The following is a 72089-nucleotide window of genomic DNA, read 5'->3' on the forward strand; positions in this document are numbered from 1 at the left end:
AGGGGGCGGGGCGAGTGTCTGAGGATTTCATCGAAGGATGGTCTGGTGGTTCCTCGATTATAGCTCCTCCATTATCGCTCCTCGCTCCTCGCTCCTCGCTCCTCCGGCAAAAATAAGGCCATTGGGACGCTACTCAAGATGGCGCAGACAAATCAACTTCCGGTGAGACCGAGACCGAGGAGCGAGGAAATGAAAAATAAGAGAAGTGAAACGCAGCCATGGAAAGTGCATCTGAAGGAGAAGGAGGATGGAATGAAGTAAGAACAAAGAGTTCAAGAAAGAAGATAGACATGTCAAGTGACAGTCTCAGTGAGTCTGATTCGCAGAATGAAATGAAAAGAGTAAAGCAAAGGATTGAGAATGAAGAGTGGAAAGTGATTGTGGAGTTTGGTGAGCAATCCGCAGCTAAACTACATCCAGTGACTAAAGCGAGTCGATATTGGATCGATAAAGCAAGCAAGATTTCTGAGCAAAGGACGGATGTTGGTAGAAATGATAAATGCAAAACAACAGGAAAAGTTACTGAAAATGAAGACCCTGAATGAAGTTCGAATTAAATGCCATGTTCCTGGAGCAAATTGGAAAATACTTGGAGTTATCAGTGGAGTTCCGATAGAAATCAGCATGGAAGAACTCAAGAAAGAAATGAAAGGGGGCAAAGTGTCTGTAGTTAAGCGTCTTCCTACTAGGTATCAGGGTAAGATAGTGGATAGTTTGTCTGTTCTTCTTCAGTTGAAGAAACAATTCAACAGAAGATAATGATTGGTTGCATGAGCTTTCCAGTAAGAGAATTCATCCCTAAACCTCTGCGCTGCTTTACATGCCAAAGGTTTGGGCATGTGGCAGACAAGTGCAAAGCAACTAAGCCCAGGGTTGCGGTCGAATAGTCCAAAAATCAGCTCCTAAGTTCTAACCCTATCGTCTATCCCTTGACCTCTGAGTGAAACGTCACGGGGTTAAGGGATAGTGGATAGGAGAATTCAAAAGGATTTAGGAGAAGAGACTGCGGTACTTTAGAGAATCCGACTGCACTTTCACTATCCGACGTGTTTATGATGCGCCAGCGGACGTCATAAATGTGCTTCTGCTGCTGTGGACTACAACATGGATGTTTAATAAGAACGAGGGACTACTGTAAACTCATCTAGAGACTCTGCACCGTGCTCTGATGCTGTTGTTTTATGCTTTATGAACGGGGACAACAGAGAAACATATTCTTCATGACCAAAGTTGGAATTGAAATAAAAAGGAAAGTGAAACTTATGCTCGTCACCCTCTCCCTCCGGTCCACATTAATACAAATGATCCCAATACGTATGATTGTATGAAAAGATCTTAAAATCAATACAAATGTATTTATTATAAACGTTAGTCCTTAACATCTATCACTGTGTATATCACCATTCAAACATCTTTTTAAAAGTTGAACAAACCCCACACAGCTCAGTAAAGACTGAAATGTTGACTTTATTTGATCATTTCAGTAAAAACTAACGTTCATATTTCTCTTTTTGATTATAATACTGATGAACGTTCAAAACAAAGCACTTTGGCAAGTTACCACATACGTTTTAAAATGCTTCATAAGCACCGTAACTTACATGATATAATTTCTCGGTCATAATCGGTTGTTTCCGTGAACGGCCGACTGTTGTGTGACGGCAAATGCCGCGGCTGCAAGGCATTGTGGGGCAGCATTTTCTCCTCTCCTTTCGGTTAGGGAGGTCCAGTGGTTCCTAAGCTAAAGGAGGTTATAAAGGAAGTTTGAAACCTCCTTTCCTTTCATTTAGAGAATTCGAACGGCACTTATCATGGCTGCCACTGAGGGACTTCCGGGTCATTTCACTCTGTTAGGAAGGTTCCTAAGCTAAATGGACTATTCGACCGCAACTCAGGTGTCCAACATGTGCGGGGGAACATGAATATGGTAGTTGTGCTGCAGGTGCTAAGGTGACATGTTGTAACGGTGGTGGGGAACATAGTGCTGCGTATCAGGGCTGCCAAGTCCAGAAAAAGGCCAAGGAGGTGCAGAGATACAAAGTGCAAAACAAAGTCTCATATGCTGAAGCAACAGAAAAGGTATCACTAAACATAGCTAGGAAATCCCAAGTAGCAGCAAGTATATTCTCTTCAGAGGATTTTCCCAAACTCCCACAGGCAAAGGAAAGCTCCACAAAGTGTTCACATAAGTGTGTGATAGGAGAGGATGCATTGATTGTTAATAAGTACACATTTGTGGCCTTTATTGGAAAAGTGGTGAATGTTGCTTTGCAACAAGCAAAAAAGAGGTCAAGACTGAAAACAATAGTGGAAGCAGCAGGTGCATTTATGGGGATAAAGGAAATAACCGTTGAAATGCTACATGATATGCTAGCCCCCAATAATGATGATTCACAGATGAGTGAGTAGATGAATGGTGTTTCTCATTCTGCAGTGGAATGCTAGAAGCCTTATTGCAAATGGACAAGAATTCAAGACCTATATATATCAGTTAAAAGAAAAACCAGACGTTATTTGTATTGAAGAAACATGGCTGAAGACTCATTTGGACTTCATAATTGGGGGACATAGTGCTATAAGACAAGATAGAAATGAAGGTCAGGGAGGGGGATGTGCAATCTTTATCAGAGAAGTCATGTCTTATAGTAGGTTAACATTAACAGTCTTGATTTAGAAATATTGGGTGTAGAACTTTGGGTTAATAAAAGGAAAATTAGTGTCCTGAATTTTTATAATCCATGTAATAAACTCAAAATAGAGGAATTAGACAGTCTTTGTCATGGAAATGAAATAATATGGTGTGGTGATTTGAATGCACATAATACAATGTGGGGAGGCAGATCAACAGATTACAACGGACAGGTAGTGGAGGACTTAATGGAGGCAAAGGAATTAGTTTGTTTAAACAATGGGCAAGGTACAAGACTCAATGTTAGAGATGGAACAGAGTCTGCGATCGATCTAACTCTGGTAACAAGTGAATTAGCTTCTGGTAGCAGTTGGGAAGTATTGGCAAATAACCGTATTGGGAGTGATCATCTTCCGATTATAATCAAGTTTGATATAAGTAATGTGGTTGAGCTAGATGGTATCATGAGATGGACTTTTTCTAAAGCAAATTGGGAGATGTTTGCTAAATTGTGTGGCAGGAAGTATTGATGAAATAAATGAGCAATTTACTTCAAATATAATTAAAAGCGCTAATCAAACTATTGGGAATAAAACTGGTAAACTTAGTAAATGTGTTAAGATGGTACCGTGGTGGAACAAAGAATGTAATGATGCAATCCGAAACAAGAACAGGCTGTTTGGAAAGTTAAAGGGGACCTATCATGCAAAATGCACTTTTGTACGTCTTTTATACATGAATATGTGTCCCCGGTAGGGATGTTAAGATTCACCGATTCGCATCGGATGCGAGTGCACCGGTTGAAAGAGTGCACATCGGCTACAGTTTAGGTTGAACTCGCGATGCATCGATTGTAGCGTCTTTGCATCGGTAAAAAAACGATTCATTCATATAATATCCCCTCACCCTGTCAGCACTCCGCAGAGACGATCTTTGATCTTTGCTTCGCACTACGGAGGCCGAGAGTCTCAGTTATCAACACACATGGAAGTCGAGGAGAAAGAGAAACACAGCGCACCGAAAAATACCTACAAATCAAACGTTTGGCAACACTTCGGATTTTTCAAGAAAGACGGTCAACTTGAAAAATCGCTCACAAATTGTAAACGATGCCGTGCCGCTTTAAAGTACACAAGTAGTACGAGGAACTTAGCGACGCACATAAAGAGGCGCCATGGGGTCTGCTGCTGAAAAGAGAAACCTGAAAGTTAGACATATGAGTTCAATCACTCAGCGAGGTGTTCTGTCAGTGAGAGTGGTGTTTAGTTTACAACAGCCTGTGACTGCCAATAATAGTTTAAATGTCTTCCTTACAATTGTAAGCAGTTATGAAATACCTGTTTGTGAAAGGTTATTTGTATTTGTTATTGTTCATATAGAAACCACTGCTTTCTGCTCACTGGTGAGTTAGCCTATGAATGAGTGTTAAAGGGCCCATGTCATGGCCATTTCCACTGATCATAATTACATTGTTGAGGTATACTAAAATAGATTTATACTGTGCAATTTTCCAAACTCACATTGGTTTCGCATACAGCATCTCTGTCAAGCATGTGTATTCAGCAGTATTCACTTTCTCCACTAAACGACTCGTTGGAGCTCTTGCCCCCCCCTCCCTGTGAGCCTAGTGTGCTCCGATTGGTCAGCTCGGCCACTCGTTCTGATTAGTCAACCACCAGAGAGGCTGCGCCCATGTCAGTGCTTTTCCCGGCTGCTCTCAGCGTAACATCAGTCTTATCATGGCGTCGGTACAGCGGTATATTTTATATACATATATATTTGTATCTGTTGTTATAGAAGAGTGTGACGGCCCCAGGGCCTTTGTCTTACGATGGGGTGGAGCTGAAGAGGCTAATCAGCACGATCACGGACACCTCCGGACACAGTCTCTCTCCAAAGCGGCTGCAGGAAGACTAACTCTGCGATCCTCTCAACCACCTGTCTCTGCATTTACCACAATAAATGTGCCGTGGTTTTGTAAACTCGTGTATGTCTCCTTGTCTTTCCGTTGTGGCCTACGAGCTACTCTCATAACAAAGAGTAAGTTATTTTTACCCGTTATAAACTACTACTGTTTGATGAGAAATCAAATCATGGTTTGCTATATGAATTCAGGGAAGAAAGGATAGGCCTACTAAGTATTTCCATTAAACTTTATTTTTAGAAATGTACAAAATAAACATAAATATACATATATACACACGGTATATCATTCATTCCTCCTCCTCGCATCTTGCCTGCGCACAGTCGGTGCGGTGCCTTTTAGCACCCTCAGTAGTAGTAGAATCCCTTCCCCGTCATGGATTGTCCGCCAGGATCTGGCTGGACGAAATCAAATGCAAATCACAAAATATTAGAGAAACTTAGTTGTTTTAGATTCGTTAGTAGTAGTTGTGTAATGAACAGCTTGCCTGCTAATATGCTAACCTAGCTTTGTTTACCTTGGTAGCTAACACGATATGAACGTTAGCTTGGAGGAAAGGCAACTATAATGCAGTGTAATAAAACTACTATGAACAAAAGCTAGTGGTTCATATTAGGCTAGCAATAACGTGTTTATAATTGCAATCGTATACGGGTATTCTGCTACCATACAATGTAACTTGCATGAATACATTGTTTTGCGCTAGCATACAGCTAGCCTCGTTAGCTACATGCAGTATATGTACGGTCACAATGTACGGTAAATCACAGTACAGTATACTGTATGAGTATTCCGTGTGTGTGACTGCAGACATTCTCCTGCCATGACAAACATGTAAGGCCATCTGCTGACATTGTAGTTGATATATTTAAACGCTAGCAACGTAGCATCACAAAAATGTTTTTCTGACCAAAACTAGCTCTAGCTCCGTGTGTTAGATCACTACGCCAGCTATAATGTAATTACGTTTCGCGACTGACCGGCAAATCACCCGGAGTATACTGTCAATAGGTATTTTGTGTGTGAATGCAGACATTCTCCTGCTATGAGATACATGTATGCAAGGCCATCTGCTGATATTAGAGTTGATATATGGAAACTCTAGCAACTTAGTTAGCACAGTTAGCACTGTGTCAATGGCTTAGCAGTCCAACACAGTTTACACATTTAAACAGTCTTGTTTGATAAATACACAAATAACAATGCAAACTTACAGGTTGTATACCCAGATCTTCCCCTGCTCCAAACGGTCCAAACAAGCTGTGCATATCCGGCCTCAAACTGGGCAATGTTTTGGAAGCTTTCGTCTGTGAAATGCCGGTTCTTCGAACCTCTGGAGGAGGAACACGCCGCTGCTGGTGTGGCCATAGCTCTTCGGGATTGGTCCATTTCGTTCCGGGTACCGCATGACATCAGGCGGTACCCGGAAGAATCAAATGGGCAGTGACGTATCTCCAACGAGGCGTTTTGGGGAGGTATTTTCTGTGTTAGAGTTTTACTCGCTACAGGGTGTACTTTGAGGGTTTTGACTCTGCACACCGTTTACATGCATAAAAACCTTCATAACACACAAGGGGACGGGTAATAACCGGAAAAGCATGACATGGGAGCTTTAAGCACATCAGGCTGGCAGTTGTATGGGCATTGCACTATGGTAGTTGTTATTTGCACATTGTTAATCATGTGCAATGCATCCTTAAATTGTTTAACTGTGAGGTGTTATACAATTGTACTGTACTCTGGAGAGTGTTTTAAGGTAAAAAAGGTAAAAAAGAAACAGCATGATGGGATGTGCAGTACTAGTAGAGAGAACCAAATATGTAAAGCACTTTTTTGTTAATTTATGATTTGCTGCATATAAGGAATAAAACAAAAATCCTCTGTCGTACCATATTGAAGTATCATTATTTTGCATCGTGTTGAATCGCATCGTATCGCCCCGAATCGCATAATGTTGAATCAAATCGTATCGAACTGTATCGCAACAGGGGTGAATCGTATCGTATCGCATCGCCTGGTGTTTCAAATGTATCGTTAATGTATCGTATCGTTGGCAACGTATCGAGATGCGCATCGCATCGGCCTCAGTGATGGAGATGCACATCCCTAGTCCCCGGTGTTCCAGGGAACTCACCAAGTGTCAGAAAACACAACCCTCTCTATTTTCCTCCATACCCAAATCTCTAACGGAGCGTCCACACAGCAGCGTTAAAAAAATCTTGGAGGTGGGCGTATCTGAAGCTTGGGAATTTTTTGCGAGCAACGCGACCAACAACCAATCACATGAATCTCCCGCCCCCGACATACAAAGCAAAAAAGCCCGAAGTAAACTGGATATAAACTCCCCAAACAGGCGAAAACCTACCACTGTCTCTGCCACCTCCCTCCATGCCTGGCTCCTCCGGTTTGTATCCCGGTAGGTAAATAGGGACTGGTCATAAAGCACCGGGTGATTCCCTACCGCTATAATTAATTTCTCCTCAATTTTTTGGAACATGAGGAAATGACCTGCGGTATGTCTCTCCCAGCATACACGCGGTTTGATTGGCTAGCGCTTGAACTGTCAGATTTGCATAAACGGGATTTGATTGGCTGACGCTTCCACCTCAGCTTCAAAAGTTGAACATTGCTCAACTTTTGAAGCCTGAGATGCCTGGAAATCTCCGCTTTGCTTCCCACAATGCAGTTCGGCGAAAAGTGAGGCAAAGTGACGTCACCCCATTCAAAGTGAATGGGCAGAAGCGTTGGAAGATTTTTTTAACGCTGCTGTGTGGACGGGCCGTAAAAAAGGGGCTGCAACGGATCTGATAAAAACTGATCCAGATTTGAACACTTTACTGACGTCAGTAAAGTGGCGCTACGGCTATTGGGCCAACTCTCCATCTATCAGGGGAATGTGGGTTTCCTAAAGCGCTGGAGACACTGTAGTACATATGCCAGGCCTGTAAGTGGCGCTGTAGTCTGCCACAAAAGCAGCGAAGAAGACTTCCCGCCCATAGTTACCATGGTTACCCTTCTGTTTAATCTCCGCTGTGGCTTTTTTCCTCCCTCCCCGAGGCAAGCGTTTGCTCCTGCTGCTTTAATTCAATGCAATCCCTCCCCGTCGAGGCAAGCACTGTAATTCTCCCCGGTTAGTCCACCAGCAGATGACAAACACCCACCTCTCCGCCTCTTCCAAGGAACGAGGGGACCGTGCGGCAGAGTTTCAGTTTCAGTTTCTTTCGCCGGTCAAGATGTCCGTTAAAGTTTAAATCTTCCGGACAAAATTAGAAAAGTGCCGGTCAAAGGTCTTCTTTGTTATTTATTGAGCTTTAAAACAAATGAATAACGACTCTATAGGCCTATAATAATATAATAAAACACGGAGAACGGAGATCTTTTTTTCTCCCCCTCTTGACTTGATCAGAGCACGGCTCCCCTCTCCTGCAGGGGGGCGTGGTCAGCTGCAGCTCACAGAATCAGCCCCGTAGACAGCAAACAGCACATAGAGCAAAATGAGGCATGGCTAAAATGCATGATCTGTTTGGTATTTTGAAAACAGAAACGTATAAATATACCTTATATAGGTATGGCCCTACAATATATCATTTAAATATAGCATGATAGGTCCACTTTAAGAAAGACACATTTATTACACAAATTATTAGAATATAAAAAGGCACAGGCTCAGGTAAGGAAAATTGTTAAAAGAGCAGAAAGGGAGTGTTGGAGAGGATTCTGTTTGAGTATTGGCAGAACTACGCCATTAGATAAAGTATGGGGAATGATTAAGAAGATGAGGGGAATAAGACAGCAGAGTAACCTGCCAGTGTTAGAGAATGGAGGGGAAGTTGCCACTGGTGCTATGGAGAAGGCAGAAATTCTGGCTAAGAATTTTGTCAAAGTTTATTCTTCTGAACATTTGACAGAAGAAGGTAAGATCAGAAGGCAGGAAGTGTTAGATGAACATCCTAATGTATATGAAGAAAGACATTTGTCGCAGAGTGTTGTAAATGTACCTTTTTCTATTCAAGAGTTGAGAAGAGCACTAAGTAAGTGTAAAATGACTGCTCCTGGGAAAGATAATGTATGTTACATAATGTTGGTCAAATGAAGTGATTTTGCATTAGGAAAGCTGCTGGAGATGTACAATAAGATCTGGGAGAAAGGGAAGCTGCCAATAATATGGAAAGAGTCTGTCATTATTCCTATTAGAAAACCTGGGAAAGATCCAACTAGTCCAGGCAGTTATAGACAGGCATATATATATAGGCAGAGGGGAGGACGAGGAGGAAGCTCGACAGTATCCTAGAGAACCCCTCCCACCCACTCCATGCAGAGCTAGTGAAGATGAGGAGTACGTTCAGCCACAGACTCATCCCTCCACGACAACGCACCAAGCGCCTCGGACAGTCCTTTGTGCCTGTAGCCATCAGGCTGCACAACAAGGGGTCAATAATGAAAAAGAAATCAAATAAAATCACTGGACATAAATATACACTGTTTCCACAACCCATGTTAATATATTAGTAGTAGACCAAATAGGTAGATAGATATGTCACTATATGTACAGATGTCCATTTTCACTTGTCACTTTAACTCATTCCGTACTTTATAACTTAGATGACCAAATATGTATATATGCTGACAGTTATTTTACTCTTATTTTTACTCATCTCCTATTTCATAGTCTTTTATTATTATTATCATTATTATTTTTATTTGTTTCTTGATTTAATTTTTGATTTGATTAATCTGTGTGAATCTGTGCTGTCCTGTTTTTCACTCTCACCCTGTTGCTGCTTGTACAACTGAATTTCCCCACGGGGATTAATAAAGGTCCATCTTATCTTATCTTATCTTTAGAGCCACTGCTGTGCCTGGAATCTGAAGTCAGAAAAGCTCAAGCGAACAAGGAGTGTGTTGTAGCTGTATTCTTTGATGTGGAAAAAGCTTACGATATGATGTGGAAGGAAGGATTATTAATAAAACTGGACATTATGGGTCTGGGAGGTAACGTATATAATTGGATTATGGATTTTTTGTTTGGCCATGCCATCAGAGTCCGAGTTGGCAATTCATATTCTCGAAGGCATGAAGTTGAGAATGGAACCCCGCAGGGGAGTGTAATTAGTCCTCTTTTGTTTTCTATCATGATAAATGATATATATACACAAGTAGGATCTGATATCGGTAAGTCACTTTTTGCAGATGATGGAGCTATTTGGAAAAGGGGTAGAAATGTAAATGATATTGTAGCTAAGATTCAGGAAGCCATTACGGAAATTGAAAGCTGGTCTCTGACATGGGGGTTTAGATTGTCGGTGGAAAAAACTGAAACTTTATTTGTTACGAGGAAAAGGATAGGTGAGGAGGTTAGGGTAAAACTTTATGGACAAGAACTAAAGAAAGTGAAGACATTTAAGTTTCTGGGAATATGGTTGGACGAGAGAGTCACATGGAGTACTCACATTGATAAAGTAGTAGATAAATGTAAAAAGGTTTTAAATGTTATGAGGTGCTTGGCAGGCACTAAGTGGGGGGCTGATAAAGCTGCTTTGAGGAACGTATACACAGCTTTAATTAGATCAGCCATAGAATACGGACTAATAGTGTATGGTTCAACTGCATACTCTTCTCTACACAAAGAGATAGAGTCCAGGCACAAGCACTAAGGATATGTTGTGGGGCAGTCAGATCTACACCAGGGTCGGCACTTCAGGTAGAGGTCGGAGAAATACTGGGCAAATCTACAGGGCCATAAAGATACTCAAACAAACTGTAAAAACAAGTTGGGAAAGTAACACAATTAAAAAAGAAAGTTTTTGTGTCCGACTGTGTTGATATCAGCTGTTCCACCATGGTTGCTACCTCAACCTGTAATAGATGTATCCTTATTGAAACGGTTACATTCAATGAAAAACAAAATTAATGTACAGGTTTATGTGAATACTGTTCTACATGAACAATATGGGCACTTTATACAAATATTTACTGATGGATCCAAAAATCCAGAAAATGGTAAAACTAGTTGTGCATTTGATGTTCCTGAATTAAAGGTCAAAGTGGAAAAGCGAGCGAGTGATCACATGGCAGTGTACACAGTGGAGATGATGGCTATCTCACTAGCACTTCAGTGGGTAGAGGAAGTACAGCCAATGCGAGTGGTCATTTGCTCTGACTCCAGCGCAGCTTTGGAGAGTATAAACAACTTCTCATCAGTATGTCATCAGGATATTCTACATGACATTTTGCACATCATGTATAGGTTAGTTCATCTGGGAATTGTTGTTCAATTTGTGTGGGTTCCAGCGCATGTGGGTATTAGAGGGAATGAAGTAGTGGATCAACTGGCAAAAAATGGATTGAAAGCAAACCAGATTGATTTAATAGTACCCATCAGTAGAGCAGAAGTAAAATCAGTTACAAAAGTTATTATCAAGCAACAATGGCAAAAGTGATGGGACAGTAGCACTAAAGGAAGACATTTATACCAGATACAAAGGGAAGTAGGAACGGAAAGCACTTGGGGGAGTAGTAGAAGAGAACAGAGCATTATCAGCAGGATAAAATTGGGTCACTCTGGATTAAACTCTTCACTGCATCTGATTGGAAAACATCCAACTGGCAATTGTGATGATTGCCAACAATCAGAGACAATATATCATGTATTTTTTAGCTGCAAGGAATACAAAGACTCATTCTGAAAACTGCACTGGAACAACTTAACACCAGGGACATGGATTTCAAGTCAATATTCGCAAGTAACTCAAGAAATGAAGTAAACAAGCTCATCTTCAAGTTTCTCAAAAACACTGGTCTGAGGACAAGCATTTAACATGAACATTACATAAGTCAACAGTAGGTGGCGATATATGCTCCAAGTGGAAGTGATTCGCCATTAAAGCAAAGAAGAAGAAGAAGAAGAAGAAGAAACGAGAAAGAAGCAGTGCGCGGCGGCCGGAAAAAGGAAGTGAAGTTGGAGACGCGTGGCAGAAAGTTCACAGAGAATCGGAAATTCGGATACATACAGAAACGGTAGCATTGGACTGTTATTTTGGCGGATTTGCATAAACTGTACATTGAGTGTTTCATCATGTCAACCAGCTCAGATGGTAGCCAAAGAAACAATATGGAATGGATGATAGCCAAAGCTGCGAAGAAGAAAAGATCTTTGAGAGAAAGAGATAGTTCAGTAAGAGCTCGAAGTTGGTCGGATTGGTCGGGTGAAGCAGACGAGGCTAAGCAAAACAAAAAATCAAGAGTCAGTCAAAATGACAGTCAAGCAATGTTGAATAAAGAAATAGAACACGAGTGGAAAGTGGTAATATAATTCAATCAGGATGGTGGGCATTACCACCCGATTAAACTTACCAAAGCAATTGAAAAAGAGATTGGAAAAATTAAATTTGCTAAATTCATGAACAATAAGCGGGTATTGATACATGCCAATAACAAACAGCAGCAGGAAAAGATTCTGGGAATGAACTCACTGAATGGGGAGAAAATGAAGGCGCATGTTCCAGGAGCAATGGCAAAACTGAGAGGAGTAATCTCAGGAGTACCATTGGACATGTCAATGGAAGATGTGAAAAGTGAAGGCAAAATAGTGGAAGTCACAAGGCTTAAAAGCAAACGGGATGGTACACTCAAAGAAACATTATCAGTTCTCATTCAGTTTGAGAGAATCTTACCTAAGGCAGTACAAATGGGATATTTGAACTTCATGGTTAGGGAGTACATCCCCAAACCTCTCAGGTGCTACGCATGTCAACGAATGGGGCACACAGCGCAGCAGTGTAAAGGACAGCTAAGGTGTGCGAGATGCGGAGGACAACATGAGTATGGGAAATGTGAAAAGGATGCAAAGGTTAAATGTTGTAACTGCGGAGGAGATCACAGTGCTGCGTTTGGAGGTTGTGAAGTGCAGAGAGTTAAGATTACAAACAAAGTTTCATACGCAGAAGCAATAAAGAAAGTAAGGGGAACAGTAACAATCAATAAGACCCCTAGTGGAATGGAGCAGAGCATTACAATACAAAATGTCAGGAACACACCAAAAAGTAATCTTCAAATCCAACCCCACAGCGCCACCAAGAGTAAAGAGGATGATGATGTTTTAGGAGTGAAAAAGGTGAATTTTGTGGTATTTATATGCCATACTGTAAATGTTGCATTACAGTTAAAAAAGAAAAGTGATAGAATCAAAGCCATTGTGGAGGCAGCTGGAAAATTCCTTGACATGAAAGATATTAAAGCAGATCAGATACATGCAATGCTAACTATAAATGGAGCTGGGGAAAATGAAAATCAGGATGAGGGTTAGATCCTTAATCATGGTGCTGCACATACTACAGTGGAACGCAAGAAGCCTCATAGCTAATGGTCAAGAATTCAAGAAATATATATATGATCTAGAGGTAGTCCCTGAGGTAATATGTGTGCAAGAAACCTGGTTACGACCTCAATTAGACTTTGTCATTCCAGGATTTAGCTGTATAAGGCATGATAGAGATAATAATCAAAATGGTGGAGGGTGTGCCACGTTTCTCAAAGATGGTGTGGCATATAGGGAGGTGCAATCTCCTGATGATATAGAGTGTATTATAGTGGAAATCTGCAACCCTAGGAAACAAGATAACATTAGGATAATCAATTTATACAACCCATGTAAAAATCTAACCACTGATATATTTAAAGAAATAGCAGGCAATAAACATAGGAAGGAAGTTTGGTGTGGTGATTTCAATGCACACAACAGTCTATGGGGCAGCAACCATACAGACAGTAACGGAAATATAGTGGAAGAAATGCTGGAGGAAAGAACACTAGTATGCCTTAATGATGGACATGGCACAAGAGTAGATGTACACAGGGGGAAAGTATCATGCCTGGATCTGACATTAGTGTCAAACTGTTTGGTTCATACATGCGAATGGTTTGTTTTGAATAAATCCACAGTAGGAAGTGACCATTATCCAGTGCTTACTAAAATGAATACTAATGTATATATACAGGAAGGAGGTGCAATAACCAGGTGGTGCTTTGCTAAAGCTGATTGGGGGAAATTTAGGATATGGTGTGAGGAGTCGGTACACCTGCTAACATCAGAGGGAAGCATAGAGGTCATTACAAGCCAAATAACGCAACATATTCTAAATGCAGCAGAGAACAGTTAACCCAAAACAACAACCAAGGGTAGGAAGAAAGTGGTGCCATGGTGGAATGAGGAATGCAGCAGGGCTATTAAAGAGCGAAATAATGCATTTAGAGAATTAAAGAAAAACATGACACAAAATAATGTTATAGAGTTTCAAAGGAAAAGGGCAGCTGCTCGAAGGACAATCAAATACACAAAAAAAAGAATAATAAGGATAGGATAATAGGTCAGCTCTTGATGTGGAATTTACAATGTCAGAACTCAAAATAGCCTTACAAGGTACAGGATATACAGCCCCAGGACAAGACCAGCTATGTTATGCTATGTTTAGACAGTTGCCTATGGAAACTATGACAATGGTGCTGAGTCTTTTCAATAAAATCTGGAGAGAAGGAGATATGCCAAGTTTGTGGAAAACAGCAGTCGTGCTACCATTCAATAAGCCAGGGAAAGATACAGCTAACCCTAGTAACTACAGACCAATAGCTCTTACATCACACCTATGTAAATGGTTGGAAAAGATCATTGTCCGTAGGCTCTCACATGTACTGGAGCAGAAAGGGCTGCTGAGTAGTTTTCAGAGCGGATTTCGTAAAGGGCGGTCCACAATAGATGCTTTAGTAAGAGTGAGTAATGATGTGGAAAAAACATTGAAAATGAAAGAGATAATGGCAATAGTGTACTTTGACATTGAAAAGGCGTATGACTGTATGTGGAGGGATGGGTTACTGATCAAATTGAGTAGAATGGGTATTGGAGGGAGAATGTACAATTGGGTAAGGGCCTTTTTAACAGACAGGACATTTAGAGTAAAGGTTGGAGCAGATATTTCCAACTTTTTTGAAATAGAAAATGGTATTCCCCAAGGGAGTGCAGTCAGTCCACTATTGTTTAACATCATGATTAATGATATATTTACATGCTTAGACACATGCATTCAATCGGCTCTATACGCAGATGATGGGGCTATTTGGATGAGGGGAAGAAATGCCCCATACGTAATGGAGAATATAGGTAGAGCGATTAAAAAAGTGGAGAGGTGGTCATATAACTGGGGATTCAAAATGTCAGAAAGCAAGTCATGCTACATGATATTCACAAACAAACGCAAGATTGATGGCCAACAGCTAACACTATATGATCGTCCAATGACAAAGGTGAATGAGTTCAAATACCTAGGACTGTGGTTTGATAGCAAATATACATGGAAAATGCATATTAATCAAGTGGAAACAAAATGCAAAAAAGTATTACATTTATTGCGAGCTGTAGCTGGATGCAACTGGGGCGCAGACAAACAAGCATTAATAGATATTTACAGATCAATTATGAGGTCCACAATAGATTATGGTTGTATAGTGTATGGAGCAGCAGCAAAAACATCGCTTTTAAAAATTGATAGAATACAATATAAAGCATTGCGGTTGTGTATTGGAGCGATAAAGTCATCCCCTATCAATGCAGTTCTGATAGAAGCAGGAGAGACACCTCTGGAGATCAGAAGAGAGAAACTTGCTCTGTCATACTGGGTCAGACTACAAGGAAGTGGAGAAGAAAATATTTCAAACAGAATATTACAGGATTGCTGGGAATATGCAAAATTCCAGGGACGTGGGTTTGGCTGGACGAGTAAGGAGAGAACGAGGGCATATGGAGTGGACAATATCACGTTTGCCAAAGCAACCCCATTTAGCAGTGTTCCTCCATGGCTTTTCCCAGAAGCTAAAATAGATATGAGTATTGTAGAAAGGAAAAAAGAGTGGCAAGTAAATGAAGTGGGAATTAAAACAAGTATGTATCTGAATGAAAAGTATTACAATTGCCTACAAATTTACACAGATGGTTCTAAGAACAAGGAAGAGTGTGTTGGAATTGGTATATATATCCCAGAATTTAAAATATCTATTTCAAAAAGAGCGTCTGATCAATTATCAGTGTACACAGCAGAAATGCTGGCAGTAATAATAGGATTACAGTGGGTTGAAGAGGTCAGACCAGATAGGGTGGTGATGTGCACAGATTCATTGTCCATATTACAAAGCATACAGTCAACAACAACTGCCAGAGAAGACATTCTCATAGAACTGAATCAGAGCCTGTTAAGACTGCACAGAGGCGGCATAGATCTGCAGTTCTGCTGGGTGCCTGCACACGAGGGGGTGAAAGGGAACGAGTGTGCTGATAGATTAGCAAAAAGTGCACTACAAAAGGAAATCACATTACCAGTTCAACTTGGAGAAGGAGAAGGAAAAGCAGTCATTAAGAAGAAAGGGATGGAGATCTGGCAGAAAAGGTGGGAGAAAGACCAGAAAGGCAAAGAGTATCATCAAGTGCAAAAGACAATTACAATTCATATTTATAAAGAAAGAAATAGAAGGGAGGAAATCATGATAGCTAGGCTCAGACTAAATCACACTGCATTGAATGGTACGCTGTATGTCATGGGGAAAAGTGACAGTGACAAGTGTGGGAGCTGTGGAGTAAAAGAAGATGTAGAACATATCTTGATACATTGTGACATATATAAAGCGGAAAGAGAAAAACTAAAGGCTAAAGTTTTAGAGGCAGAGGGAATGGAGTGTGGTTGGTATTTTGGGAACAAAAGGAGAGGGAGTAAGAGCTACCAGAAAGGCACTGTTTACATTCTTGAGTGAAACTGGGGTAGGAAAAAGAATTTAACATTAGGTCAAGAAAGAACATAGATTTTTATTTTTGTTTTATTTATTTCATGTTTTTTTTTTTTTTTTTTTTATTTATTTATTTATTTATTTATTTTGATTAGATCATAGGTTAAAGAGTTGGTATGATATGATGATTCATACTCATGTACAGTAGGTGGCGGTATGCACCTTTTAAGTTGTTTGCAATCCGCCAAAAAACGAAGAGAAGAAGAAGAAGAAGAAACCTATTAAGAGCAGTGGCTGGATGTGACTGGGGAGCAGACAAACAGGCATTAATCGACATCTATAGTGCAATTATGAGGACAACTCTGGATTACGGGTGTATAATATATGCAGCAGCAGCAAAAACGTCATTACTAAAAATGGATAGGTTACAATATAAAGCATTACGGTTGTGTATAGGTGCAATTAAGTCAACCCCTACTAATGCAATATTAGTTGAAGCAGGAGAGACTCCATTGGAGCTAAGAAGAGAGAAAATTGCTCTTGCTTATTGGGTCAGGTTAAAAGGAAGTGGGGAAGGAAATGTCACAAACAAAACATTACAGGAGTGCTGGGAATATTCCAAGTTTCAGGGGCGTGGGTTTGGATGGACAAGTAAAGGAAAAATAAGGACATACGGCATGCATGAGTTAGAGTTTTCACCATCAAATCCATTCAGTAGTGTACCCCCATGGCTTTTTCCAATAGTTAATATAGATGTGAGTATTGTAGAAAAGAAAAGAGAGTGGCAAATAAGTGAAGTAGGATTCAAAACAAGTTTGTACCTCAGGAGTAATTATCACAATTACCTCAAAATATACACAGATGGTTCTAAGAACAAGGAAGAGTGTGTCGGAATTGGTATATATATCCCAGAATTTAAAATATCGATATCAAAAAGAGCGTCAGACCAACTTTCAGTGTATACAGCAGAAATGCTGGCAGTAGTAATAGGATTACAGTGGGTGGAAGAGGTCAGACCAGATAGGGTGGTGATGTGCACAGATTCATTATCCAGTTTACAAAGCATACAGTCAACAACAACTGCCAGAGAAGACATACTCATAGAAATCAATCACAGCCTGTTAAGACTTCACAGAAGCGGTATAGATCTGCAGTTCTGCTGGGTGCCTGCACATGAGGGGGTGAAAGGGAACGAGTGTGCTGATAGATTAGCAAAAAGTGCACTCCAAAAGGAAATCACATTACCAGTTCAACTTGGAAAAGGAGAAGGAAAAGCAGTAATTAAGAAGAAAGGGATGGAGATCTGGCAGAAAAGGTGGGAGAAAGACCAGAAAGGCAAAGAGTATCATCAAGTGCAAAAGACAATTACAATTCATATTTATAAAGAAAGAAATAGAAGGGGAGGAAATCACGATAGCTAGGCTCAGACTAAATCACACTGCATTGAATGGTACGCTGTATGTCATGGGGAAAAGTGACAGTGACAAGTGTGAGAACTGTGGAGTTAGGGAAAATGTGGAACATATTTTATTACATTGTGTCACCTATAGAGTTGAAAGAGGAAAATGAAGGGCTAACGTTTTAGAGGCAGAGAGGGAGTGGAATGTAGCTGGTATTCTGGGAACAGAAGGAGTAAGAGCTACCAGAAAGGCACTGTTCACCTTTTTGAGGGAAACTGGGATAGAGAAAATAATCTAACAGTAGGTTAGAATAGATCATGGATGATTTGTTTTTTGTTTTTGTTTTATTTATTTAATGGTTTCTTAGTTTTATGTTTTCGATATGCTGGTTTATTAGAGGGATGACATGATGATACACACTCGTGTACAGTAGGTGGCGGTATGCAACCAAAAGCTGTTTGCGATCCGCCATTAAAAAGAGAAGGAGAAGGAGAAGAAGAAGAAGACTCCTTGCCGCTGCGTTAGCCGTTCGATTAGCTCTCCGGTTCGCTAAATGTAGTTAAGAGGAGAAACACATACCATGTTTAGTTTGATAATAAGCGAAGAGGTGGACCGACACCGGAAGCTGCCTGTGCATGAAAGGACCCCGGGAATAAGAACAGGTTTGTATTATTTCTGTATACTGCGTTCCTGATGTTGCTAAGCTAACGTTAGCTGCAGCTAGCTAGCTTCAGTCTGAGCCTTTACTTTGTGTTTGTTTATTATAACCAGCGGGTAGAGTAACGAAGTACATTTAGTCATGTACTGCACTAGTAACTTGAGGTACTACTGCTGTACTTACGTTTTAGTATGTTCTGCTGTTTTATACCTTTAACCAGGGTTGCCAACTTTGGGTACCTGGCTTGAGTGAGATTTTGATATCATGGGTTTAATTCGGTTTAATTACACATATGCGCACGAAATGACTGCTATCGTGTCAGCAGCGGGACCTTAGCATATATATAGGATATATATATATATATATATATATACAATATATACAAATACACAATAATGGACACAGACTATAAAGGGGCACACAGTTTCATTCACTAATGAAAGTCAAACATGTTTGTTTCCACTGTTTTATTGTGTGCCTGTCGCGATATGCAATTAATTGACTTATCGTACGATAAATAAAAATGAACTCGATAAATTTCCATTTACATGAGGATGTGACTAGCAGTTTGAAAGGATGTACTTGAATTATTATTATATATTATCATTATGTCAGTGGTCTAAAATGGTCATACAACGGTGCCGACAATATTATCGTTTATCGCAATAATTTCCGCGAAAATGTATCCAACTAAATTAATTATCGTGAGAGGCCTATACATGAAACACACACACAAACAAATCTACAGACTTACTCCAAACTGCCAAATATATTAATTAACACACTCTCACTCTCATATACTCTTTGACTCTATTTTGGCCTAGTAGAACAATAAGCAGCAGACTTTTACTTTTTTATCATTTCTACTGGATCTTAGATCTGCGCATGCGCAATACGGGTCGGCAGTTGCGGCTCCAGAGTATTTTTGTTGGGTAATCTCAGTGGTGGGGCTCAAGTCAGTATTTGCAATGTAATTACATACACGCTCCCCCCGACAGTGAAACGCCACGCGTGAGGTTTAGATTATTTCCCTGTCTCAATCCAAATTGAATTGTATGAAATAAAAAGGCACATTTGTCTTGTAGTAAATAAAAAGGGCGACCTGGAGCCAATCCTGCAATTTCCCCACAGGTGAAAGAGTTGACATGCTGAAAACCCAACCCCTGCAGGGGGGTCTGGGGGGATTCTCCCCCAGGAGATTTTTTGAAATACTAACATCAAATACACATTCTGGTACTCTCTTGAGAAGAAAAAAAAAAAATCTATTACTACACATTTAAAAAAATGAATGCCATTTTTGTGTTTTGTTACTTTGTTCTGAAAGCTGAACCTGCTGCTCCTCACAGAGAGAAGAGGGAAGAGGCTGTATGAATTACTTTACATTGTGGATAAGGGTGGATAGCCCCCATTGTTCTGTGTGTCAAAATGAAAGACAGTCCACACACCTATCAATCATCAAACCGTGGGGTCTTATTTCATTACGTGTTGATTTCTATCAACACGTAATGTTGTATCGATGTAGCCAGATGTACTACAGCAAAAGTATTCTCTGTCGGGACTTCCTGCAACAACACCACGCCGTTATTGTGATTCGGATTGGCCAGAAGACATTATCAAAGATGTTCTATTGAGAAGACGATCACTACGTGACAAAAGTTTTCAAAACCGTTTCTAGTCTTCGGTATTCTTGTTTTTGGCGTGAGAATAGTTTGGGCAGCGTGAGAGCGTGAGATTGAGAGTGAAAGCGTGTGTCACACGCCAGATGCGTGAGAGTTGGCAACCCTGCTTTTAACTGCACTGCATTTAGCCGAAAGCTTTAGTTTCTTTGCAGATTCAGATTTTTAAGACTAAATATAATTTAAATAACAATTAATGATGACATATTATTATAGAGTACTTTAACTTTTAGTTAAATAGTCAAGGAAAATGGTTTACCGATAATGATAATCTGACTGAGGATATTTAAGGAGTATTCATGTAATTATGGAGGATCAATTATAACTATCCAGTGGTCATCTTAAACAGGCACTTGATATCATGTTGCCATTTTATAGCCATGTAGAATCAGGATTAGAACAAAATAAATATTTAATAAACGAAATATCAAATATTTACCTTTTTATAAACGTCAATTTTATGTTTTCGCTTTGCGTCCTGTATGAATACAGCATTGGACAATCCAAAATATATATTAACACCCATCCAACCGGATCATGAGCACATCTTTACATATTTGATTATATCAGCAGGAAGTGTTACTAACTTTCCCTAGCATAATTTACCGCTCTTACAGATGAAATCACAGATATCAGGAGCCTCAGATCTCAATGTGAAGCCTTGGTTATTAATATGGGTTTTCTGTTTCTCTCCTCATGTGACAGGCAACTGTTCCAGAGCTGGTCTGGTCTGAGATTATAGGTCACCGTGATTATAAATGTCTGTCTGTGTTTCAGTTTTACCTTCAGATGTACGAAAGGTGATTGTTGGTGAAGGCGAGCAGCAGATGGTTTCACTCTCACCTGCAGACGTCCAGCAGCTGGTGGTGGTTAAAGAAGAGGATCCCCCTGAGCAGCAGGAGTGGAGCTCCAGTCTGGACCAGGAGGACCCAGAGCCCCCCCCTCACATTAAAGAGGAACAGGAGGAACTCTGGAGCAGTCAGGAGGGAGAGCAGCTTCAAGGGCTGGAGGAGGCTGATATCATTGAGTCCACCTTCACTCCTGTCCCTGTGAAGAGTGAGCATGATGAAGAGAAACCTCAGTCCTCTCAGCTTCATCAAAGACAAACTGAACACATGGAAGGAGAAGCCGATGGAGAGGAATGTGGAGGACCAGAACCAGCCAGGGACTCAGATCCAGAGAGACATTTACCATCGGAGACTGACAACAACACGGAAGACTCTTCTGAACCTGAGACTGATGACAGTGATTTCTGGAAGGAGTCCAGGGAACGTCCGTCAGATTTAAACTCTATGGAAAATGATCAAGTCCCTGTAAGGGATTCCAAACATAGTGCTCGAGGGAAACCATTTAGCTGCTTTCAGTGTGGAAAAAGATTTAGCTCTAAGGGAGACCTGAAGGGACACATTATAACTCATACAGGAGAGAAACCATTCAGTTGCTCTGGGTGCAATCAAATATTTTTGTGTGAAGAACAGCTTAAGTTACACATAATAACTCATACAAGAGAGAATTCCTTTAGTTGTTCGAATTGTGATATACGTTTTGAACAAAACGTAAATCTGACAAACCACATTGCAGTCCACACACGGGACAAACTCTTCCACTGCTCTGTTTGTAACTCAGGTTTCAGTGATAGTGAGGCTTTAGTTCAACACATGAGGATCCACACGACACAAACACAGTTTAGTTGCCCAATTTGTAGTAAAGAATTTGCCTGGAGAAGATATCTGACAAAACATATGGATATCCACAAAATCTACAGCTGCAGTGTTTGTTCCAAAAAATTCACTCGGCGTTATCAGCTGAAATACCATCAGTGTGTTGGTCGTCAGTCCTCAAAGCCTCATCAGAGCAAAACTGAGAACGAAGTCCTTGTCAGTAATGATAGGTGTAATACTGCTGAAAAACCATATAGCTGCTCTGAGTGTGGGAAAATATTTGGCCATAAGCACCATCTGAAGAGACACCGGAGATCTCATACAGGAGAGAAACCATTTAGTTGCTCAATTTGTAAGAAGTATTTTGCACGTAGGGAAACTTTACAGACACACATGAGGATCCACTCAGGAGAGAAACCATTCAACTGCTCAGTTTGTGATAAAACATTTCTGCGCAAGGCACATCTGAAAAGACACATGGGAACTCATACAGGGGAGAAACCTGTCAGCTGCTGAATGTCTGGGAACAAATATATAGAGGCAGTAAGTCTGACACATTATAGGAATTATGCAGAAACACACTGAAATCCAAACATAAGAACATATTTATTCAGATTGTAATTAAAGTTTAATTTAAGCAACACAAGTAGGCTGGTTATTCTACATTACTCATTGTATACCATGTATACATTTATTAAAAGTCTTATATATATATATATATGTTTTTTATTTCCCCTACACAGCACTTTTGTTTGGACTTAATTATTGTCTCTGTTGTGAAGCTAATTGTTTTACCACCTTGCTATGAAGTATGTTTAAAGTATTGTAGTTGTGTAATTGTGTACATCCTCGTTTCTTGTTTAACGTGGCCCACAGATTATCCATCCTCTTTCATATATCAGAGTGATTCTTCATATTCAGCAAAAAAATCTGTTTCCTTGTTTAGATAAGCACAAACTTTGTATATGGAGGGGAATATTTTGTGTTCACAGATTTTTCTCAGTTTTATTTATAAACATATGAATACATATTGTAACAACTGCTCAAGTTCTCTGATTTCATTGTTTCATGATGGCTTACAAACTGTTAGGTTTTACTTTATATATTTAACAAAGTTGTGTAACTAAGCAGGGTGTTGCTCAGGAAACGTCTTGTATATTATATTTTTTTATTTACTGAGATAAAAACATCCTAACAAATTTGTGACACTTCTTTTTACATTACATTTCATTTAGTGTGCATTCCACCATCATCTTAAAATTAGCTTAAGCATTTTCAGTACTACATACAGAAATGAGAAGTTATTTAAAAAAAATGTATTGTCCAAAGTGCAGTGGAAACAGGTGGGTTGTCAGTCAGAGACTGAAGAAAGGTTGACTTGATATTAAGTAGCTTGTTCAACTGTGAGAGCCAGGACTGTGGCTGCGAGGAAGTGCGGTCGTCTTTCAACCAGCAGGTTGTTGGTTCGATCCCGGCCCGTGCTGTCAACATGTCGATTGGGCAACGTGTCCTTGGGCAAGATACTTAACCCTGAGTTGCTCCCGATGGCCAACGGTGTGTGAGTGTTAGCTTCCCTAGAGCAAGTGGTACTGCTCTGCACGAATGAAGGCTCTGGTGAATGACTCGTAGTATGTTTTCATACAAGCTTTGAGGGGTCGAAAAGACCTGATAAAGCGCTTTATCATTGAGAGATCAGCGAGCCGATAGGCAGGAGAGCAAAGTGTAGGTGAAAAAATGTGTCTACAAAGCTCTTAAAAACAATAGTCTGCTGGTTAAATGAGCTGCTTCACTCAATCAGACAGATACAAAAATAAGGATAAAATGGTCGCCAAGTATTCTTAGGTGGTGTGTCAATACGTTTTTGTGTAGAGCAGTGTTTCTAGAACATTTTTATATTATCTAAAAAGGAAGGAAATTAGGGAGTTATTTGAAAGCTTCCTATAGCTTACCAGGGTGTTTCCATAATGTTGTATGATTGTGCTTAGATTTTTATTTAAACTTGAGAAAAATGAAATGAAATGACTGAGGCTCCATGGTCTCCTTACAATCACTACTGTTATCAGAAGAGACCGAAGAGTCTGCAGTCCTTTTTTTGAGCTTCTGTTTCCATCTGTTCAGGTAAGTCCTTGGTTTGGGTTTGTTGAAGCTGTGAGGGCTGATGACCATCACATTTATGGAAAGTAAAGCTTTTGCCACAAACCCTGCAGCTGAATGGGTTTTCTCCTGTGTGGATTGTCATGTGGTCAGTCATATTTACTGCTTGTGAAACCTTTACCACAAAATAAGCATCTGAATGGTTTCTCTCCTGTGTTTCTGTATATCTCCACTCAGTGCAAAACATTTATTACACACTGAGCAGCTGAATGGTTTCTTTACCATTCTTTAACATTCTTCTTCTATTCTTTATTATTCCGCTTCTTCTTCTTCTCCTTCCGCTTCTTATTATTATTATTTCAGCTCTTCTGTACGTTTTTCGCCGTCCAACAACGTCAGCATATTGTCAGCTACAGAAACCATTCAAATATAAAAAATATTAAGCCTTTTCAGGACCAAACATTTTAAAAATATTCAGCTTTTTAAACCCTTTTTTTTACCTTGTAAGTCAATAGGCGTAACCTTCAAATACTATTTTACCTACACCGTGTTCAAAATGCTTGATAGGTTAGTTTTTGAACAGGAGGCAAAATTGTCAGAGATAAACCTCAATGCATTCTGGATGAGACTTAGTGCTGCAGTTGGTTACCGTGGTGTTGCTGTGCAGATTTTGGCCAAACACCTGAGTGACATCATCTTATCAGAGAAGACACCCCCACAGACCAACTGATATACGCACACATTTATTTTTCTTGATAAAAGTCCCCCCCCCCCAGACACACACACATACTCAGCTTTTTCAACAGGAAATGGTTGTGAATGTTTCCACTTTAACAACTACTACTACTACTACTACTACTGCAACTAATACTACTACTACTACTAATGAAGCTCAGCGCAAGTTCAACCAGGAAGACCGTCTTTACTCATTAATTTACTATTTCTATGTTACTACTCTCTCTCCTCTCAATAAGTGATCGGGGGCGTCACTCCCCAGCTTAACCAATAACTTCACTCTATTCCCACAAGCCTATCATAGCGCTCCGCTAAACCTTTTAAATCTGCTCTCCCCTCTGACAGCTGTCATTTCAGGTGACTCGACGCAACCCTCCTCCACCCCTTCTCACCTCCTGTCCCTCTGAATCGAGGGTCAAGCTAAGCCCCTCCCCTTCAGACCGAACCCAACTATCCATCCACCACCACCAGGGTCTAGACCCCGGGGGGTTTCATCGGATCGGTTCTCCCCTCCCGAATGATACTCCTGCACAACGGGGCCTAATCACCAAAACTCCATTACATTCATTTGTGTATTCCTGGCCATAAATATGTATTCTTACATTAAAACCGTCTCCCCTGATTGAACTACAACTACTGCTACAACCACTACCACTACCACTACTACTACTAATACAACTACTATTACTACGCCTATTAAAACTACTAATACAACTACTACTTCTGCTACTACTACTACTACAACTACTACTACAACTACTACTGCAACTACTACTACAACTACTACTATTACTACAACTACTGCTACAACTACTATCACTACTACTACTAATACAACTACTATTACTACGGCTATTAATACTACTAATACAACTACTACTTCTGCTACTACTACTACTACTGCTACTGCCCTCCAAGCTGGCCATCAAGCTCAGAGACCTCGGGCTCAACAGCGCCCTCTGTGACTGGATCCTGAACCTCCTTACGGGCAGACCCCAGGCAGTGCGGGTGGGAAACATCACATCCTCCACCCTGATCCTCAACACCGGTGCCCCTCAAGGCTGCGTGCTCAGCCCTCTCCTCTACTCCCTGTTCACTCACGACTGCGTGGCCACACACAGCTCCAACACCATCGTGAAGTTTGCTGACGACACGACCGTCATCGGCCAGATCACAGACGATGACGAGACGGCGTACAGAGAGGAGGTCGAAAACCTAACGTCTTGGTGCCAGGATAACAACCTCCATCTCAACATCAGCAAAACAAAGGAGCTGATTGTGGATTACAGGAAGCAGCAGGGAGAGGGACACGCCCCCATCGCCATCAATGGGACTACGGTGGAGAGAGTCAGCAGCTTCAGGTTCCTCGGGGTCCACATCACTGAGGACCTGACATGGACTCTTCACACCACCACCATCACCAAGAAAGCTCGACAGCGGCTCTTCTTCCTCCGCAGGCTTAGGAGGTTCAAAATGGATTCCAGGATACTCTGCAACTCCTACAGGTGCACCATAGAGAGGATCCTGACCTTCTACAGGTGCACCATAGAGAGGATCCTGACCTTCTACAGGTGCACCATAGAGAGGATCCTGACCTTCTACAGGTGCACCATAGAGAGCATCCTGACCTTCTACAGGTGCACCATAGAGAGGATCGTGACCTTCTACAGGTGCACCATAGAGAGCATCCTGACCTTCTACAGGTGCACCATAGAGAGCATCCTGACCTTCTACAGGTGCACCATAGAGAGGATCCTGACCTTCTACAGGTGCACCATAGAGAGGATCCTGACTGGCTGCATCACGGCCTGGTACGGCAGCTGCACCGACCTCGATCGTAAGGCTTTACAGAGGGTGGTGAAAACGGCACAGCACATCACCAGGACGGAGCTGCCATCCATGGAGGACCTTTACTCCCAGCGGCTCAGGAAGAAAGCCCTCAGGATTATAAAAGACCCCCATCACCCCAGCCACAAACTGTTCTGTCTGCTGCCGTCTGGCAGGCGGTACCGCAGCATCCGGACTAAAACCACCAGACTCAGGGACAGTTTCATCCCACAGGCAATACGACTGTTAAACACCTGAACTTTGAAACAACATCCATAACATTCATCTGGCTGCTACTTCGAAATTATTTATCTAATATATCATATTCCAATCACTTGTATATAGACTCTTATTGCACTATTTCACTATTTTACTATTTTCTTTGTATTTACTTGCACTATTTTTTTTCTGTTTTTCTGTTTTATTGTGTTGCACTGTTGGAGGAGCCTGTGACCTAAGATTTTCATCGAAATAACTACACTGTAGCTATGTACGTATGCCTAATAAAAGCCTTGAACCTTAGACTACTACGAGTACTACTACAACTACTGCTACAACTACTGCGACTACTACTACAACTTACTACTATTACTACTGCTACTACTACTACAACTACTGCTACTACTACTACTGCTAGTACTACTACTAAAACTACTACTACTAACTCAGCCTATACTTTTCAGCTTCAGGACATTGAGACTATACATTGTGTTGTTTATACCTTTTTAAAGTTGTCTTTAACATTTTAAGCTTCATCACTATTTTTCCTACACTGCCTGTTTTACATTTCACTTTCAAGTTTTCAACAAAGTCAGTGCAATGCATTTGAGCTGTAACAATTTGGATTTAAATCATTTCACTTTTCTGCCTCTTTCCGCAAAGTTCAGCAACACACTTACTTGGTTTATGTAGCTAAAAGCAGCTACCATTCAGCTAATAAAATATTCAACTTTAACTGCATTTTTAGCTAAATTCAGTAACAAATGTGCGCAATATTCAGCATTCACACACATTTTCAACAGGAAATGCATTTTCTAGTTAAAAGGTGTATTTCTGGAAGCTCTCGTCCCCCCCCCCCCCCCCCTTGTCCCCAGTATCCCCCTTGGGCTCCAATCCCATCCTGCCTCTCTGACCCCATCATTGAGCTTTCCTCTCAACAAGTGCAATGTAATATGGTATGTTCCACATGTCCTTGAACTCCACAGTACCTACCCTGTCAATGTAGTGTTATTTAACCCTGTGTGATCACTGAGTCTAGAGGTGACGAGTTCCCTCCTGTTCCTTTCTTTATAGATCTTTGTTATGACTGACTTCTGTAACGTGTGATATCCCCTCCCTTTCTGGTCTTTCTCCCACCTTTTCTGCCAAATTACATTACATTACATTACATGTCACTTGTTAGACGCTTTTATCCAAAGAGACTTACATACTCAATACTGTGGACAATCCCCACAGGAACAATTTGGGGTGAAGTGTCTCAGGGACACGACGACATGCTGACTGCAGTGGGACTCAAACTTGCTATCCCCTGATTCGAAGTCCAGCACTCTATCCACTGAGCCACAGCCTCCAAATGTACATACCCTTCTTCTTAACGACTTTTCCATTCCCCTTTTCCAAGTAGAACTGGTAGTGTTTTTCCCTTGTGCACTGCATCTTTTGCCAATGTATCAGCATGCTCATTGTGTCTTTCCAGGAGCTCAGTGATGCCCTGGTCCAGATCTGGGAAGAGATACCCCAGGACACCATCCATGCATCCATCCACCACCATGCAATACAAAATACTGAGTACCATTTGAGTTGCTGCAATGGAATTTCAGCAAAATGGACTAGCCTGCAGCATCATTTTTCCAATTAGATTTTCAGGGCGTCTTTGAATTCAGCTCTCTGTAAGTTGATCATTTTAATTTCTATCAAATGATGTGGCATTCTTTCATTCCAAACACATTACCCAATCCATATCAGTATAGATATCCAGCATGATTTATTTTCCCATTGAGATCTGATGTGTTTTCAAAGTGTTCCTTCATTTTTTTTGGAGCAGTGTATATAGACGTATAGATAATTCATGTTCAAACATTTGATACGAGTGGTTATTTCTTATATCAACGCTTTACATTCAAACTGCTGTTACTGTAACATTCCTTAGCACAGGACAATTTAAAGAATGATAATTCCTTATTTTAAATCAAATTCCATGTGTTACATACCTATGAGGCCATACTTTTTTAAAGACTGACAAAACAAAACAAAATGTCCAAATAGGCAAAACGTCATGGGGTTAAGGAAATATGTAAAGGAGAATTCATCAGGACATAGAAAATATATTGTATTCATGATCAAGGTTTGTATTAAAATAGAAAATGATCAAACACTGCTTTTCCTCCTTGTATGTGTGGAGCTGCTGTAAATAGCACTTGTCGACAGGGAGATAAATGTCCTTCTGTCTCTGTGATGCTCGTGGATAAACTGTCTGTCTGATCCATGCCCAAATGAAAGGCTCTATGAATCAGACACAGCTCTTTCTTTACCTGCTACTTAAAAAAAAACAGCTAACTGCTTTGTTAAATACTTATAATCCAGCTAACCACTTACTAACCTACTAACTAACACGTCACCCACTAACAGCTTACCGGCTACCTGCTGGATGCTAAATGAAATGCTAACTGCTAATGGACACATCCTTCATCACAAATTGAAATTGAGCGACAAGACTGTTTTCTGTACATTTCCATCAAGCTACATTTGAGTCCAAAAAGAGTCCCTGGCTGGTTCTGGTCCTCCACATTCCTCTCCATCGGCTTCTGCTTCCATGTGTTCAGTCTGTCTTTGGCGAAGCTGTGAGGACTGAGGTTCCTCTTCATCACCTTCACTCTTCACAGGAATTGAAAGGGTGAAGGGGAAATGTGTGAGATAAGCCTCCTCCTGATTGCTCCAGAGTTCATGAGGATTAGAGGACTCACCTCCACACCTGTGGCTTTTAAACTGATGAAGCCAAGTGAACCTTTTGTCACAAATGTGGCACTGAATGGTTTCTCCCCTGTGTGGGTTCTCATGTGTAACTGTAAATGTTCCAACCGAGAAAAACATTTCTTACAAAGTGAACAGCTGTAAGGCTTTTCACCTGTGTGACATTTAAAATGGGTTTGCAGATGTGCTTTCTGACCAAATCGTTTACCACAAACTGAGCAACAAAATGGTTTCTCTCCAGTGTGCGTTCTCATGTGCTTCTTTAGATTTGAGTTTTGGTTAAATTGTTTACCACAATGAGAGCAGCAAAATATTTTGTTACTTGAATTATTTCTCCAAAAGTGTAAACCTCACGGAGGTTCTCCGGTCTCCCTAGACTTATCCATGACTTGTTGTTTGTAACATGTTGAGACCTTATCACTAGTAGATGGTTGTAAATGTCTCAGAGCAGCTATATGGTTTTTCAGCAGTATTACACCTATCATTACTGACAAGGACTTCGTTCTCAGTTTTGCTCTGATGAGGCTTTGAGGACTGACGACCAACACACTGATGGTATTTCAGCTGATAACGCCGAGTGAATATTTTGGAACAAACACTGCAGCTGTAGATTTTGTGGATATCCATATGTTTTGTCAGATATCTTCTCCAGGCAAATTCTTTACTACAAATTGGGCAACTAAACTGTGTTTGTGTCGTGTGGATCCTCATGTGTTGAACTAAAGCCTCACTATCACTGAAACCTGAGTTACAAACAGAGCAAAGAGAAATGTGAAACACACTGACGTTACTGACCCCTAGTAAACCAGGAATACAAATAATTATTACATATTGTAAGTTCTAGTTTGAATCGTAACAAACAGAGAAAAAGAGTCAGCAAAATAACCATCATGATGAACCTTCTTTTGATTAGTTTAGTTGAAATGTAAACAACTGCCTCTGCAGGTAAAACAGGACCATGTTCAAATGGAAGACTGTTGCTGGGAAGTTTCTCGGATCTCTGGCTGGATCATGTTTATTACCGCTGATATAGATCCTGAAGTCTACTTTAACCAGTAAAAACTCAGAATGTCATTAGTTTGTTATTATCATTATATCATATTTATATTTGCTTGGGGATTATAAATGTAGATGATGTATTGCAAGCTGCTCAGAGCTTGTGTTGGGAACTCAAACCGTTCAAAATGACCTCTCTAATATCTGTTTTATATTGCTGTGAAAACATTTTCAAACAACTGGATTTACTCAAGTTTTACACCAAAAATTACCCTTTAGAATATAATAATAATATGATCAATATTATCACAATGCATCCTCTGTGAACAATAGCTACCAGAAATGTTGTCAACCGAGTATTCTGCAATGTTGTGTTGTATATTTGCTCTGCAGGTTTTTGAGAGGCCTTTACACTGAAGTGGGCATGCTGCATAAGTAAAGTTCCCCCTCTGATGCATAGCAGCCGCTCCTGGATACTGCAGTAGACTCTTGCCATATGTTAACATTTTTATGACGTTCTCAGTCCTATGTTAGTAGAACTAACGCTAAAGTGAATTAGCAGTATGATGTCCCTTTATTCACAGATGACTACCACAACAGTGCTTACAGAAAGGCCAGCAATGTAGGTGTAGCAATGGACTCAGACCTGAAAGTCCACATGCTATCATCTTAAGAATATATGGAAGATTAAAGGACATATGTCTTAACAAGATTTGGAAGATTATTTTCTTAGTAGACTCAACTACTGTAATGATGTCTTGAAACTCAAAGGTCCGCTACTTCCGCCTTTAATCTTTCACATCTATTCTTCTTCTCTTTGAACCCTTTTCCACTGAAAATCAGTTTGGTTCTAGCTCTGTGTTGGTGATAGTTTGATTCTCAATTAGTTCTAAGTGACAACTCGTTTTGCTTTCCACCACCCAGAGCCCAGTGCCCTGTACTACGAAGCCGGATTTGCGCTTAGCGAGGTAACTTCAGGGTTAACTCTGGGTTAGAGAGGTAACTTCAGGGTTAACTCTGGGTTAGAGAGGTAACTTCAGGGTTAACTCTGGGTTAGAGAGGTAACTTCAGGGTTAACTCTGGGTTAGAGAGGTAACTTCAGGGTTAACTCTGGGTTAGAGAGGTAACTTTAGGGTTAACTCTGGGTTAGAGAGGTAACTTCAGGGTTAACTCTGGGTTAGAGAGGTAACTTCAGGGTTAACTCTGGGTTAGAGAGGTAACTTCAGGGTTAACTCTGGGTTAGAGAGGTAACTTCAGGGTTAACTCTGGGTTAGAGAGGTAACTTCAGGGTTAACTCTGGGTTTCCGGTCCTACGGCACTGGTTCACTTCTTACCGGGGTAGATCTCCATGGTAACTTATGCTGAACACCTAACCTGCTCCGGGGGAAATTATGTTCCAGATAAGAGATCAACTCAGTGAAAGCACGGCCTGCTGACCAATCAGAGCTCAGTGTGCACAGTTTAAAGCTATCAAGTAGGCCTGTCACGATAATTAATTTTGTTGGACGATACATTTTCCCGGAAATTATTGCGATAAACGATAATATTGTCGGCACCGTTGTAAGACCATTTTGGACCACTGACATAATGATTATTCAAATATATAAATTATATATAATAAATAAAACTAATAAATTAAATTATAAAAAATTAATTAAATCACACACAACCAAAACAATGAATTAAATAAACTCACGCTGGAAAACAGAGTTCTCTCTCTCTATATATATAAATAAATAAATAAATAAATATGAGCACACATTGTCTCACAAGCAAAAAAACCCTCCTTAAAACAACAGTCAAGTGTACAGTCCACTGTCCATACAAAGACCCAGATGCCTCAACAGGCCATATCCAAATCTGTTTTTCAAAGATTTCGAGCAAGGAACACCAACATGTTTGCATTGTCGGGCAAATGCATCTTTAGGCGCTTTCACACCGGAGTACTTTTCCCAGGAATAGTTCCGATAGTTCCTGGGATTTTGCGTTCACACCAAAAAGATCTGGAACTAGAACTTTTTTTCGGGAACCTTTTCACCCCTTTTCAGTCCCTGCTAGAGAGGTGGTACTTTCCTGGGGAGGAAAAGGTTCCAATTTCTGATTGGCTGGGCGAATTGCAAACCACGCCCCGTAAACCTCAGAAAGGTTTTGTGAAGCCGCCATTTTATTTGCTCGCATTAGCATTAGCATTAGCATTAGCCCAGCGCACCAACGGAGAGAGACTAACTTATGGCAACACAAAATAAAACATGGGAGCGGTTGAGTGATGAGGAGGTGTCGGCGCTTCTGGCGATTTACTCGGAAGGCTTCAGTAGAAGCTGCTGGGAGTCCCAGCAGCTTCTACTGAAGCCAGTCCCCAACTCCGGATTCCGGCCGGGGACTTCGGGTGGCAGTATACGCCGTGAAGTTGTTTGCGGCCTGCCAGTAAACCCAAAGCAGAAGAAGAAGAAGTGACGTCAGCGGCTTCATTTGCGTAATCCTCCCTCAGGGACTTATTCCGGTGTGAACGCGATATACTAGATCAGCGATGGGCAAATGGCCTGTGTGGACATTCCCCTTATTGTGCATCAGCAGAGACAGGCTACAAGTGTCTCAGGTTCAAGTTAGACAACTAATGTCTGGGTAGTGTTCATGACTTCATGTTTATGTCATCTTAATATTTAATCTTGATGCACACACATTTTCCATGCTTTCCAATAGTTTAAAATAGTTTTATTCCACTGTTAAATAACCTGTTCAATACAAACATGGACACTCCATTATCATCAATAGCTTTTTCATTTACAAAGTCCATCTTTAGAGTCAAATTAATTATGCTACTGTCCATAAATACAGCCAAAAGATCTTCAACAACCTTTGTCCTGTGAATTGATGCACGTCGCATGCTCTCTGGATTTCCTGAACCGTCAGCTGAGGTTGATGGCGATAGTTGGTTGCTCGAATTTAAAAGCAAATCCTGTAGTAGAAGAACGAAACATACAAACACACACACAAAAAGATTGGTCAATGAATGAAGCAGAGGCCAAAATGTCCTAATTATTTAAATGTTGAGTATGAATCAAGGTCCATATAATATTGGATTCTATGTTTTTCCCAACTGATATTTGTTTAGTGAGCTTATTAGAGGATGTTCCCTGAAAGATTGTAAAATGTCAATGAAGATGTCAGACTTAGTATATTTGTTAATAATTACATACAATACATGGAATTTGTGTGTGTGTGTGTTCCAAGTGAATCTGCGGCCCCCTGGTGGCCAGTACATGAATTATGTGGCCCCCACCACCATCCAAATTGCCCATCCCTGGTTTAGATAGTTAACTTTAGTCTAAGTTATCTCAGTGGGTCTCAAACGTTTTGATCACAATTTATGTAAACAAATATTTCCAAGGCACTCCTTTATAATTATTGGGTTTGAAATCATTTCAATGTATACTATAGGACAGTAATCCAAAAATATCGTTTGAAACTGGAGAGATAAAAAAATATGCATAAATAAATAAAAGTTAACTAGGTCAAATAAGATATGAAAGAACAACAGCCAGCTAAAACCTCGCCTAGGGCAGCAAATTGTCTAGAACCGGCACTGCTGCTGACCAATCAGAGCTTGGTGCATGGAGTTTAAAGGTCTCCTATTATACTATTTGTAGGCATACAGTACCAGTGAAAAGTTTGGACACACCCTCTCATTTGAAGGTTTTTATTTATTTTAACTCTTTTCTACATTGTAGATGAATACTGAAGACATCAAAACTATGAACGAACACATGCTGTACGGAATTATACCTATATAAGGCATATTTATACTTTTTTTTTTTCAAAATACCAAACAGATCATGCATTTTAGCCATGCCTCATTTTGCTCAATTTGACATTTTTTAGATCTGTTTTAGCAAGGGCAGATTCTGTGAGAACAGCACCATCTACTGGCCTGGCATATGTACTACAACGTCTCCAGCGCTTTCGAACGGCAATGGCCGTGGCTGTCTCCTCCTGATTGGTGGAGTTGGCCCAATAGCCGTAGCGCCACTGTCCTGACGTCAGGACAGAGTTCAAATCTGGATCAGTTTTTATCAGATCCGTTGCAGCCCCTTTTTTAGAGATTTGGGTATGGAGGAAAATAGAGAGGGTTGTGTTTTCTGACACTTGGTGAGTTCCCTGGAACACCGGGGACACATATTCATGTAGAAAAGACGTACAAAAGTGCATTTTGCATGATAGGTCCCCTTTAAATAAACCAGAATATGATTTATATTTTAGATTCTTCAAAGTGGCCCCCCTTTTGCCTTGATGACAGCTCTTCATCACTCACTCTTCATGAGGCGATGCTTGCTAATGTAAACACAGACCATATTACTTCCAAAGCACGTTGCGTATCAATTTCCCCTATTTTCACTGAAAATGATGTTTTTTCTGTAGCCCCGGACAATTCTCCCTCAATAATATAATACATTAACCGTGCTTTACCTGAACCTCATCATGACACTAGAGAGGACGGCAGGATTTTAATTTCCCGTGTTCAGTGAATGCAACATGTTGAATCGGCCGTGTCGGACACAAGCTATCGGGCCAAGAAACCACTCTGATCAGCTGGTCAGCTAGCAAATGAGAAGCGAAACGGAAGTGAGGGACGTAAACAAACGATTTAAGAAGGCACAGGACAGCAGCTAAACCCCAGCAGGTGATACTTAAAGACATCAAACATAGCCCTTAAATGTCCTTTCTTACCTCCCACACATAGCAGGGACATCTCTGATATCGGCGGGAGCGTCCCCGGCTGTCCTCTGCTGAGAGCTCCGTGATTTGTTTGGTCAAGTCCGGTTTTTCATCTCATCGGTTTATTTGTCAGTATAAAGTTGCAGGATTAGTCTCAAGTACCTCAACATTGTCCTTAAGTACAGTGTCTAAGTAAATGAGATACTGTCTACTGCTGTTCATTTACCTATTGTGAGTCGCCTCGGATAAAAGCATCACATGGAAATGTAAATTTATCATTATTACATTACTACATTGCTGACTCAATAAACTGCACACCCGCCAGAACACTGCGATCATCAGATGCAGGTCTATTAACTGTGATTTTATAGTATGTCTGCACTTTATGTGCTCATTTCATCATTCATGTATTTTATATTCTACTAAAACTGAATCTAACCATAAACAAGGTGGCCTGTTGGGATATATATATATAATATATCTGCATTATTTTACTATAACCAATACTAATGCTAGGGCTGCAACTGACAGTTATGTAGGCACATTGTTATTGTTTCTTATCGCTGTGTGATTAAAAGAATAAACACAAATAGCAGGATAGGCAATGCAAAACTTTATTTCGTACCTTCATACACACATAACACAACATTAGAATGAGCTTTTATCAACGCCTACATGATGATAACCTGTCAACATGACAGGAAAATAAACAGGTAGTTTTGTTCGTTTTGTAGCTGATATTTCGACACTAGGGCCCTTTCTCATGTCATCAAATGTCCCTCCTCGACTCCTCGACTCCTCGGTCCTCCGGTAGTGACCCGGAAATGAATTTTAGCGCGCCATGTTGAAGGACATCTCATTTCTCGAAATGCACATCGAGGACCGAGCATCGAGCGTCGAGGAGGCTCTCTGGAGGAGCTATAACCGAGGATACACTGATGGGTCCTCCACGGTCCTCCACGGCTCCTTCGTGGATGCATTTCCGGCAACAGTGATGTTTCAAAGAGTCGAGACGCACGGCCGGACTTATCTCAGCCAATGACAGCTCTGCATGCATCCCCTGGATATTATTTTATTAACTGCTTTCATCGCGACGCGATGTTTACAGTGAGAACAGCTGTGAGGTCCGTGCAGAAAGCAGAGCAGTGTGTATAATATATATCACTCAGTATAACAGGCCTACTCTCTTTATTTGCTTTAGTTTAGTAGATATCTACAAACAAAGTCGATATTTTTCTAAAACCATTTAGTGCTTCACATAATAAAATACACAACGGCTGTCGCCTGATGATATGCTTTAGGAGCTGTAGGTGCGTGTGTGTGGTGTAGGTGTGTGTGGTGCAGTGTGTGCGTAGATGCAGCGGACAGACAGGTCTCAGTTGGTTTGGTGTCCTCTGCTTACTTGTAATACTTGTAAATAAAACTTTTGGCCCGTCATTTATTTCCCTCATTGTAGCGACCAGAGAGGGGGGGGGGGGATATATCCAGTCTCTGATAGTGTTACGTTATTATGAGAGTGCTCTGTTTGATTCTGAAATTGTATATATTTATATAAATATATACATATATGTGTGTGTGTGTGTGTGTGTGTGTGTGTGTGTGTGTGTGTGTATGTCCGCATCTGTAGCCTGTTATTGTCTCATTATACCGCACTGTGAATGAATTAAAAGTAAATATATAAGTCGTCATGAACACATCTGTCCATCAGACAGAGGGCTGCTGTGCCTCCTGTCATCATTAATGGACGTCTCTTTAAAATGACCGCTCAGAGGAGAGGAGTTCTCATTTCTCTAACCGCCTGCTGCTTCCCCTCCTCTCTCCTCGGTTCCCCTCCTCGGCTCCTCCGCTCGCATCTCCTGTGGGCGGGACTAAGTCTCGAGGATTGGAGTCGAGGAGGGGAGTCGAGGAGGAACATTTGAAGACATGAGAACGGGCCTAAGACAGTGGACGAGAGTGAAAATGGAACGCACACGCTATTTGTTGTTTGTTTATATCAGTCTGTTCTTCTTCTCTGTGTTCCGGTTGTTGCCTATTTTGAATGACGAATACACACTACCGCCGCCTGCTGGTAAGGAGAGTTATTGCCACTCACGCATGCACAGTTCGTACGTGCTCGGCTGAAGTCTTTGTGGTGTGTTCCAGTGCGACACATGGCCAAGACGCAGGAGAACTCGCCGATGCAGCAGTCGATGTCGGTGTCGGCGAGTTCTCTGGTGACTGCCTGGTGTGTCAGGGCCTTAAAACGCAGTAAAATCTGTCCATTTCTCCTCATCATCGTAATATTCCGCTCAGTCATTTGCAGGCGTTGTGTTTACTTCTTTGCAATTACATGTGACGTCTTTATTATTGTTGGTTTGAACGTGCCGGACAGTTCGGGCCGGGACCCCTTCACACTGGAAACTGGTATTGACCACATTTAAAAAGTAATAAGAACTACTAAACAAAGAAATCGGATCTCAACAACTAAATAGGAATTTATCACAAAGGCTTTGGGTGTGAATGTGGCCTGAAAGAATTATTCTCTTGAAATAATTTTAAATCTCTTATAAGGCACAGCTGAGTGAACAGTGTTACGCTTGTTGAATGTGTAGAAGTCCAATAATGAGTCTTTGAGCTTTAATATAATGGACGACAACATTTCTGTGTAACGTCTCTGTGTGTGTTTCCTGTTTCCTGCAGATGTCCAACAGGTGTTGGGGGGGTAAAGAAGAGGTTCCCCCTGAGTAGAATGAGTCGGACCCAGAGGCCCCCCCTCACATTAAAGAAGAACAGGAGGAACTCTGGAGCAGTCAGGAGGCAGAGCAGCGTGAAGGGCTGGAGGAGGCTGATCTCACCTTCACTCCTGACCCTGTGCAAAGTGAAGACTTTAATTCTGGGGGAAATTCCTATTAGCAGTTTACACAAGTGGCCGTACACGTGCATATTTCTACGGATGTATCGAGTCATTTTGGGTTTTTCCCTTCTTAGTCGGACCTGAACAGGTATGAAGCCGGTCAGTGCTTGGTCATCAGGCCGACTCCACAAAATAAACCCCCCTCTGATGACGTAGTGAATGTGGGCCCGACTTTTAACGCCCATTTCGTGCATTTTATGTAAACCAGCTGCAACGGCCCATCGATCCACCCTGTTGAGCAGTGGTGGAAGCTGGCGCATTTGAACTCATGTCATATATAATATTGCTATAGCGTTTCATTTGTCAAATTCCGCCCTGCAAGGGTAGAATAATATTGCGCACTAAATAAGATAGATGTAATCATTTATAAAACTTGCATCATGTTTTCATCTAATGTTATAATTTGGTTTAATCCATATTTGTTGGCGTTTACACCCTGTGATATCTCAAGAGGAGGTGTGTGTGCGAGAAATTAAAGACAGCAGGCAGCAATTTCCAACATAATCTGGTGTATTTCAGTCTTCTCAAAGATTCAATGGTTTATTGTGATAACATATACACAACTATAGTGTTATTATGTATAATGTATAAAAACTTAGATCACAGGTTCCTCAACAGTGCAATTACAATACATAACAAATACATTAAGAAATAAACATAAAAAACAAGAATACAAATAAATTATCATAATTCTCACATCCATGACAAAATTATATCATAACTTATATACAAAACAGAAGGATTAAAGTAACTAAAACACTTCTTCTCTGTCTGAACTTCCACCATCGTCTCTGCACACTGTCTCCCTTCATTCTTTAAGCTCACTCACAAGAGCAATCAGCACAACACTGCAGCAGCTCCCTAATACCCTGCTGATCATGGGAGTTGTAGTCCCTGCTGCAGTGCTGCATCCACCCGGAGGGGAGGGAATGTATCTGCCCTCTATGATGCACCTTCTCTTGCACACAAGAAAAACAGCACAAAAATAAATGAGTTGAATAAGAAGCCTATCCAATACTTCTGGATAGAGCCCCGGGCAGTGTGCTTTAGCTGTTCAAGTTTAAGATGGGACATAACTTCCTCTACCCAGCTCTTGTGAGATAGTGGTGCTGCCTTTTTCCAACTAAGGAGTATCAGAAGCCCCATAATTTCACGCCAAATAATGCAGTCAATGGATTGGCATCAATATCCGTATTACACATATAGAAGAAGAAGAATACATACTTTGTTAATCCCTTACAGGAAATGTATTTCCCCACTCTGTTGTGTTTACACACATTACACACACAAGGGAGGATAAACATGCTCACACAGAGGATAAACATGCTCACACAGAGGATAAACATGCTCACACAGAGGATAAACATGCTCACACAGAGGATAAACATGCACACACAGAGGATAAACATGCACACACAGAGGATAAACATGCACACACAGAGGATAAACATGCACACACAGAGGATAAACATGCACACACAGAGGATAAACATGCTCACACAGAGGATAAACATGCACACACACAACCACATGCAGATAGGAGAGGTGGCAGAGCAGAGAGGCTGCCAGGTACCTTGTGCCAAGGGAGCAGTTTCGAGGTTAGGTGTATTTTTTTGGTCAGATCGGGACGTGAACCGGCGACCCTTCAGTTCCAAGACCATATCCCTACAGACTGAGCCACTGCCGCCCTAAAAAAATAAATATACATAAGGTTTTAAATATACCACTCAAACAGGGTACATTTTGGACAGAGCCAAAACATTTGACTGAGGCTGGCTGGGTCCCGACTGCGCCTGATGCAGGTTGGGTCTAAACCTGGGTAACATTTGGCCAGCTTACTTGAAGATAGACGTAACCTATGCAAAACCTTAAATTGTAGCAGCCCATGTCTAATGCACATTGAAGATTAGTGTACTAATGTAATTGCCGCCTGCCAAATAGTATCTGATATTGTAATTCCCAGCTCTTCCTCCCATTGTCTTGTTAAGTGATTAAGCGACGGGGAGGCCACCCTCTGGATATTGTCATATAATACAGACACCAGACCCATACATGGTGGCATGCACAACTTCACAATTCTCCTTTTTTACGATCATTTCTATATCAAATTACCATTTGTTGTGTATAGTGGTATAGCAAAGTCATGCACAACTTGTATTAAACATGTTGTTGTTATTTAGCAAGCTGCAGTAGAAGTGGAAGGCAACAGGGTCCTTTTGACTTGTGATTGTGCAGTAGTTTTTATAAACACTGATTTGTGATTTTATTATACTCTCTGTCTCTGAAATGTAAGGTTTGTCTTTGTCTCTTTTCCAAGTGTACATTTTACAGAGTATTTCTGGTTTTAAATAGAAGATGATGTTGAAGACTAGTATGGGAAATACTTTTGTAAATTACGGTCTGCAATAACATCTAAGACTTCAAAGTGTCTGCTGTCAATTAATAACATACTTAATTCATCCTTCAGAGTGCGGAGATTAATGGAGTACCAATGCAGGATTTACAACTCCCCTTGTCCTCAGATGATGGCCTGCCTTCAGCACATGTACAGTCCATACATGAGGATACAGTGCAAACAGCACGGGTAAGATGCATCACTGCAAGAAACCCTGAACACATCCTTTAAACTACCGGTCTTGTAAGATTTCACAACTGTGGCCTGTAAAACATTTGTATACTGTCCTGAGAGCTCTGGAGGAGCTCGGTCAGGTATAAAAAAGTAACTTTGATGATGTCATACTGAAGTTGTCAGTGTTACCTCGGCTTTGTATTGGAAACAACAAATAGAAGGTCTGTGTTATAAACTGGAGGTGTGGTGGAGTTTGAAAGAAGGTCTTATAAAAAATTGCTTTTGAGTTGCATTATGGGAAAAACATAGAATCCAATATTATATGGACCTTGATTCATACTCAACATTTAAATAATTAGGACATTTTGGCCTCTGCTTCATTCATTGACCAATCTTTTTGTGTGTGTGTTTGTATGTTTCATTCTTCTACTACAGGATTTGCTTTTAAATTCGAGCAACCAACTATCGCCATCAACCTCAGCTGACGGCTCAGGAAATCCAGAGAGCATGCGACGTGCATCAATTCACAGGACAAAGGTTGTTGAAGATCTTTTGGCTGTATTTATGGACAGTAGCATAATTAATTTGACTCTAAAGATGGACTTTGTAAATGAAAAAGCTATTGATGATAATGGAGTGTCCAGGGAGGTTTACACTGCATTCTGGGAGCAATTTCTTGAAACTTGTGAAGGGGAAGCAGAGCGAGTTCCAAGGCTGAGGCCAGATTTCTGTGAGGCTGAATGGCAAGCAGTTGGAAGGATCTGGGTGAAAGGATTACTGGACCATGGTGTCATGCCAGTGAGGCTATCAAAGGCTTTCATTTTAGCCTGCATTCATGTTGACTCCGTTGATGTAGACATCCTGATGACATTGTTTCTCAACTACCTCTCTCCTGTTGAGAGATCAGCTGTGGAGAAGTCTCTCCAGGGCTCAATGGAGGAGAGTGATGAAGAGGACTTGCTCAACCTTTTCACAAGGATGGGTTCCCATTTCCTACCTGCAAAGAACAACATGGAGCCTGCCATTGAAACAATGGCTCATAAAGCCATTCTCCAAGAGCCAAAGTATATCGTCGATTGCTTCTTGACACCCATGTCACTTGTACAGCTGAAACTGCCTGACAAGGACAGTGTGTTGTCTCTGTATGAGAAGAAGAAAGCCACAGGCAGAAGAGTGTCCCAACTGTTTGAAACAACCAACGTGGTGCTTTCTCAGAGAGAACAGACAACTTTCAACCATCTCCAACGATATGTGAAAAATGCTGACCAAGCCAAAGCTAAAGAAAATCCTGCGTTTCTGCACTGGTTCTTCTGTCATATGTGTTGACAGAATTGGGGTGTGCTTTAATGCTGAAACTGGGCTCACCAGAAGCCCTGTTGCTCATACCTGTGGAGCTATCCTTGAAGTACCGTGTACCTACAGTTCTTTCCCTGAATTTCGCATGGAATTTGACAATATCCTGTCCAGCAACTACTTTGAAATGGATATCCTTTGAACTTGAGAGCAGTCGTTATCAGGCCTAATAGTAACAGTTTGGAATATTATTTTGATTTGATATTTTTGTTGTTTGTTTTGTCATTGAAACAACTGATGCACTGAACCGTGTAATGAGCAGTCTGCAATTATATTTTCTGTTTTAACAAGGATATTACCTTTTTTTTAAGATGCTTTGAAAATGACTGCAGTTTTCATTTTTGTCAGTTTGATCCTAACCCAGTTTAGAGGCTGAGATTAATATTGTGTGTTTTTTTGCAACTAAGAAAGCTAAACGGTGTTGTCCGTCACTGGTCGAATTGTTAATTGTTGATGTTATGGTGTTAAAGAGTCAGTCCTTTTTGATAACTCTCGGAAAAACACTGTTTGATATGTAATGTGGAAGATAGTTATGTTAGATCCTGTTTACAAAAAGCTGATGTTGCAAGTGTGAAATGTGGCCTGAAAAGACTAGCCTCTAATTAAAAGCCCTAATATGCACAATTGGCCATCAGAATGTTTACATAATATTACCAACATATCACTTTCATTTACTGCCGTCTTAACATGGCACCGAATTATAACTCAATGCTATTTTTTTAGAAACAGAAAGTGTGTGCATGTAGATGTGCATATGAAGTGACTTATACATAATGTGCAATGTTTTATTTGTTTATTTGTTTAATTGGTCTTAATAAATTGACAAACCAAATTGATTAGGCACATTTTAAATGTAATCAGGGTTGCAGGCCAGGATTTCACACTATAACAATGCAAAAATTAAAGTTTAAATCTTCCGGACAAAATTAGAAAAGTGCCGGTCAAAGGTCTTCTTTGTTATTTATTGAGCTTTAAAACAAATGAATAACGACTCTATAGGCCTATAATAATATAATAAAACACGGAGGACGGAGATCTTTTTTTCTCCCCCTCTTCTGACTTGATCAGAGCACGCTCCCCTCTCCTGCAGGGGGGCGTGGTCAGCTGCAGCTCACAGAATCAGCCCCCTGCAAAAACAGGGCTGGAGAACAGCAAATAGAGCGAAATGAGGCATGGCTAAAATGCATGATCTGTTTGGTATTTTGAAAACAGAAACGTATAAATATACCTTATATAGGTATGGCCCTACAATATATCATTTAAATATAGCATGATAGGTCCACTTTAAATAACCACAGACATCAGAATTATATATATATTAATAATATAAGATATAATATGTTACTTTTGTGACTGGGTAAGTACACAACACGGGAGTCGGGACGTCACGTGCCTCAAAGGTTGAGAAAGGTTGAGCTCCGCTCACGTTGAGCTCCCGCCCACTTTGAGATGTTGAGGCATTGCGCACTGCATTGAGGGGTACTTCCAGAAAAGAGCCAAAGACAGCTTAATGTCACCTAAGAACAGAGATGGAGTACTCGAGTGCCGATTTTCGGGACTCATGACTTGACTCGGACTCGCGCACTGATTGACGCGACTCAGACTTGGACTCGTGAATTCTCGCGCACGATGACTTGGACTCAGACTCGTGAATTCTCGCGTACGCTGACTTGGACTCTGACTCGTGAATTTTTCCCCCCACGATGACTCGGACTCGACTTGTACATTGACGCTCCGACTTGGACTCGGACTCGAGCAAGTTTTCTCTGGAGTCTGATGTCTTCTATCCTGGCGTGTGCACCTGTGAGGCGAGTTCACGTACTGGGCCCCGCTATTCCAGTCTAAAGATGTCTAGAGACACACCCCGCATCGTGTTGTATGCTTTCACACATTCTGCTTCCACATTGGAAAAGAGCAGCACAAAATGCTCGTTATGTGGAAACAATATTGAAGAGAAGGCCCAGTAACACATCACTCTAAGGATGGAGTTCAGACATATAGGCTGTCTTGAACACTATCATCAGAGTAACGTGATCTAATCAATAAATAAAGATTCAGCCGATAACACGAAAGCACATGGCTACTTAACATGCAGAATGACGTCATTTTGCATGCTAAGTAGCTATGTGCTTTCTGGGGCTTAAAGGTAGGGTAGGTAAGTTTGAGAAACCGGCTCGAGATACACTTTTTGTTATATTCCATGGAATGCTCTTAACATCCCGATAGCAATGAATATCTTAAGTGCTTTGACAAAAAATCCATAAAAAAATATCATCTGTGGAAGCCGTAGTACTGTAAAAAGCACGACCAATCATTTTAGCCGGCCCGGCTAAAATAACTGGATGGCCTACCTGCCTGTCAGCCTTCCATCTGTGCACAAACTTATCTCGTGCCCTCATTGGTCATGTGTGCGTTCCTGTGTGTTGGAGGAGGGGCTCTATAAGGAAGTGGCAGATTTTCTCCGGTTGTGTATTTTCAAATTCTAGCGATCTCGAGCCGGTTTCTCAAACTTACCTACCCTACCTTTAATCTTTATCGGTAAACCGATTTAACCGGTAAAAGTTCCTTCAAAATAAGAGTCCCAATCTTATTACTATCAAAATAAAAGTGCAAAACGAAAACTTTGCCATAGGAAAATATAGGCATACAAATATTATCACTTCTCTAAAAGGTAACTCATTTTAAATATAGTTAGACATATTAAAGGTCATTTACAATAATAATAATATTAATATTAGTAATAAGCTTTATATTTGTATAGCACCTACTGTATTACAAGAATTGTAGCCAAACTGGCTTCACAGCAGTTCAATAGACACATTAATATAACATGACAGGATGAAAGCAATGTAGAGGAGCAGCTACATTACAACACATATATCCATGAAGATTAATACATGAAGACTTGTGACTCGGACTTGACTTGGACTCTTCTTAGGTGACTCGGACTTGGACTCGGACTCGAACACAGGTAATGATGACTCGGACGCGACTCGGACACTCCTTAGGTGACTCGGACTCGAACACAGGTAATGATGACTCGGACTCGGACTCGACTCGGACACTCCTTGGGTGACTCGGACTTGGACTCGGACTCGAACACAGGTAATGATGACTCGGACTCGGACTCGACTCGGACACTCTTTGGGTGACTCGGACTTGGACTCGGACTCGAACACAGGTAATGATGACTCGGACTCGGACTCGACTCGGACACTCCTTGGGTGACTCGGACTTGGACTCAGACTCGACTACAACTCTCCCTTGGTGACTCGGACTTGGACTCGGACTCGAAGAGTGGTGACTCGAGAGTGACTTGGACTCGTGAATTGGTGACTTGACTACAACACTGCCTAAGAAGCAGAGATGGAGTACTCGAGTCCTGGACTCGGACTCGAGTGCCGATTTTCGGGACTCGTGACTCGACTCGGACTCGCTCACTGATTGACGCGACTCGGACTTGGACTCGTAAATTCTCGCGCACGATGACTTGGACTCGGACTCGGACTCTAACACAGGTAATGATGACTTGGACTCGGACTCGACTCGGACACTCCTTGGGTGACTCGGACTTGGTCTCGGACTCGAACACAGGTAATGATGACTCGGACTCGGACTCGAGCAAGTTTTCTCTGGAGTCTGATGTCCTCTGTCCTGGCGTGTGCACCTGCGAGGCGAGTTCACATACTGGGCGCGCCCCCGCTGCTATACCAGTCTAAAGATGTCCAGAGACACACCCCGCATCGTGCTGTATGCTTTCAAAGATTTCGTTTCCATATCGGGAAAGAGCAGCGCAAAATGCACATTATGTGGACAGAAGATTGAAGAAAAGACTGGGACAACGTCGAATTTCAATCGACACCTTTCACGGCGGCACCCAGAAAAGTAAGTAGAAATGCTATTGTTAGCTTGCTAACCCACGTTAACGTTAGCCACTAAAGTGACTCCACGAAGGTTTAAGATCATCGGGTTAGGTGGAGGTAGGGAAGGATATCACATCCTAGGGACCAAGTGCAGTTTTATTGTCTAGATAGATACTGTTAAAAAGCTATACATGTCCTTGGTGATACTGCAGATGATGAGTAGCCTAGCCCTAGCATACTGTGAAAATGAAAATTAGAGACTGAAAATGATCTCCGTCACGGAGGCTCCATAACACATTACTCTAAGGATGGAGTTCATACATATAGGTAGGCTGTATTGAACACTATCATCAGAGTAATGTGATCAAATAAATAAATAAAGATTCAGCCGATAACACGAAAGCACATGGCTACTTAACATGCAGAATGTCGTCATTGTGCATGCTAAGTATCCATGTGCTTTCTGGGACTTAATCTTTATTGATATCATTTAAACGTTCACTTGTTGGTTGTTGGACATTGTGATAGAATATTTATTATATTCGCTTTGTGTTCGACGTTCATAAGTGAAGTGATGTTTTGCCGACTGTGTTGAAATAAATTAACAAAATATTAGTTAATTCCAACACATTTAGAATCATATCCCTTTTTAGCATTAGTGTGTGAATAGGTGGTTTGCTTTGTTTGTGCTTGAACATTCTATTTGTGAAGGCTCAGGATTATGGTTTTGTATTTCACTGTTATATAGCACACTGATAACAATGTTACTTTTTACATTGTTTCTCAATCCTTGAACTCAAACCATATTTGGATGGTCCAAAAATGTATTTAAATTATTATCATAAACATGCCACAACTAGTTTGCAATGGTTGAAACTAATGATTAGTAGTTGGGGTAGCCCTATTTTTAACCATACAATTTATTTAGCAATAAGAAAGATTTTTTGAAATTATTTGGCATCAACAAGCTAAAGTGTGTATTCTTTCTTCCCCTAGGCACCAACAATACCGTGCATCACTTTCCTCCGATGTGACATCGGCTGCTGGGTCTAGTGGTCAGAGTATAACATCATTTCTCAGTGAAGGACAGCGAAGGATCTATGACCTCAGTCATCCTCGTCAAAAATCCATAAGTGATGCTGTTGTGAAAGACCTTATCATTAAATGCTGTTTGCCTCTCTCCATTGTCGACAACGAGGACTTCAGGCACTTCCTCCATGTCTTAGACCCTCAATACAGGCCAATAGCAAGATCAACCATCTCCTCTGTGACCATTCCAGGAATGGTCACAGTCCTTAAAGAAAAAATAAAGAACCAACTAGCAGCAGCATCAAGTGTTGCTGTCACCGCAGACATTTGGAGCGATCGAAAGATGCGGTCGTTCCTTGGAGTGACAGCACACACAGTGTCTGAAAAAAAAGACGAACTCAGCCTCCAGCCATATCTGCTAACGTGTGAAAGAGTGCATGGAAAACACACAGGAGAGAAGATAGCCAATATGTTTGAAAGCTGTGCAGAAGAATATCTTATTAAGGACAAGATCAACTTTATTATAACTGACAATGCATCCAACATGCGAAAAGCATTCCAGGCCAGCTTTCCACCAGAGGAGGCGTGTGAGGAAGAGACTAATGATCCAGGCACATTAGAGGAGGAGGAGGAGGAGGAGGAGGAGGAAGGGGAAATATGGCAAGACCTGACGACAGAGGATCAACAGGCAGTTACTGCTGCTCTGGATCAGAACTGCAAGATGGAGAGACTGTCATGCTTCACGCATACATTGCAGTTGGTGATAAAAGATGGTCTGAAAGAAGCCAGTGGGCTGTCAGGTACACTAGCCAAGCTATCCCGTACAGCCAGCCTCCTCCATAGTAGCACCTCATTTAAAGACCGCTTTGAGTCCTGCTTTGGGGATGCCACAATTCCATCAGCAAATGCCACACGATGGAATTCAACTTTAAAGCAGGTAAAGGCGTATGTTAAATTTGACATGCAAAATCTCTTCTATGTGTTGAACTCAGAGGCACACAAAGCCCTCATCTTATCCCAGCGAGATTATGCTCAGCTGAAAGAACTCATCGAAGTTCTTGACCCATTCCTGGAGGCAACCGACCTGACTCAGGGAGAGAAAACTGTCACAGTCAGTGTGGTTGTGCCCTGTGTCCTTTCTCTGCACTGCCATCTGCAGGAAATAAGAGGAAGAGTCAGATACTGTGGGCCCCTGGTGAGAGCTCTGGCGAGCTCCTTGAAAACAAGGTTCACAGAAATCTTCCACGCAGTGAAGATGCCAGGATGCGAGCCAGCTGAAGGAAGAGGTCCCACCAAATTTCCTTTCACGACTGCCTACTTCATAGCATCTGTGTTGGACCCATCGTTTGGTTTCCAGTGGCTAAAACATGATGTGCAGCTGGACAGTGATGACAAAGATCAGCTAATGACTCAGATCATTGGTGAGACATGTTCACTTGATATATATGTATGCAGGCTCTAACTTAAACTAGTTATTATTAATTATAGTTATATGTGTACATGGATGTCTCGAAGTGGTTTATCTGTTTGTAGATATTGGGGTGTGTGTAGCCAAAATAAGAATACTCAATCCTTATCGAAAGAATTACCCAAATATAAGGCAATTTTTACACATTAGCCTCTTCAAGTAAAACCAATTAACATCATCATCTATAATATGGTATCACAAACAAAAGAATAAGATCAGTAGCAGATTTATTCACAAAAGTATACCCTCTCATTTCAGATTGTATCAAGGCAGAGAGTGAGAAGCAAATGATCTCAACAGCAGACACAGCAGCAGGACCAGAACCAGAACCAGTTGATGTTCCAGTGTCTCCTCCTGAAGCTCCTCAGAAGAAGCTGAGAATGTTCTCCCACTACAGCAAGACTCCCTCCTCCACCAACAGTCGGTCTGTCCAGGCTCAGCTGGCTGCATACCTCGACTTGATTGACAACCAGGCCTCAGACCCATGCTTCAAGTTTTGGCAACAAAATAAATCCCAGTTCCCTGACCTCTATCGGGTTGCCACACAGGTATTCTCCATCCCTGCTTCCAGTGCACCCATTGAAAGGGTATTCAGTCATGGAGGCATTTTTATGAGGCCTCACCGTGCAAGGTTGAGTTGTACCATGTTGTCAAATCTGATGCTTTTAAAATGCAACATGCATGTTTAAGTGTGTGTGCCTGAGTGGGTGCTCACCTGCTCCTGACGTTAGCAGCTAAAAACATATTGTTATGCCAGACTAAAGTTCCCTGTCAGCTCTCCTAACAGGATTGGATTTTGTTGTATGTTTGTTACGTGGTAAAAAACAGGATGGTTGTATTTAAATTTGGGGAAATATTTTGTTCGGATTGATTGGAGTTTTGAGGTTGTGCTCAGTTAATCTGCCACACAGTACTGTCTGTTTAGGGCCAGATGGCACTGCATTTTGCTGTGTGAATTAGTTTGTGTATTCCAATTAGTGTTATTTTTCTGGTGATTTATAATTGTGTTGATTAATATAATGTCAGGCTGGTCCTGAGGCTGAACAGGGTCCAGAAATTGACTCAAGCTCAGCTCTTAGCATTGCAGGGCTTTCTGGTGATATAAGAGTGGGTCACTGTTTTTAAGATGAGGCCAACATTTATTTTCTCTTTTTATCTTATTTTAAGATGTAATACTCTATGGGAATTGGCCTCATTCGGCTCTGCTGGTGTTGTTTGTGCTTTTTCCGTACACCTGTAAGATGCTTTTTAAGCATTCTAAATGCATAATTTCAACTGAGTGTCTGTCCAATAGGGCCAAATTATGGTAGGAGAGGGGACTCCATCACTTCACTAACATAGAGAGGAATTGGTTCTATGACTTTGTAATTCGAGCCAGATTCAAATTGGAAATGTAATGAAAATGTTACTTGTATTGCGTAGAAAGCCCTGCGTGCTTTCTCTCATGTTCTATTGTTCTTAATAATGTATTTTCAGTTTCTGTGGGTTTTCAAACCATTAAATAAGTTAAAGAAAATTGTGACAGTGTGTCATTGTGTTTAATGTATACCATTTTCATTTGTAAAGCAGCTCTTTGAAGATGCCAGAACGGAGCACTGGAGGCAATATTGGAACTGGACTCAACCTTGATGATGATGATAATAATAATAATAATTAATATTAATATTAGTAATAAGCTTTATATTTGTATAGCACCTATTACAAGAATTGTAGCCAAACTGGCTTCACAGCAGTTCAATAGACAGATTAGTATAACATGACAGGATAAAAGCAATGTAGAGGAGCAGCTACATTTCAACACATATATCCATGAAGATTAATACATGAAGACTTGTGACTCGGACTTGACTTGGACTCTTCTTAGGTGACTCGGACTTGGACTCGGACTCGAACACAGGTAATGATGACTCGGACTCGGACTCGACTCGGACACTCCTTGGGTGACTCGGACTTGGACTCGGACTCGAACACAGGTAATGATGACTCGGACTCGGACTCGACTCGGACACTCCTTGGGTGACTCGGACTTGGACTCGGACTCGACTACGACTCTCCCTTGGTGACTCGGACTTGGACTCGGACTCGAAGAGTGGTGACTCGAGAGTGACTTGGACTCGTGAATTGGTGACTTGACTACAACACTGCTAAGAAGCATGTATACAAAAGTATTAAAGATAAAAAAATTGTAATAAAAAAAAGTTACACAATTTACAAAATACACATCCTGTAACAGTTCTGAGGATTTAGCAGCCAGGTATATATTGCACAGTTATTAACGGCATATATATATATATATATATTGCACATAGTTGGTTGGTATTTAACAACAGGGGGTGTTATAGTCTGTGTTATTGTGTGTGTGGGGGGGGGGGGGGGGTCTACTAGGGGCCGTGCTGGTTATATACAGTAGTCTGACCGCTGCTCTCTCTCTCTGTGAGACAGCGGGGGTGCAGCAGCCTCTCACTGAAGGAGCTGCACAGTGAGGACAGGGTCGTGCCATCACATAAAAGGGAGGAGTGATGTTGACGAGGCAGTATTTGAGCCATCTTACAGTTCATAACACCTTAACAGGACTGGTGTCTACAGAATCTAAAATATTCAACAGCTTAGACTGTACTTACATATTCTGGATTCTTAGTCAACTTAAAGATTACATTTCAAATTAATTATATGAACTATGCACACACATGACCTACGTTCATCAAGCAAATGCAGTTAGCATTACTACTTTGTGAAAGAAACTACAGGCATAAGAGCTATATACTCCCAGAAACGAACAAGCAGCACGGTGACGGTGAGTTCCAATGTCACGGTGTATATGTTTGTAAAAGGAAATATGGACATTTAATTATGTAGAAAATGCAGTTGGGACAAGGGGGGAGGCGCACTGCAAGTGAGTGTCCATCCTGTAAGGGGGGGAGGCGCACTGCAGGTGAGTGTCCAACTTGTAAGGGGGGGAGGCGCACTGCAGGTGAGTGTCCATCCTGTAAGGGGGGAGGCACTGCAGGTGAGTGTCCATCCTGTAAGGGGGGAGGCACTGCAGGTGAGTGTCCATCCTGTAAGGGGGAGGCACTGCAGGTGAGTGTCCATCCTGTAAGGGGGGAGGCACTGCAGGTGAGTGTCCATCCTGTAAGGGGGGAGGCACTGCAGGTGAGTGTCCATCCTGTAAGGGGGGAGGCACTGCAGGTGAGTGTCCATCCTGTAAGGGGGGAGGCACTGCAGGTGAGTGTCCATCCTGTAAGGGGGGAGGCACTGCAGGTGAGTGTCCATCCTGTAAGGGGGAGGCACTGCAGGTGAGTGTCCATCCTGTAAGGGGGAGGCACTGCAGGTGAGTGAATATTGTACTGATTTAGAGAGATGCACTGATGGCCTCTCTTAGGTGCATATACAAGTTCACAGCCTGATATGGGTCTGTTGGTGGAGTCAGATGGGACTCGCCCATAAATATGTGGCATAGTTCGTACACATCTGGATCACATGGTATGGCCAGCCGAAAGACACATTCATTTTTGCACAGTTGAACGTGTTCGTCTTCAACAGGGGAAAGGTAGTCTCTTGTCCGGTAAAGGTCAGGCACAGCATACATCACATTTGGCCGACCGCTGGGGACGTTCAGGTTTCTCGACGGCCTGATGGTGTGCGCGTTCCAAACCTGTGCAGTGTCATCCAACTCATCCTTTTAAAAATAATTTATAAATACATTTAGTAAGAACTGTACATACGCATCAACTTAAATAGAGAACAACATTATGGCATTCACACATAACCACCAACCCCGCCCTCTGTCTGTCTCCTTCATTCTCTCCTCTGTCTCCTTCACTCTCTCCTCCGTCTCCTTCACTCTCTTTCTGTCTCTTTCTTTTTCTCTCCTCCCTCTTTCTCTCTTCCTCCCTCCATCTGAACTCACACGCACAGCACATACACACAATTAATTATCTCACCTGGATGAGTCCCATGCAACAAAATTGAAGGAGGCTTTTGTCCAGAAATCCACCATCAGAAAGCCCGTTGTCTCTGAGGTCTGCAAAGAAGCACAACCAAAACTCTGCGCACTCTCTGCGAAGAAAACCCCACCAATATTCGATTCGTTGATTGGCAGTGCTGGCTCCCTCCAAGTAGCTGTCATGGGTGCCGTCTGGGCGAGTAGGTACGAGGAAACGCTGAATGCCTCGAACATAGCCATTTTCTGTTCCAAGATCGCCCCTCACCAGTCTAGGGCAGCCCCCTAAACGCTGCACTGCTTCCATGTAATACCCCCCAATCAACTTGTTGTGTAGGCATTAAGCCAGATAATCTTTCTTGAATACCCATCGATACATCCATTTATACAAATGCCATATGGCTTCAGTTTGTCATAGGAATCCAGGTGCCAGATGAAGTTTGGCCCTTTGGAGAAGTAACGCCTTCGTCTGAGTCGTCCTGCTTGCCTTAATGCCACTCCTCTGGGATTCAGCTCCTTCAGCACCAAGTGCACATCCTCCTTCCTTACACGCAGTCCATGCTCTCTGCATTTTGCGTACATCCAGCGATACCCATGAAGCTGCCCAGAGTACTGCAACTGGTTGTGAATGAAATCCACCAGGACCGCAAGCTCAGAGTATGCATGTCGACGTGCATGTTCCCTCGCTCTGAGTATCCTCTTGAGGTGTCTTTCACTTACGAGAAACCCGTGCCTATTGCCAAGCACTGATGTTATGTCTTTATATTTTAGGCCAAGCTCAAAGTAAAAATCAATGAACCGCTCCATTGTTGTGGTTTCTGTGTCGCCGAACTGACCCGGAAGTACATTGAGCTAAATTAAAAGTTTTGCGAGATTTCGCAAAACTCTTTTTTTTCTTCTCCATGTCCCCTAGGGGGCTCCGTATTAAACATTGTAGAAAAGCTATCATGCCAAGAAAGTCCAAGAGAAAAACTGTGGAGATGGAGAGAGCCACTGATGGAGAGGCTGGAGAATCCATCAGAGCAGTGGCAAAAGACTTTTTATTAAGTAAGATCATATTCCTATTGTATTGTATATAACACTGCTTTCACTACTGCATCGCTGAAATGCGTGCTCGGGTACAGCGCATTAGTTACAAACTGTGCTGGCAGTAGCAGTACAATTACATGTGTAGCTGAATGCAAAGATGGACAATGAAGAAAAAAAAGACTGTTTGAGTAAGAATGCGCTCAAACAGTGAAACTGGACATAAGGAATAACCATCATATGTAGGGTTTCACGCCTACCAATATTTACTAGTTGACAAGTTTTTTTAAATGGCAGTCCACTAGTTGACTAGTCGTTATGTCATAATAAAGACACACAAAGATAGATGTAAAACAGTTTTTAGTATTGCAATTCATACAGTTACATTAATCGCTGTAACAACGCATTTACATTTGAGTTACATCCTGTTTGCAATTATGTGAGCTGTTTGAAACAGCAGCCTAACGCGCATGGCTTCAAGTGACGGTGAACAATTATCATCATGTCTGATGTTCTGTCACAAGATGGCGCTAAGTGTGCACTCTGCAGTTTCAGGGAAGGGGGGATTGTGTTGGAGGCCTTGACTGACAGGCGCTCAGAAAGTCGAAATTTGTTTTTTATCCAATGGCTTTTGAGGCAAGGCAAGGCAAGTTTATTTATACAGCACCTTTCAGCACACGGCAATTCAAAGTGCTTTACAATTTAAAATAAAAGACACAATTTAAAATAAAAGAGAAAGCAAATCAAGACAGGGCTATCACCATTGCCTTTGTGAGATGTCAATCAGTCAATCAATCAAGACCACGTGGCGGTGGTCAAGGACTCGCCCTGGCACCATCCTCATTGCCTAGGTTACGCCCTTTACCGGCAAAAAACAGCACAAGCTGGCGGGATGAACCTTTTGGCAGTGGAAATGGAAAATGAGTCAAAGTAAGGAAAGGGAAAGGATTTACTTTTGGGTGAAGCCGGTGGAGGGAGATTCCCAGAGAGTTTTTTGTATCATTTGACAAAGTTGTATTTCAATCATGCACAGAGGTGAGTATGATTTGAAGAGACACAGTGCTTGTGAGAATCATAAAAAATGCATAGCTCTTAAGGAACATTGTTTTATTTTTCGACAAACAATGCAGTTAAACTGGGAACAACCAAACACATTGACAACCAGTGGCGGCCGGCCCATAGGGGCGCTAGGGGCATCGCCCCACCTCTTCCCACATTGTAGATTGTGATTAAAAAATACTTAATTTTATACATTTTTTTTATTTATTAACAAGGTACATATTATATAGTTGGTGTTAGTTAAATGTATAATCTACGATAAAATATTGAGAACAATTGTTTTACGATGTCTAAAGTTACTGATGAGTCCAAAGCAGCTGTTGACACCGCCAACAACTAGGGGGCAGCAGGAGCGCCAGAGTGAGTGATTGACGTTTGAATGAGAGAGAGTTAGACAGAAGCCTCATCTCAATACCCCTCCTCGACTCCTCTCTTCCCCTCCTCCGGGACTTGACCCGGAAATCGATCAAGACACGCCATTTTGAAGGACGTCCCAATAGCTGAAATGCACACGGAGGAGTCGAGGAGGGGTGAGGGAGGAGGGGTGAGGGGTGCGGGAGGAGACGAAAGGGAGGATACACGAGAGCAGACTACGCGGAAGTGTTTTCACTACTCACGTATAAAAGCCCCGCCCCCACCTTCACAGCTGGTCGATTTCAAGAGAGGAAAACGGAGAACTGGAAGAATGAGTGGAAAAGCGTCACATAAATGTATAAGTGCTCACAATTTAAGTCATGTTTAATGATCTTGAACGTTACTAAAACATAGCTATAGCATAAATGGCTAGATCTTGATAAATAACAATTATTTTATAGTTTTGTGTTAAGATATTCAGGAGTTAAATGATTTAAAATGCACAGTCCTGAATGTGGGTTTGTGGTGAATGTGGGGATCTACAGGACACACATGTTCAGAGTAAAGGCTTTCACATTATTATAATTTTATTTTTATTTAAATGTAGGCTACATTTTACACCACAACGGAACACAAAAGCAGGACCAACCATCATACATTGAATTCCTTGACTAACAAGAGAAAGATTCATCATTTAAATACATATTTAACAACAAATGGGCCGGTTCTAAAGGTTATTCAGTTAAGCCCGATGAGAGGGGATACAGCTGTGCACATGTCATCATTAACAGACGTCGTTTAAGAGTGACGTTTGAGTGAACGAGGACGTCGCTCGCATCTTACGGAGGCGGAGCTAAGACGCAAGGAAGGGACGCGAGTGAGGGAAAGGAGGAGTCGAGGAGGGGTATAGAGTGGCGAAGTCACGCCCATCTACTTCCGCCCCATGGGACCTTATTTCGGAAAAATAATGTATTGAAGTCAATGGAGAGAGAAAACTTATCTTTCGATCCCGTTTGAATTGTGCCATGAATTACACATATGATGTTTGTCAATCTTAACAAATAATTTCCATGTCAAAAAAGTCACAGTTTGTCGTAAAACTGTTGAAATATAAGACTATGAAAAATACGCAACTAGAAAGACTACAAATCCCAGAGTCGCGTAAGTGATGTCACAATTGTTTTCCTCCACTAAGAGATAGCTAAGATCAGCGCCATATAGATAGAATATATCTATATGGCGCTGGCTAAGATAAGATAACTTTAACAAGATGCCTGTGTGCTTAGTACCAGGTTGTTATCATACCAGCAATGGGTCTTGCTCGTTCTTTCGCTTCCCGTCTGATGAAAGGACCAGGAGTGTCTGGATCAAGCTAGCTAGTAGCTAGCACGTTAGTTAGCATTACAGCCTTGTCATTTTTTATTAGCCTTAACATGAAGTAACATTAAGTAACCCAAAATGTTAAACAGTAAGAGTAGTAGTCATATTTCGTGAACCCTTTGAATAGTACTGTCACCGGTGTGATCATTCTATAATACACCATTTAAGCCCGGGGGAGAAATGCTAACGCTAACGTTAGCATCGGCGATCTTCTCTACTTCATGCTATCTGCACAAATGGTTGACATTAAACATTAAAAAGACCAGGCAGTTCAGAGAGAATCAAAGGAAGGCAGGCAGGCAGCTTTGCATGACATTCTTCAGGACGTGTTTCATTGTGGTGATAGTGAGGGTCATCTTGGTGACGTGTGTTGCTCTGTGAGACCAGATGTAGTTCATTGAGCGTTTCACACAAACAAATGTGTTACTTCACAGTTTTACGACACATTTTTTTTTTTTTGACTTGCAAAATTATCTTTTAAATTGACAAACATCATATGTGTAATTCGTGGCACAATTCAAACGGGATCAAAAGATAATCTTTCTCTCTCCATTGACTTCAATACATAGTTTTTCCGAAATAAGGTCCCATGGAGGTCCACCGGAAGGGGAGGGACTTCGCCACTCTATAGAGATGAGGCTAGAGACAGAAAAGGCTTCTCAATTCTCTAATTTCCCCTCCTCGATCCTCGACTCCTCGGTGCTCCGGTAGTGACCCGGAAATGGATTTCAGCGCGCCATGTTGAAGGACATCTCATTTCTCTAAATGCACATCGAGGACCGAGCATCGAGCATCGAGGAGGCTCTCTGGAGGAGCTCTAACCGAGGAGACACTGATGGTTCCTCCACGGATCCTCCGCGGATGCATTTCCGGGAACAGAGATGTTTCAAAGAGTCATGACGCACGGCCGGACTTAACTCAGCCAATGACAGCTCTGCATGCATCCCCTGGATATTATTTTATTAACTGCTTTCATCGCGACGCGATGTTTACAGTGAGAACAGCTGTGAGGTCCGTGCAGAAAGCAGAGCAGTGTGTAAAATATATATCACTCAGTATAACAGGCCTACATTACTCTCTTTATTTGTATGCTTTAGTTTAGTAGATATCTACAAACAAAGAGTCAATATTTTTCTAAAACCATTTAGTGCTTCACATAATAAAATACACAACGGCTGTAGCCTTTAGGAGCTGTAGGTGCGTGTTGTACAGTGTTGTACAGTGTGTAGGTGTGTGTTGTACAGTGTGTAGGTGTGTGTTGTACAGTGTGTAGGTGTGTGTTGTACAGTGTGTAGGTGCGTGTTGTACAGTGTGTAGGTGTGTGTTGTACAGTGTGTAGGTGTGTGTTGTACAGTGTGTAGGTGCGTGTTGTACAGTGTGTAGGTGTGTGTGTAGGTGTGTGTGGTACAGTGTGTAGGTGTGTGTGGTACAGTGTGTAGGTGTGTGTTGTACAGTGCGTAGATGCGGCGGACAGACAGGTCTCAGTTGGTTTGGTGTCCTATGCTTACTTTTAATACTTGTAAATACAACTTTTGGCCCGTAATTTCAATTCCCCATTTCAGCGACCAGAGAGAGGGGGGGGGGGTATATCCAGTCTCTGATTGTGTTATTATGAGAGTGCTCTCATACTTGTTTGATTCTGAAATTGTATATTTATATAAATGTCCGCATCTGTAGCCTGTTATTGTCTCATTATACCGCACTGTGAATGAATGAAAAGTAAATAAGTCATCATGAACACATCTGTCCATCAGACAGAGTGCTGCTGTGCCTCCTGTCATCATTAATGGACGTCTCTTTAAAATGACCGCTCAGAGGAGAGGAGTTCTCATTTCTCTAACCGCCTGCTGCTTCCCCTCCTCTCTCCTCGGCTCCCCTCCTCGGCTCCTCCGCTCGCATCTCCTGTGGGCGGGACTAAGTCTCGAGGATTGGAGTCGAGGAGGGGAGTCGAGGAGGGGAAATTAGAGAATTGAGAAGCCTTTAGAGTGTAAACAAAACTAGATAGCGAATATGGAGAAGGAATCACTTAAAGAAACACCCTTTGAGACAGTGGCGTAGCCAGGAATTATTGTGTGGGTGGGCCTGGAGAAATGTAGGTGGGCCAGGGGGAGACTTATTAAGCATGGGGTATGAGCTGAAACTTCATTATTGATTTTATTTATTTTTTAATGCACTAATTAAACATAAGCATAAGCCTAAACTAGCAGTGAAAACAAAAACATAGGCACGGCGGCCTCAGAATGTGTGTAAAACTGACATCCACATGACTGGCTCGGCGGCCACAGGTTGTTTATCCTTGACAGTCGCACAGTGCACACACTGAGAGTCTTTTCATATTCAGCAAATGTGTACACGCTTCACTGCAGACCTCAAGAAGAAATAAGACTTTCATTTACTCACGGCAAAACTTACTTTACTTACTAATTTACTCACGGTAAATTCCCTATTCCATTGTCATGAAGGTGGAATTTAACTATATCCAGAATAAGTTTTATTGCATCCAGGCTAGAAACATGTTTATTTCTGCTGTAAAGTTGGGCATTTTAACATGGGGGTCTATGGCTCCTTTCTGCATCCATCCCCTGTCGGCCACTAGATGAACTGCAGTTTGTGGCACTTCCTTCTGGGCTTGTCAGGAATGTCAAAATCGCTATGACGCGCTGATTGGCTGTGGGTGGGCCCAGGCCCACAGCTACGCCACTGCTTTGAGAGGAGGACACTGGAGGGAAAGCTGAGAGTAAAAGAGCTCGGACCTGATCAGCCTGACATAGGCAGGAGTTAAGGACAGAGGAGGGCAGTATACATGCTCTTTTTCAAGGAGCTGGTTTAGCAAGAAGGCTGGGCTAACTACCTGTAGCAACACCAGTGCTATATTTAGCTTCCCCTGCCTCCCTTTTCAAACGTCAGGATCAGACCAGTCTATGAACCAGACCCAGCATGGATCCAGACAGATGTGAGTGACTTAAAGCACATATCAGAAAAAACTATAAAGCATGAACAAACTAGAGTCCACATGGATGATGCTATGCGACTAGCCATGTTTAGGAAAGTAAACACAGCTGTCCAATGAGGGCTACAGGATAGGGATCTGTAAGCATAATAAGGAGGTTGACAAAAACAGGCACTCAAATAATAGACTGTATCAAGTGCTGTGTGCCTTTGAGATAGCCCTGCGTTGTAATATGACAGATGTTTTGAGTTTGTGTAGAAGTTTGCTTACATTTTGGTAGATCCCCCCCTGGAGAAAAGTGCACCAGCCGCCACTGTTGACAACTGAGTTCAACCTACTGACTTACAGTTTTTTCAGTTGCTAACACACTAAAATGACACATAAATACCAATTATTTAAACAGACACCCAAAAAGCAAAACCTCAGATAAAATCTCCAAAAGTATTAACACATTTTCAGCTATGCACCTAATTTTCAATTCAACTTGGTCCTTTTTGCCAGGCCCAAATACAATGGGATATAAACCAACAAAAAAAACATTGATACAAACCAAAACTGGTCAGGAAATAAAACAACAATTCAAGCCTTTCTTTATGTGTTCATAGCATGTAGGCCAACATGCTTTCCCAGCACCATGGACAGCTCCTGGTTGAAACACAAAAATAGCACCAGCCTAATATTAAAATCTAGCATCACACTAGAGGGCCACAATAAAATATCTATATCATAATTTAAGTTTCTTAGCTTAGTTGTTCTTTTTGGTTTTGTATTTTCTGTCTGCGCGGGCTGCCTCCAGTAAGGCTTTTTCCTTGAGTGCACAAAACCAGAATTCCTTAGAGCTTTAATTGAAGTTGCATTTGATTTGAATTTCGCTCCAGATAAGATCCACAGAGCACCGGTTCTGTTGGTCCGTCAGTGCTGCTGACATGAGGGAAAATACTCTCCACAGAGGCATTGGTGATAGGGATGCTAATGAGAAAGGATGCAAGGGCAGTCATGTTTGGGGTCTTTGTGCCTTTAAGCAGGGTGGACCACTTCTCCACAACAGGAGCTCTTCTTTCTACATTTACTGCTGGCATGGCAGAGTCACACAGTACTCTTCATAGAGCTCATCCATGTCCAGTTTCTCTCGTATCTGAAGGCCCTCTACAGCAGGGGTGTCAAACTCAAGGCCCAGGGGCCAAATCCGGCCCGCCAATTCATTTGATGTGGCCCACAAGAGCTTGCACATAATATAACACGTTTATTATAAGGTCACGTGCCACTTTACAGGAGCACGTTGCCCACAAACTACATGTCCCACAATGCATCTCATTTTGTGAGATGCGCACTGAAGAGACTTGCAATTACTTACTAGACTTATGCTTTCAGGCATAGTTAATTATGAAGTTATTACCCTATCCGATAATAATCCAATGCAGAGGAAATATTGTAAAATAATACAATATTTTATATGTATATTATGTATATTTATCTATGTATATTTATATAGTCTTAAAGTTACCACCGGCCCTTTGAGTGCAACCATAATTCTAATGTGGCCCGCGATGAAATTGAGTTTGACACCCCTGCTCTACAGCATCACAGAGATTGGAGAATGTGAAGTCTTCAGTGCCAAGCTGTGTGACAAGAAATGTGTGAGATCAATCCTGCTATAAAACTGCTATAATAATAATGAGCAGAGCTAGCTTACTCCCACAGTCTGCTGACCAGAATGTTTATTGTCTTTCGTTTTGGTTTATGAAGCACTTCACGAGCAGGAATCACACCACAACAGTGTGATGTTTGTAGGTTTATTGCAAGAAGTAACAATGAATTGATATGGAGGGGTTGATGAGATGTTCTGGTCTGGTGGTACGTGCTGTGGTCCGTTCAGAGGGAGACTCAGAGTGGGGGTACCGTCTCCGGCATGATCTGCTCGGGCAGATTACGGGCCCCCAGACGATTCCTAGAAATAGAAATGTAAGAATGTATACAAGTTAAAGGGGACCTATCATGCAAAATGCACTTTTGTACCTCTTTTATACATGAATATGTGTCCCCGGTGTTCCAGGGAACTCACCAAGTGTCAGAAAACACAACCCTCTCTCTTTTCCTCCATACCCAAATCTCTAAAAACGGGGCTGCAACGGATCTGATACAGATTTGAAATTGTTCTGACGTCAGAAACAGGGAGCTCCGCCTATATGGGCAACTCTCCACCTATCAGGGGAATGAGAGGTTGCCGTGGCATGGTAACAGCATGGTAACAGCATGGTAACATGACGCTCGTGCCTCGCCCCCCTCCTTTGCAGGGGGGCGTGGTCAGCTGCAGCTCATTTGCCACAGAATCAGCCCTTGCAAAAACAGGGCTGGAATACAGCAAGTAGAGCGAAATGAGGCATGGCTAAAATGCATGATCTGTTTGGTATTTTGAAAAAAAAACTTCACAGACATGTTTTATATAAGTATGGCCCTACAATATATTATTCAAATATAGCATGATAGGTCCACTTTAAATATGAATGGAGACAGGCAGAGTATGTAGGGATGTAGGGATGAGGGATGAAAGGAAGGGAGGGATGTTGGGATGAACGGAAGGGAGGGATGAAGGAATGAGGGATGAAGGGATGAGGGATGAAGGGATGAGGGAAGGGATGTCTGGATGACGGGATGTAGGGATGAGGGAAGGGAGGGATGAAGGGATGTCTGGATGACGGGATGTAAGGATTGAGGGATGAATGGAAGTAGGAGTGTATTGTTGAAGGGGGTCAATGGGTGGAGGGATGAAAGAGTTTGGCTAAGTATGAGGTAGAACGGGAACCGTATGAGTAGAAGGGAGAGGGAGGGTGGGTTGAGAGAATAGAGACAGGCGGTGGATATAAATAGAGTTGGCCGTGATTAGAGATGGGGTTGAGGCGTGGCCATGCTCCTGAACCTAGGTTAACAAATTAACTTCACTTTACGAGCAGGGACCACGCCACAACAGTGTGATGTTTGTAGGTTTATTGCAAGAACTAACAATGAATTGATATGGAGGGGTTGATGAGATGTTCTGGTCTGGCGGGACGTGCTGTGGTCCGTGCAGAGGGAGACTCAGAGTGGGGGTTCTGTCTCCGGCATGATCTGCTCGGGCTGATTACAGGCCCCCAAAAGAGTCAGAATAAATGGAGCTGACTTGAGCTTGTGCATGTCTGACATCGTTTAGATTGTTGCGGATGTAAGCGTGTTAAGCGTGGGATGACCAGACTGCATTGTCTGTGGCTCCTCTCCAACTTTGCCTTTTTTTCGTATTTTTTCAGTGTTTATTTACTTTTTGCCGTGTGCCCGGTCAGCAACATGCGAGCCTACCGCACCAACTCTGTTATACAATATAGCAGAGAGGAACTTCTACAGTTCAGAAACTTTGTGGACAACAGCCCACCGTCAGACAATGGAGATTCGCCATGGCTACCTGTTGCTGTCCTACCTGAGAGACGCAGCAGGAAGACAAAGTGGGGGTCCCGTGCCGGGCTGCTAGTGAGACTCAGGAAACGAGAAAACCGACCCCCTCTTCCGAGTATTCTGGCTAATGTTCAATCGATTGAAAATAAGCTAGATGAACTCAGAAGTCGGATTGCTTTTCAACGGGACATTAAGAACGGTAACGTGTTAAGTCTCACTGAGACTTGGCTCAACTCCGCTATCCCGGATTCCGCCATTGTTCCATTGTGGGAAATGCATCAATGACGTGGTACCGAAGGTTACTGTACGAACATTCCTGAATCAAAGTGGAGTCTGACTTCAAAGGCTCTATCACCCGGAACATGTGGGCGGGACTAAGAACAATGACAGACTACAAAGGAGCAGCACTCCTGACACTCCCGCAGTACTGCGGGAGTGTCTGTGTGCGCATCTCTCCCAGATGAGCTGAACAGTTTTTTTGCTCGCTTCGAGAGCAGCCAGGCTGTGGAGGCACAGAGGGACCAGGAGCCCTGCCCTTTGGTTTTAAACAGGGCAGATGTGTGCAAATCCTTTCAAAGGGTTAACCAACACAAGGCTCCTGGACCTGATGGCATCCCTGGCCGTGTTCTCAGGGTGTGTGTAGTTCAGCTCGCAGAGGTGTTCACAGTCATATTATGCTATTCATTGTCATAACTACACTGTAGCTTTGAACGTATGCCTAATGAAAGCCTTGAACCTTGAACTTACAGAAACAAAACCAGTTTCCAATCATTTCACAATGTGGTTTGAGGAATATTTGTCTATCCTGCTTGCCTCCTGGTGCATGTTATGAGTGGTCAGAAAATCCATTGTAATCAGTTTATTAATGAAAAGCAGAGAAAATAGTAAATATAACTTTTAATAAAATATTCCAAGCGTATAATGCGTGTAATTGGTAGCTTGTACCGTGCAGTGACAATTGTTAACCCTTTCACTCATAGTGAACACCTGTTCACCTGTCCTAAATAAAAGGCCTACAGGTTACGTCACTATTAGTCCAATAATTGATGATGAGAATAGTAGCAACATCAATCAAAACAATAATAAACATCAACACATCCAAAACTAGATATGCTTAAATGACACTACATAAAAATGCATATTTCATTGTAACTATAAATAAGCAAATATCCAAAATGCCTTCAAAGTCCCCCAATGACCACTAAAGGGCATGTACACTGAAAAGTCCTTGGTTATATGTTCAAGTTTATCCAGTGTCCATTATTACTCCTTTATAAAAAAAAAGTTTCAAGAGTTAATTTGTCAAGTGTCCACAAACACATGAGAACTCACACAGTAGAGAAACCATTCAGCTTCTCGGTTTGTGCTAAAACATTCAGAAACAAGCCCTATCTCTGGAGACACAGGAGAGACTCTCTTAAGCTCCTCATTTTGTCACAGCAAATGTACCTGGCGTAAACAGGTCCATACACATAAATGTCTTGGTCGTCATTCCTCACAGCTTCATCAGACTCATACTGAGGAAAACTGAATGGCAGAGCCAGGAGCTGGAGATAATAGTTAAGTCCTTAATATGCGTCAACAACGGACGTTTGTTTACTGCCATGTACGTATCTTAATTTTCTCTCTTACACAGACCGTCACCTCTCCGGCATGCGTTTTTATTGTTCCTTCACAGAGAGAAAAGTTTAAAGAAAAATTGTCTTATTGAAATGTTGTTTTGTTCAGGCGTATTCATTGAAGTGAATATGAACATAATTGGGCTATTTATGATATGAAAAAAATATGTATCACTGGGACCACAAACAAAAAGTTAATCTTCATTCAAATAAATATGTTGATGCTTAATGTCGACTGACTAGACTGATGCCTCCTGTCAGAACACACTGTTCTCTGTGTGTGTGTGTGTGTGTGTGTGTGTGTGTGTGCGTGCGTGCGTGCGTGCTTACGTGCGTGCTGCGTCCGTCCGTGCGTTTGTGTGTGTGTGTGTTAGGTGCTGTAATGACCACGTCTTATCTCTCTGCTTTTGTTGGGAGCTAAATGTCATCCTGTCTCTGTGATGCTCGTGGATGAAATGTCTGTCTGATCGATTAATTATCTCAAATTGAATTCATAAATGATCTCAAATTAAAGGTTCTCTGAATCACACATAGTTGTATTCATCAGCTGAGTAAATGCAGAAAAAAATGGTCAGGTCCACGGAACAGACAGGAAGCAGAAGAACTTCTAAGTTATAATGAGGAGAATTAACTCTGCTTCAAAAGATAGTCTGGAAAACAAATTCTCTAATTCACTAACTTGCTAACTTCTCACTAACCTGTTAATTAGCTAAAGGTTTGTTACACACTGGGGGCATCTTTTAAATGTATTATATATATGACTTCATAACTATTTAAATGTAATATATATGTGACCTGCTCTATCGAAATCAGTCACATTGACTCGAAGACACATTTTGAGTTGTATACACTGTTGGAAAGAGGAGATTCCTAGCTTTCTGATGATATCAGGATTGTTGTTGTACTCCAAATATTAAGCGAAATATGTCACATGATATAATGACTGTTACAGTCATCATTTTGAGAAAAAGGCCTTCAAAGTTTCCTCTTCTCTGGAATCCATCGATCTGATTGATTATTAGCGGAGCAAATGATCAAAGTAGTACGGAGGGAAAATATTTTCGTTTGGATTACTGGTCTGGGGGAAGCTCGCGAGTGTGTGTGTGTATGTGTGTGTGTGTGTTTGTGTATTTTTGCGTTTGTGTGTATTGCGTTTGTTTCCCGTGGAAAACACTCACGAGAAACACCGGCTGTTGCTGTGACGTTAAGTTACTCCGTTCTCCGCTTGTAATTATGCCGTTACAAGCTTCAAAGTTGTATTTATCATCTGAATTTGCCGAAACAAGTTTAATATTCTGAAAGCCAAGACTTTGTTTATTTGAAATCAGATGAAAACAAACTGTAACGGACCTGCCGTGTTATATATGATTACTATACGCTTACATTCATAATTTCAGCCGGAGGGAGGGGGAGCTACGCTGCGGAACAGCAGAGTGCGAGTGAGAGGTGCCGGTCATCTTCCCTTTACAAGCTTCAAAAATGTATTTATCGTGTGATCTTGGAAATAAAAGTGTCATATTCTGAAAGCCAAGACTTTGTTTATTTAAAATCAAACAAAACACCCGAACCCCGAAAAACTAGTTTTTTACGCAAATCCACGTTTATTTTTAAATGAGCCGTTGCGACTTCCGACTGATTTCGATAGAGCGGGTCACATATTTCCAAACAGTTTTTGTCCTGAATACACACAGAACTATAATATTACGTGTATAAAAAATGGCGTACACATCGGTGATATAGTAGGTACTATTGTTTAGGCAGTAGAGCTGGATACCAATTGTGATGTTGCTGTACGGACATGTTTTGGTGTTACACACATGCAGAGCATACAGGCATGGGATGTACGATGTTCACGTTTGCTGAAGTTTAATAAAGTTAAATACCCACAGAGGTAGAAACAAGGTATTCTGTCGTCTTCCTGTGATACAAAGAGCAGAATACAACATGGTGGCAGGGAAGCTAGTTTGATGCGCGAAATGGACAGACTAAAACCACCCCAAACTTTGAGCCTAGACTCCACTAATCTTTCGAGGACATGGAAGACCTGGAGGGACGAGTTTGTTCTGTATGTGTTTAACCATGGCGTCCGACTCAGCAAAAAAGAGAAACTTTTCAGCTATCTTGTTGGCGAAAGTGGCAGGGAGCAACTGGACACACTGATGGGTGATACGCCTCGTGATGAATGGCAGGTAGACGACGTTATTGAAAAGTTTGATCGTCATTGCAACCCTAATGTTAATGAGACTCTGGAGCGCTATCGTTTCTCCACAAATATCCAAAGCTCCGGTGAGACAATTGACAGTTATGTGACAGAGCTGAAATTGCTGGCGAAGACGTGTCATTTGGGGACTTTAAGAGTCTCGCTCTTTCGTGATCGGATTGTGTGTGGGATTGACAATGCAAGCATGAAAGACAGACTGCTACTTTTCAAAACTGGAAAAAGAGTCCAGAACCTAACAACGTTTTCAACCCCGTTTGGTCGTTATCGATGACTAAGGATGCCTTTGGGGATAAGCCCTGCCCTTGAAGTCTTTCAGAGAAAGCTTACTCAAGCATTGGATTGACTGTTCTGTAACTGTATCTGTTTTTCAATAGATGCAAGCAAAAGTGCATAAAACTCAACGCAGAGAAGCTCGGCAAACAGAGGTCCCATACATAGGCCACCTCCTGACAACGAATGGTCTAAAGATTGATTCTGAGAAGGTAAGGGCAATCACACAAATGCCAAAACCGACAGATGTTAACCTATTAAGCCCTGAGCCTGTTTTTCAGGTTTCAGGCTCGAAAATGACATGTCCAGAACAAATGACTATATATTCACTTCTAAAATGGGTAAATTAATAATCTTTTTTCTCAAATACACCTGTGAGTTGGATGAAGAAAAGTCAGAATCAATATAGATGTTTATTTTAAAAAGTAAATTCAGATTGAACATGTTAAGGAATAATTCTTCTAGATATCTAACCTTTTACTCTGACATGTGTTATTTCCTTTAAGGAAAGGCCTTGGTGCCATATGTGTTGTTGTCCCCAGTGTGAGACCGGTCAACTTGACTGGCACGAAGGGTAATTGTTGTGAGAACACTGAAGCACTTCTTTATCGGTGTTTGTGGGCTCTCGGATGTGAAATCCTTGAGGCCATGAGCGTTGGACGCAGATGATTCAGTGTTTAGTCTACTCCTTCAGAGATGTTGATTTCTCTCTGTGAACCTGTTAAAAGGTCTAGCATAGAGAGAGGCTCTTCAGAATTGACGTGGCAACTCTACCGTGTGGTCAGAACCTCTGACTCTTTGATTTGTGATGTGAATCCTCCGGCCGAATACTCTGAATAAACCCATCAGTGTTTGACATCAAAGCTCCAACTCTCACCGTGTCTCCTTCCTGAGTCGGTGACTCCATGCATTACTACACAGAAGTTTCCTCCACAGAACATAGTAAAAAAATGTTTCCGTCCAAAATAACCCCATTACTGTTGTGTCTCGTCCAACCCACTCTCTTCAGTCTGCGTACAAATTACTTTACACATTGGAAATGCGTGCAATAGATACGCAGAAGTCCGATTTTGCGTGCATATGATACGCTAACCATTCCCATTGAGATCTGAGGCCGAGTTTTGCGTGCATATGATACGCCACGTTTCGTGCCTGCACCACTTATTTTTGTCCGGTCGGGTCTTGGTAGACCGGAAGCTGTGTGGTTCATAAAAACATGTTCTTACTCAATACCAAGCCACTATTATTGTTTTTATTTTAAATCGTATAATGTCAGACTTTTTTTTTTTGCCGTCTGTGAGGAAAAGAAATGGGGCTCAGAGCTTCAGAATAATGAAATCTGTATTTTTTTAAATCTTTTTTTCCTTCTAATTTGTTATTCTTTTCTAAATAACACACTGTTATTTACTCAACAATAACACACAATTATCCTTGTCTTTATTTATTTGTTTAATTCTATAATCTTGGGCTTTTTAGCCGTTCCTCAGGAACTGAATTTCAAAATAAAGTCACCGGAAACAGACGTAGGCCTATAAGGGACATTTCGAGCATCATTGCGATACACACCACTAACCCACTGAACTGATTACCCAAGATCCTCAGCTAGAAGCTCAGTGATTGGATTGTTTAGCTGCAATGCACGTTGGGATATGGTGTTTATGCGATATGAAATCCGAAAAACATTTAAAAAAAAAAAAAAATAATACTTTATTCCGAGTGTGCTTGCTTTTCTCTTTGAAAGTCATTACATAACGGCATTGTAATACACGGTTCGGCTGCATTAAATATTACACATCTGCCGTAGTTCTCTATTTACAGATGGAGCCTCTTATTTTGGACCCCAGCATACAGCTTCCTGCCGACTGCCAGCCAGTTGCCTGCCAAAGACCAGTATTCAGGAATGTTAGGCCCTCCCACTATTCTCCAATTTCAGGGTTTAACCAGGAGATGGCGCTATATATTAAATAACTAAGACTTAGTTTTTCACAATAGAAAATGCAGATATTATATAAAAAACTAAAGTTAAAATCTTGTTTTTAATGCCCCAAGAGCAATAACATCTTGTCACAAGCTTTTTGGAAGAAAAAGACTGACTCAAGAGACCTGTAGTTGACTAATTACAGGCCTCAATAAAGTTCTGCCATTGGTTGTGAAAAACAACGGTGGACATAGTGGAAAGTGAAATTGAGTGAGTGATATCTCTTTGTATCACTCCATAAATCAGAAAATACTGTCAACAGCCCTAAAATATCAATTTTCACCATGTTTTTAGGTATAAAATGTTATATAATTCAGGCTATGAATTATATATGACCAAACCCTTCTGTAAAAGCCTTCATAATATTGATAGGAATATAACTGGAAGGTTTGGTGTATGTAACTGCTGAGTGATTCTACAATTTAGGGTACATTCCATGTCCATTGATGTCCATTGATGATAATTATAATTATTCTAACTATTTTCTTCAAAAATATCATATTTTGCCTATTATTGGAAAGCATGTTATAATATCACACAAACATTATGTGCATCCTATGCTTTATTTAGCTTGAAATGTGTCATGATGTTCTTAAATTGTCAGTTTTTGCTATGTCCGTTTTTCAGTTGAGGGTGTCTTGGATTCAAAATAATGAATAAAAACCATTAAAGTAAATTTAAAAAATGATTCATTTATTTCAAAAGTCTAAATACTAAAGAATAATAACATATTTTTAATTGATTTCCCCCTTTAAATAATTTAAATATCTTAATATATGAATGTCCGCAAAAGTTCTGTCAACTATGTTACTAACAGAACTTCCCCCTTTAACTCAAAAATTGTTTGTCCCAATACCATGTCACCAGCATCACATGATGCCATGTTCCTCTTTGGCAGACATTTTGAACACACTGTGGTGATTGTCCTCTACATTTTTACAATATTTTATGTATAATAGCACATGGTCAATTAATATACTCATTGACAATCAACAATGTTACGTACATTGTTATGGTTTACAATTGTTTAATGATTTTAATTCAATTATATGTTCAAATGTGATGTTAACCTGTTCAAGAAAATGACATGTGGTCATCCAAGCAAGGCCTACCATTGAAATGATGGGTCAAAATAGGGAAATTGTCAACTAGGTTACCTGTCAACTGAGTTACCCAGTACTGTAATAACTGTAGTAACTTAGTTGACAGGTAACCTAGTTGACAATTTGTACGACATGTAGACGTCATTACACATCATTATCAATGGAATTTTGCACTTCTGCCTTGAAATTAACATAGTGCTGACTCAAGAGCCTTTCAAATTTGATTTTACTTGAAGTGCAGGACTTAATCAAATGATTGTAATGACATCAAGTTTGTCCGTAACATAGTTGACAAACTGAGTAGTGAAAACATCCTTTCCCTTAAAATAAAAAAATATATAAAAATGTTTAAGCTTTGCAACTAGTGGATATGTTACACTGAGGAATATACTAACTTGAACCACTGATTGTTCTATCTATACATTTTATTTGGCATTAGTAAATAATTATGCACATTTACAGATATTTTACATGATATGAGTGATAACACGTGTTATAAGGGCTATTTCGCACAATAGGTGTGCCTTGAGATTTTTACTTGTCCTTTGGTGTGCCTTGGGCACAAAAAGTTTGGGAACCACTGCTGTAGAGAAATGTAAACGTTCACCATCCCCCACCCGCCTACTGTATGTTGCTTTTTGACATGTAAATGGGTAACTACCCCCCTCTGAGTGAATACCTGTTGTACCTGTCCGGGGCTAAGCCCATAGGACGATGCTCTGATGTCATCACCCTCGCACATTGGTCATATGTTTACAAAAAACGATGTTAACACTTTCTCGTTCTTAATATATGCTATATTTAGGGTCGATATGTGTTGAATTTACTTTAAAATAGCAGATCACTGTGATTCACTTCTCCGCGGCTCCTCCGTGCAGAGAGGCCCCCCCCCCCGTTGACAATTCACGAGCGTCTAACTCTCTCCCCCCTGTGAAGAGATATCACAGGGGGGGGTTGGGACACACACATTCCGATGGCCAATTCGTTTTAAACAAAGAGTGGGGTGGGGGCTGGTGAACGGTATGGTCAATGTTTGTAAACACTGTGACATTTTGACTTTATTTGATCATTTCAGTTAAAAACTAACGTTCATATTTCATATTACTGTTTTGCCTGGCTGGACCTGTAATTTACAGGAAAGGAGTGCACGCTACTAAAGAGACACGCTACCATGGAAACCAAACAATGGTGTTGCTGTATTGAAGTCCGAGTGGAAACAGTCATATTTGGAGCGTTATGTTAGAATGAAACAGCGAGGTCGTGACTCACAAAAAAAAAGTGTTACTTCACTAACTGTAAGCTTGTCAATCAGAGTAACCTACAGTTAACTTAACTGTTGGAAAAGAAAGATCAGAGTTAGGAGTGTGAACACACAGCTGAGAGCTGCCGTTTCATTCTGACTGTTTAAAAAACGGTAACAACGGACTATTTTTCTTAGCGGATGCATGTAAATTTAAATCAATACATAGAACTATGTTTTAAATCAATAAAAATATTTTCTAAATCCATAAAAGCATTTTAATTAATATTGGGAGTCATGTCGTACTTTGTTGAGAATGTGGCCATGTAATAAGCGGGATAATTTGCAGCGACTTAGTCATTATGGGGAAAAATAACACCCAGGGATCAAGATCCCTCCGCGACGCGGAGGGATCAGTAATCTTTAGTGAATTACTGAGTTTAGGCACGTTAATAACATTTTAATGAAGTTGAATACAGTATATTCATATTTGTCAGTGATTTCATGTCAATTCGGCGAACATAAACGATTAAATTAGGATTAAAAATCGAGAGCCGGCTGCTGTTCGTTACGGTAACCCAACTAGGACACTTGACACAGTGGCTTTTGGCAAAGCACACAAAGAAAACAAAAAAAACCGAGAGAGATGAGTTATTGTTATTACAACGTGACTTCACTATTATTTAACAACGATTTTTATTGGGTTCTTTTATTTGGGGTTAAGTACATTGTCAGAATAAGTGAGAAATGGATTTAACTTCTGTTAGACAGCTATCATACTGAATAAATATTTATGCAAAAATGTATGGCATTAATAATGTATATCTAATTACATTTAAAAATGTATGGCATTAATAATGTATATCTAATTACATTAACTGTGAATGTCTTTCATTTTATTTAAAATGAAATAAAATTACATAAAACATTTTCCATAAAAAAGTTGATTCAAGAACAAATCAGTACTTTTCTTATATGACTATTATTGCTAAATTTGAAAGGTCTTTACCAGCTTTGGAATTATATATATATATATATATATATAGCACCTTCTGCCATCCCATCTCTACTGACATATGGATCTTAACAAAGATCCGCTATACATTAGTACCAGATATACTGTACACGGACATTTTAGTGAACCAGACCAGCTGTTTCCGCCGGGTCTTCGCTTCCCGGGCATCACGTTGTTTACAAGTGTGTTCAGATGCTAAATAAAAGTTTAGCTTGTACTTTTGATACCCCGCCTCTCGGCACCACAACATCCAGTTTACTGTATTTCACATGAGCGATGTCGAACAT

At 41.3% G+C, this 72089-nt stretch overlaps 1 protein-coding gene across 1 annotated transcript; it reads left to right on the forward strand.

The window, feature by feature from the left end:
• Positions 1 to 18081: 18081 nt before the first annotated feature.
• On the forward strand, positions 18082 to 22913 carry LOC117479197 (gastrula zinc finger protein XlCGF57.1-like). Its single transcript, XM_034126205.1, has 2 exons — positions 18082 to 18381; positions 20831 to 22913. Exons 1-2 carry the CDS (start codon positions 18300 to 18302, stop codon positions 22228 to 22230), a joined length of 1482 nt encoding a protein of 493 aa, XP_033982096.1. The 5' UTR covers positions 18082 to 18299; the 3' UTR covers positions 22231 to 22913.
• The last annotated feature ends 49176 nt before the right edge of the window (positions 22914 to 72089 follow it).

Source organism: Trematomus bernacchii, unplaced genomic scaffold (assembly GCF_902827165.1).
Source record: "Trematomus bernacchii unplaced genomic scaffold, fTreBer1.1, whole genome shotgun sequence".
NCBI classification, from domain to species: Eukaryota; Metazoa; Chordata; class Actinopteri; order Perciformes; family Nototheniidae; genus Trematomus; species Trematomus bernacchii.

Coding starts and splice junctions, on each gene's coding strand:
- LOC117479197 (XM_034126205.1), top strand. CDS start 18,300: ATGTTTAGTTTGATAATAAGCGAAGAGGTGGACCGACACCGGAAGCTG. Junction 18,382..20,830: donor GACCCCGGGAATAAGAACAG/GTTTGTATTATT, acceptor TCTGTGTTTCAG/TTTTACCTTCAGATGTACGA.